The sequence below is a fragment of the Topomyia yanbarensis genome, chromosome 2, assembly GCF_030247195.1.
Source record: "Topomyia yanbarensis strain Yona2022 chromosome 2, ASM3024719v1, whole genome shotgun sequence".
NCBI classification, from domain to species: Eukaryota; Metazoa; Arthropoda; class Insecta; order Diptera; family Culicidae; genus Topomyia; species Topomyia yanbarensis.
Window position 1 is genome coordinate 32,879,607 of NC_080671.1, and position 72,089 is coordinate 32,951,695.

The window sequence follows — 72,089 nt, forward strand, 5'->3', positions numbered from 1 at the left end:
CTGAAGATGATAAGACAACTTATTCTCCGTCAGACTCGATTCGGGTGACTTTCTCCGGATCTGCTCTTCCCAACTATGTCCTCCTGGATAAGGTTCGCCTACCTGTTCGCCTATTTGTACCGCGGGTAATGAACTGCAGCAATTGCAAGCAACTGGGCCACACAGCCACTTATTGTGGCAATAAAAAACGGTGCGGCAAATGCGAGGGAGAGCATGAGGATGACGCTTGCGGTGGAGAAACTGAGAAGTGTATTTACTGCGGGGGCCCTCCGCATGCTCTTAAGTCATGCCCGGCGTACAAGCAGCGCGGGGATAAAATTAAGCGCTCCCTTAAGGATCGCTCGAGGCACTCTTATGCAGAAATGCTAAAGAATGCTTCGCCATCTGTCCCTTCCGAAAATTCCTTTGCTCTTTTGGCAGGCGTTGAGCAAGAATCTGACGACCCACAAGAGGGAACATCATTGGTTAACCCAGGGGAATCCAGGAAGAGGAGAAATCTAGCCTCCCCTACATTGCCTCGTAAGGGTGCCAAGGTGTCGTCCACTCAGAGTGCGCCAACCGCAATCAATAAATCCAACGGAAGTGATGCACAAAAGCCGAAGCAATTTGCTCCAGGACTTGGAAATATTAATTCTAACAAGGAGTACCCACCACTTCCAGGGACACCAAAAACCCCAAGTGTCCCCTTTTTTCAAACAGATACTCAGTCCAGTAGCGGACTAATGAAATTTTCTGACATAGTGGACTTAATTTTCACAGCTTTCAATGTTACTGATCCTCTTAAAAGCCTTCTGATACGTTTTCTCCCTATAGTGCAAACATTTTTGAAGCAGTTGACTACTAAATGGCCCCTCCTTGCAGCGATCGTATCCTTCGATGGCTAAGTCATCGAACGAGGTCACCGATTCGATCACTGTTCTACAGTGGAACAGCAGAAGTATCCTCCCGAAAATCGATTCCTTTAAATTTTTACTAAATAGTTTAAAATGTGATGCTTTCGCATTATGTGAAACTTGGTTAACTTCCGATATAAATCTCAACTTCCACGACTTTAATATAATTCGTCTGGATCGAGAAAACCCCTATGGAGGAGTACTTTTGGGGATCAAAAAGTGCTATTCTTTCAACCGAATTAACCTCCCTTCGACACCAGGCATTGAAATTGTCGCTTGTCAAGTTTTAATCAAAGGTAAAGACCTTTGCATTGCTTCCATCTACATTCCTCCTAGAGCCTCGGTAGGGCACCGAACGCTTTGTAATATCACGGAATCCTTACCGGCACCGCGGCTAGTTCTGGGAGACTTTAACTCGCACGGTACGGTATGGGGCTGTCTTCATGATGATAATAGATCAACATTAATCCAAGATCTTTGCGATAATTTCAACATGACCATCTTAAACACGGGAGAAATGACGCGGATTCCTACACCACCAGCACGCGCAAGCGCGTTGGATTTATCTCTATGCTCGACTTCGCTACAGTTAGATTGCATGTGGAAGGTGATCCCTGATCCCCACGGTAGCGACCATTTGCCTATCGTGATTTCAATTGCTAACGGTTCAAGACCATCGGAAACAATCAATGTATCGTATGACCTCACACGGAACATTCATTGGAAGAGTTACGCGACCGCGATATCCGTTAAAATCGAATCCACTCAAGAACTTCCTCCGGAGGAAGAGTACAGGTTTTTGGCTGGCTTGATTCTCGACAGTGCGAATCAAGCTCAGACTAAACCAGTACCCAGCGCGAATACCCATGGACGGTCTCCCACCCTGTGGTGGGATAAAGAGTGCTCAGAGCTGTACGCGGAAAAGTCCACTGCATATAAGGCCTTCCGGGAAGACGGGTTACCCGCTAGCTATCTACAGTACGCGTCGTTAGAAAGGCGAATGAAGAGTCTAATGAAAGCCAAAAAAACGTAGTTATTGGCGCCGGTTCGTCGACGGGTTAACGAGAGAAACAGCGATGAGCACTCTTTGGGGTACGGCTCGACGTATGCGTAACCGTAATAGTACCAACGAGAACGTGGAATATTCAAACCGTTGGATATTTGCTTTCGCCAAGAAGATCTGTCCGGACTCTGTCCCGGTACAGAAAACGTACCGCGCCGCGTCTCCTCACGATACCGCGAACGAAACACCGTTTTCGATGGTGGAGTTCTCACTTGCTCTCTTATCATGCAACAATAACGCCCCAGGGTTAGACAGAATCAAATTCAACTTGCTGAAGAATCTACCTGACACTGCAAAAAGGCGCTTGTTGAATTTATTTAACAAGTTTCTTGAGGGTAACATTGTCCCTCATGACTGGAGGCAAGTGAAGGTCATCGCCATCCAAAAACCAGGAAAACCAGCCTCCGACCACAACTCGTATCGGCCGATTGCAATGCTGTCCTGTATTCGGAAGTTGTTCGAGAAAATGATCTTGTTTCGCCTCGACAATTGGGTTGAAGCAAATGGCTTACTGTCAGATACACAATTTGGCTTCCGCAAAGGCAAAGGGACGAACGATTGCCTTGCGTTGCTTTCTACAGAAATCCAAATGGCATATGCTAACAAAGAGCAGATGGCATCAGTCTTCTTGGATATTAAGGGGGCTTTTGACTCAGTTTCTATCAACATTCTGTCAGAGAAGCTGCACCAGCATGGTCTTTCGCCAATTTTAAATAACTTTTTGCTAAACCTGTTGTCTGAAAAGCACATGCACTTTTCGCATGGCGATTTAACAACATCGCGATTTAGCTACATGGGTCTTCCCCAGGGCTCATGTCTAAGTCCCCTGCTCTACAATTTCTACGTGAATGACATTGACGATTGTCTTGCCAATTCATGCACGCTAAGGCAACTTGCAGACGACGGCGTGGTCTCTGTTACAGGGCCCAAAGCTGCCGACTTGCAAGGACCATTACAAAATACCTTGGACAATTTGTCTGCTTGGGCTCTTCAGCTGGGTATTGAGTTCTCCACGGAGAAAACTGAGTTGGTTGTTTTTTCTAGGAAGCGTGAGCCGGCGCAACTCCAGCTTCTATTAATGGGTGCAACGATCAACCAGGTTTTCACATTTAAATATCTCGGGGTCTGGTTCGACTCTAAAGGTACCTGGGGATGTCACATTAGGTATCTGAAACAGAAATGCCAACAAAGGATCAATTTTCTCCGAACAATAACTGGAACATGGTGGGGTGCTCACCCAGGAGACCTGATCAGGTTATACCAAACAACGATATTGTCGGTGATGGAGTACGGGTGTTTCTGTTTCCGCTCCGCTGCGAACATACACTTCATCAAACTGGAGAGAATCCAGTATCGTTGCTTGCGCATTGCCTTGGGTTGCATGCACTCGACCCATACGATGAGTCTCGAAGTGCTGGCGGGCGTTCTTCCGCTAAAAAATCGATTTTGGGAACTCTCATATCGATTGCTCATCCGATGCGACATTCTGAATTCGTTGGTGATTGAAAACTTCGAGAGGCTCGTCGAGCTTAATTCTCAAACCCGATTTATGGCCTTGTACTTCGACTACATGGCACAGAGCATTAACCCTTCGTCATATACTCCCAGCCGTGTTCGTTTCCTAGATACTTCTGATTCTACTGTATTCTTCGACACATCCATGAAGGAAGAGATTCGTGGAATCCCGGACCATATACGCCCGCAAGTGATCCCCAATATATTTTATAATAAATTCCGAGAAGTCGACTGTGACAAAATGTTCTACACTGACGGATCAAATCTCGATGGGTCCACTGGCTTCGGTATCTTCAACAATACTATCACCGCTTCATTCAAGCTCAATGATCCCGCTTCAGTTTACGTCGCAGAGTTAGCTGCAATTCAGTACACCCTTGGGATCATCGACACTCTGCCCACAGATCACTACTTCATCATTTCGGACAGCTTCAGCTCCATCGAGGCTCTTCGTGCGATGAAGCCCAAAAAGCAATTCCCATATTTCCTGGGGAAGATACGGGAGTCCTTGTGTACGTTATCTGAAAAATCTTATCAAATTACCTTTGTTTGGGTCCCCTCTCATTGCTCTATCCCGGGCAATGAAAAGGCCGACTCATTAGCAAAGGTGGGCGCATTAAATGGTGACATATACGAAAGACCAATCTGCTTCAACGAATTTTTTAGTATTTGTCGTCAGAGGACACTCAACAGTTGGCAAACCTCGTGGAGCAATGGTGAACTTGGACGATGGCTACATTCCATTATCCCAAAGGTATCAACGAAGCCTTGGTTCAGGGGGATGGATGTGGGTCGGGATTTTATTCGTGTAATGTCCCGACTTATGTCCAACCACTACACCTTGGATGCGCATCTGCGGCGTATTGGGCTTGCGGAGAGTAGTCTGTGCGCTTGTGACGAGGGCTATCACGACATCGAGCACGTTGTCTGGGTATGCGCCGGGTACTTGGACGCCAGGTCTCAGTTAAAGGATTCCCTTCGGGCCCGAGGTAGACCACCCAATGTCCCAGTCCGAGATATGCTGGCAAATCGTGATTTCCCCTATATGTCCCTTATTTATACTTTCATAAAAACGACAAATATCCCAATTTAGCCCCTCTCTTTTTATTTCTCGTTTTAGAAGCTTTCTCTTGCCTTGTGGGACCGATCAGCTCCAGACTGCAACTATGTAACCGCCGTCGCACTTACCACTACGGAAACTGAAGCGAGAGCGACTCAAGGTCCGATGACTTTTGAAGGATTCCCCGCGGGTCCGAAGAATACCATCCGCCAATCCGACCTACTAGACTGAGGCGGTAATCTTTCGCTGATCTCCCGTTTGAGCGAAAGTTGCAAGTTTTGCTCTTCTCTCCCGGTCACCATCTACGCTTTCTCTCCCCTGTCCTTGATACAACTGCTTCTACAGCCCCCCTCTGAATATCTTGACCAAGCATAAGTCTCCGCTAAAAAAGTTCAAATTTGTATTCTGTATTCCTAGTTTTAAGATAGTTGTAATTTTACCTCTTTGCTAAAACTATTGTCCCCCATCTTGTAAATAGAATTGTATCCCTAGTCTTAAAACACCTGCGAATTTTCTCATAAATATTTGTTCCCCCTTTTGTGTACCAAACTATATTGTTAGTTTTAAGATAACTGTAAATATTTCCTAAAAATTATTACTATTGAATTCCTTGTTTTAAAATTTTTTTCATAAAAAAAATCTTTCGCTCCCTCTCTTGTATATAGAATCTTATTTCTAGTCTTAAGATAGCTGTAAAATTTTTCTTTTTTAAAAAAATATTTCAACATTGTAACCTCCTAGTTTTAAAATATACAAAATGTAAAAACAAAAGAATTTGGCACCGCCAAGCTAACGCATTTGTGCCTATCAAATAAACGAAATGAATAAAAAAAAAAAAAAACAAAACATGTGAAGTTCTAATTTGAACTAGACCATGCTAGGTCTAGAATGCGACAGCCGCAGCGAAACAGAACGAACTGATTAGCGAACAATTAATATATGCGCAACTAATTATCAGTCAGGCTGTCCGCGTTATGAACTGAATCACATCACAAACAGTCACTTCAGTCACAAAACCTTCACAGTTCGTGCATAAATAAATCATCAATCGATCGGTGGGCTAGAAAGAAAGTGTTATTCGATGCCGATACCATACTATACCCGCAGCAGGCCGGGTGATCGACAACAAAGGATGATCGATGAGCTGGCTGCGTTCTTTGTTCCAGAACTTCCTGCTCAGTGACTATAATCGCGATGTCGGTGGTTTTGACCGTTGGACGCACTTTGATTTCCCATCAGTTGCGCTTATCACCTTCCACGAGTTGCCCGGAACGTTTTGCGTTTGGGTCCGAAGCCGCGACATAAATAGACAAAAGGGGAAATAGTGTGAGTGTGTGTATATGGAAGGAAGCAGGGTGCAGATAAGAACGTCTCTCCGATGCGTTCAATAGCTGGCTCGCTACATGTGATAAGGATAAGCGCGGGAAGCATACTTTTTTTTTCTTTCAACTGAACCTCGGCTGGTCACTGCCATCGCCTCCGGAGGGGATTTGGAACTGATAAACCACGGACGGTCCGAGTGTTTGTTTGAAGAAGTTACTGTGGTGTGTATTTCGGTATTTACATATTCTAAGTGAAAAGTTTTCTTTATTTCCCTCGCTCGGATTGGATGAGATAGGGATTCAAAGTGTCTTCGACTAGTAAGTGATTAACGTCGAGTTGCTTGGGTAAGCAGTTGCTAATCGAACCTCACCCTGGACGGGTCTCTCCTGAATTAGGTTTGGATTAGTGGTCCTGCCCAGCATAAGTAACTTGCTGACTTGAACGATTAGTGTTTAGTTGGTTTGAAAGTTAGAGTAAAATGTCTCTGAAATTCGACATCGATACCGACCCTCCGACGCCGGAACTGCTCGAGATTGCCCGGAAGGAGCTCCGTGAGACACCAGAAGTTCGTGAAGCTGCTATCGAAGAACTTCGCAGCTTGCTGAAGGAAGCAACCGATCTACACTACAAGGATGATGACGATTTTCTGCTGATTTTTCTGCGTCCGTGCCACTTCTACCCGGAAAGTGCACTGAAAATGGTGAGTTAAAATGACGTTGAATCGAATCAAATCGCGGAAATTCCATTTATTATTGCAAGCGGTTCTTCGAAAAAGACGATTGGCTGGTGTATATAAATAATCGCCTTCTCTTATCAGAGCTTACTGTAATCCACCTGGCACACAATGGGTTTTTAAGCCCGTTTTACGTACGTGATTTTGCACTTCGAACCTCTTGGTTCCGTCGAGTGGGTGCTCCCAGCACCCCCCTCGCGAAATTAGTAAATTGTCAACCACCTGTTACCAGTTGAACGAAATTGCGCTGATCGAGTGAATGATGTAAAACGTTCCGCTAACAATGGAAGTACTGCGATGACATATAGCATTTTGTGTGCCGCATTCGATCTGGGGAAATTCACGATATTTAAGTGATGGACTTTGGAATTTTGTGATCGGGATAGGTGAGCCGTATATTTGGTTTTCCTTTGACGTCATCAGACCGCGGGCAAAGTCTTCCTACTATCGCAGGTTGCATCAGAATCGATGGTTGCTGTTTGTAGATTGATTTGGTCGAGATCAATGGCGTAGCCAGAAGTTTGGTTTGGAGGAGGGGAGGGGGGTTGATGAAAATTGTTGCTTTTTCGAAAATGTTTGAATATCGTGAAAGTTTGATAAATTATTGAAAGTTCGGAAATAAAATTAGTCTAGCAGGCGCCTTTTACAATTTCTTTTATAATATGCCAATTAAGTGAAAGTATAGGAATACAAAGTGGACTTTTAAAGTTGTATAAATATTCAAAAACTTTTCTAACAGTCAAGATCACAACAACCTTAACAATCTCGATGAAGATTCTAAAAATAAACTTTTTGATGCAACAATTTTGGTGATTAAATTTTCTGGAAGTGATTATGGCGAATTAACTCTTCTAAAATATTAAGAAACTTGGTATCTTCAGTAAAGTTGTTGATAATGTCATTTTAAACAACTTTGTTGAAAATGTGAAGGCCACATACATGCAGTATCCAGATATAAATTGATTTTTAAAAACTTTTCTTAAAGCCAGTGCTCTTCAATATTTTTTTATTGTGAGCTTCAGAGACTACCTTGATTTTTTATTTTTATTTTATTTTGATTATAGAGGTTTTAACCTTAAGGTCATTCACCTCTTCGGGATCTCTTATGAAACATTTCTAACCCTATGTGAGGGGTCGGGACTCGAACCCAGATGCGCTGCGTACAAGGCAATCGATTTACCAACTACGCTACGCTCACCCCTAGACTACCTTGAATAGAATGCGAATTATATTGCAGATGAGATTTATTCAGTGGCGTAGCCAGGCGGGGGAGGGGATCTTGGGGTTAAATCAACACTCCTGCAACTTGACGTTTAGCTAGCCGTGTTTGGGATGATGTCGCCACCATAGAATGCCGTCCATTAATTGTGATACTCTAAATATTCGTGAGAAAACAATTCCGTGACCTCTTTTACAAACTTTCTTTCGTTGTTTACATTCGGAAAGATAATCATTTCCAAACAGCGTAATAATTTAATGCAAATACAAACAGGTTAATTCGTCTCTGTGATTCTTTCATAAAATGCTTATAAATAGTACCAAATGTAACATGTCAAATACAGGATTTGATTTGAGTGTGCTTCTGGTACCTTCTGTTCTCCCGTGGCCATAAAACCATGGTGTGGCTTCTTTCACATATGCAATTCTTAAAAGTTTGTTGTGAGGTACATGGTAAAAGAGTCAGATTAATTTAAGTAGCAAAGGACTGGAAGGTAATGTGTATTTTTCAATATTAAGAGCCATAGTACTCAAGTGAGAGCAAGGAGTTGAAGGGAGAAAGTTTAGAAAAGCGTGGAAAGGGTCAATCAAATGGTGTCATCACTGTATTGTAATAAATAGGCAGTATTCGAAGAAGTTTCTTGTGGACGAGTGTAGAACGACTTTGTTTCTACTTACTTGAAGTCAGCGGCGTAGCTAGAAATTCGGTTTGGTGGAGGCATAGTTGGAACCTGTGTACATTTTTCGCGACATGTCAAGCCACCCGTACATTCACGCTCTGCTGAAAATGTCTCATGTCTCAAACAGGTTAGCTTCCAAGCCTCGATGGTTGGTCTTGTGACATGTCATGGAATTTAAATGCGTCATCGGTCTTGAGACTGGTCATGAGGATAATTTACCTGTCGCGCGTAAGGCGATACCAGTCACTAAGTTTAGGAACCTGTACAAAGATGAACATTTTGTTATGGTTTGCTTGTTTGACCTGTATCTTATTCTTGATCGTTTAGGTACCGTGCAGTGGCAGATAAACGGAATGGTAGACGCTATATGAATTCAATTATTTTGAACTTTTTCAAACTTTTTGATAATAAATGTAGCGAGTTACGAGGAGTTAAAAATCAATAGTTTTAGACATTTTAAACGCACAATGGGAAGTAAATGCGTCAAAATTGAAATTTTTTCATCTTGTCACAGATAAATATTGTTCGTTATTGCAAGCTACGAGGAGTTGAAAATCAATAGTTTTAGACATTTTAAACGCACACTGGGAAGTAAATGCGTCAAAATCGAAAAATTTTCAACTTTTCACAGATAAATATTGTTTGTTATTGCGAGTTAGGTGTTGAAAATCAATAGTTTTAGGCATTTTAAACGCACACTGGGAAGTAAATGCTTCAAAATATGAAAATTTTCATCTCTTCACAGATAAATATTTTGTTAACGCGAATTACGAGGTTTTGAAAATCAATAGTTTTAGACATTTTAAACGCACACTGGGAAGTAAATGCGTCAAAATTGAAAAATTTTCATCTTTTCACAGATAAATATTGTTCGTTATTGCAAGCTACGAGGCGTTGAAAATCAATAGTTTCAGACATTTTAAACGCACACTGGGAAGTAAATGCATCAAAATCGAAAAATTTTCAACATTTCACAGATTAATATTTTTTGTTATTGCGAATTACGAGGTTTTGAAAATCAATAGTTTTAGACATTTTAAACGCACACTGGGAAGTAAATGCGTCAAAATCGGTATTTTTTTAAATTTTCAAAGATAAACATTGTTATTGCGAGTTAAGAGGTGTTGAAAATCAATAGTTTTAGACATTTCAAACGCACACTTGAAAGTAAATGCGTCACAATCGAAAATTTTTCAAGTTTTCACAGACAAATATTTTTCGTTATTGCGAGTTACTAGGAGTTGAAAATAAATAGTTTTAGACATTTTAAACGCACACTGGGAAGCAAATGCGTCAAAATTTGAAAATTTTCATCTCTTCAAAGATAAATATTGTTTGTTATTGCGAGTTAAGAGGTGTTGAAAATCAATCGTTTTAGACATTTTAAACGCACACTGGGAAGTAAATGCGTCAAAATCGAAAATTTTTCGACTTTTCACAGATCGATATTGTTTGTTATTGCGAGTTACGAGGATTTCAAAATCAATAGTTTTAGACATTTTAAACGCACACTGGGAAGTAAATGCGTCAAAATTGAAAAATTTTCATCTCTTCACAGATAAATATGGTTTGTTATTGCGAGTTAAGAGGTGTTGAAAATCAATAGTTTTAGACATTTTAAACGCACATTGGGAAGTAAATACGTCAAAATCGAAAATTTTTCATCTTTTCACAGATAAATATTGTTTGTTATTGCGAGTTACGAGGATTTGAAAATCAATAGCTTTAGACATTTTAAACGCACACTGGGAAATAAATGCGTCAAAATCGAAAATTTTTCAACTTTCCACAGATAAATATTGCTTGTTATTGCGAGTTACGAGGAGTAGAAAATCAATAGTTTTAGACATTTTAAACGTACACTTGAAAGTAAATGCGTCAAAATCGAAATTTTTTCAACTTTTCACAGATAAATATTGCTTGTTATTGCGAGTTACGAGGAGTAGAAAATCAATAGTTTTTGACATTTTAAACGCACACTTGAAAGTAAATGCGTCATAATGGAAAAAAATCTACTTTCACACAAAAATTTTATTTGTTATTGCTAGTTACGTGAAGTTGAAAAACGATAGTTTTGGACTTTTTAGACACACATTAGTAAGTAAATGCGTCAAAATGGAAATTTTTTCAACTTTTCGCTAATTTTTTTTGTTTTTCGAGTTACAGTAAGATTCCGTTTTGGCACGTTCCGTTTTTGGCATGCTCCCATTTTGGCACACTCCGATTTTGGCAACAAATGGGTTCCGTTTTTGTCAACATTCTTGTTGTACATAATAAATCTTTGAAAAATATGCAATAGATATTTTTTGTATCAATTGACATTGCATTTGACTTTATTTCCAAACATGGGAGTCATATTAATCCTCAAAAGCCCAAATCATTTTTTTTAATTTTGTTAAAATTGTCTTACAATTTCAATACTTTACTGTGATGTTTTTCGCAATGTTGTTTTAAAAAAGCGTTATGCATTTAAAGGTTAAGTATGTTTCACACTATATGTGTCGTATTTAATGATAACAATAAGTATAGAAATGTATTGTTTATGTATAATACAAGTGGTAGCAGTGTAACTAGTGTTAGACGGAATCAATTTTTATAGTCGAATGCAGATGAATGCGCTACACCGCATAATACAACGTCACTACAAAACTTGGCACTAAATTTGCAATACATATCGAAAGCCCGTATTTAGGAATACAAAACTGATAGCTCCCAAATAGTTTACGATGTCTTTTTGAAAATGCATTTTCAGATATAGTGCACTTTATATTCGTAAATGTTGAATTTACAAACCTCCCTAGGTGCCAAAATTTTCTGGTAAAAAGAAATAATAAATTAACACCAAACATGAATTCAGCGACGTAAAATTACCCCACTGTGAAGTGTTTATCAAATTCGGATCCCTTTTGAGGTTTTGACCGACTTTTTTATGGAAGGTGATCACTGTGCGAAGACTGAGTTTGATAAACATATGAATAAAATTGAATTTTCTTATTTTTTCCTTTCATCTAATTCTATTTCACACATGGTTAAAAATCCTTGAAACATTTTTGAAGTCGTAAACTGAAAATCCAAACTTTAAAAATAAGGTTCAATTTTTGGCACTGTTCCGGTTTTGGCAACAGTAAAAAATAAAATTGTTGCCAAAAACTGTGCCTACTGTACTAGGATATGAAAATCACTAGTTTTGAACATTTTAAACGCACATGAGGAAGTAAATGCGTCAAAATCGCAAAATTCACTTTTTACAGATGAATGTTGCTTGTTTTTCCGAGTTATTAGGACTTGAAAATCAAAAGTTTTGAACATTTGAAATGCACAACGGGAAGTAATTTCGACAAAATGGAAATTTAAAAATGCGTTTAAAATTAGAGGTGTGCCCAGCGCCGCCGCGCCGACGGTTGCAGGTAAAAATAGTATACAATTCGTAATAACAAACAATATTTATCTGCGAAAAGTTGAAAATTTTTCGATTTCGATGCATTTACTTCCCAATATGCGTTTAAAATGTCTAAAACTATTGATTTTCAACACCTCTTAACTCGCAAAAACAAACAATGTTTATCTGTGAAAAGTTGATTTTTTTTCGATTTTAACGCATTTACTTCCTAATGTGCGTTTAAAATGCCTAAAACTATTGATTTTCAACACCTCTTAACTCGCAATAACAAACAATGTTTATCTGTGAAAAGTTGAATTTTTTTTCGATTTTGACGCATTTACTTCCCAGTGTGCGTTTAAAATGTCTAAAATTATTGATTTTCAATACCTCTAAACCGCAATAACAAACAATATTTATTTGTGAAATGTTGAAAGAAATACAATTATCTCATTTTCTATATTTCCAATTATCCGCCAAAGTACGGTATCCAATATTTTACCCATTTTCAATACCGGTTCATTGTCGACATGTCACATAACAAGCAAACCTGTTTTTCTATTGTCGCGACCGTTCGCAAACGAAAATACATGTCACAGTTCAGTAAATGTACAGCCGCTTGACAAACCAGTTTTGTTTTGAAACATGTACAAATTTTATGACATGTCACGGGGAAAATGTATCGTGTCATAGTACACGCGCTTGTGTCACATGTCGCAAGAATCCGCAACTTGTACATGTCACGAGCAAATATGCGACCAGTCACCAGATGACTGGTCATAACCATGACATTTTCCAGCTATGGGTGGAGGTTTGGTGAAAATCGAACTTAATCTCCAAATGGCATAATTCCGAAACCGTCATATTTGAAGTATTAAAATCATGGAGAATTATTTTTTTCAGAAAATAGTAACAGAGTTCCTTTCTTTAGCGAATTTGTTGAGACTATCATTTAAAACAACTTTATTTGCAGGAATAAATACTACGTGTAGGGAGTATATCGAGTTTTAAAAAAATATTTACGAAATGTTCCTTAATCTATTTTTTTAATTTTAAACAACTTTTTATTGCGAGTTTCACAAACTCAAGCTTTGGATAAACTGTAAAATTTATTGTTTATAAATAATAGAAGATCAAAAAAGTAAAATCATAATAATTTATTTTAAAGGCGCAAAAATCCTAAAATATGTTGATACCCCGAACACACGGAGCCTTCATGTCTTCACCAAAGTGGTTTGTAATAGCACTCTCTAAAATTTTGCTGAAGACATTAAGTCTCGAACTAGATTTGTTTGAAGAGTAAATTCTCCATAAATATTTCTTAGAGGATATAACGCCAAAGTTATTTTATCAGATGATGTGCTGTTTAACGTTTGTAAAATTCATCGAAGATACTAAACCTCCGGAATTGGCGGTTGCAAAATGATGTGGTCTTGACCTTAAATTACTGTTTGCGAACATTTATTTTACCTATTCATATAATTGGTAACACAACAAAAACAAAAGCTCATTAAAATTGATCAGGACCTGCTAGAGTCGAACGGAAAACGCCATTTTTCATAAGTTTTACTCTACTTTCGGAAAGTGTTATACTCGGTATTAATCATATTACGTTTTCGTCTCAACTCTACGCATTCCCAAAATAAAGACATGTTCAGCAAATGTTGTATGTTTCATGTTTCTGTATTTTCAACTTCGCTTCCTATCAACCCTAGAACGGTTTTGTGGGGTACATTTGTACCTTAGTGCTATTTGCAATTCCCATTATTCCGTTACGGTTTATTTTAACTGCAAGCAAACTTTATCATAAATCAAATTGATTATTAAACTTCAATTAAAGAAGGTGCAACCGACTTGTTTCATTTGACCAACCTAACAGTGCCCGTTTAAAGTTTATATAGGGTACAAATGTACCACACAAAACCGTTTACGTTTTGTTTTGTCATGTGTATATAAATCGGAAAATTTATTATATCTTTTTATACGCAAAATATCATTACATAGAAAGCGAGAAACTTGCATGAAATTGTGTAGGCTTCAACATTGTTGAACAATAGAATCTGTTATTTGATATTATAAAGCTACTATAGCAAAGTAACTAGAAAAGGCGCTTGGGTCGTAATCGTCCTTTTGGTTTAGAGGATAACAGAGGCACATTAGTGAATATGTTTTAATATAATATAATATGTACTACGCACCATTCCACAGTGGGACGAGCCCGGACTTAAGTCCATGTATGAAGGTTATGCGATATTCTCACTAGTATTTTTCTCGTATCAGCTGAGCCATCAGAGACATTTTCGCGAGATTTTAGGTGATTTGAATGCAAAATGAATTTTTGACAGCTTTTTTAAGGGCATAACTCAAGTGTTTTTTGCATTATTTGACCATAGCAACTATATACGGTTATTCTCGTTTTCCAAAGAAACGGTTGATTTTATGAATTGCATTGCTTCATCAAAACTATCCGTGTGATAAAATTACATCGTAAAATCGCCAAAAATAAGTCACTAGTTGGTTTAGTTAGTGTTTAGATAACTGTTTGTCATGATTTTTTATTGAATTCGAACTTCTAAAGCGATAACAACAACGACGCCCGTGAATGCCCGCGATCACCCTATGCTCATTCGAATGCTTTTCATTTTCTCTTTAAAATGAGCCTATGCTAGTTTTGCGAAAACTTGCGATAAGCAGTCAAAATTTGAAAAAACTGTGAATGGAGACGCATGGTTATTACTGATATTTAATTTGAATATTCACTTTATGACTAGAATAATGCCACTAATTTATGCACAACTTTCAAATAGCATTTAAACCATGATCTACAAGGGTTTTAGTAGTGATCAAGAGTAAGGAGCCGAGTGGGAAGTATGGTTTTTAAGTGGTAAAGGAATTAGGAATGTTTAAAATTCAGTAAATATTTTCAACCATCTGAAATGTGTCATAAAATGTTTCATGAACTATTTTTGCTAACTTACGCAATAACTGTCAAATTGAGTGAACACAGTTGAGCTCTAGTCATTTGGTGAGACTATTTTTTCCGAGTTTGCATAGCACTGATATAGCTTAAGGGTATGCGATATTATCCAAATAAAATAAGACCATGTTTAAATGAACCATGTACGCGAAAAAAGGATTTTGGATTTATTTTAAGGTATGAAATAAGCAATCTATGCAACTTAAAACACACCTGCGAAAACAAAATCGTTAACCATTAAGTATGTAAATCAATATTCCATTAAGATGCTACAATAACAAGTGAATGTAAATCAATATTCCACTAAGACGCTCAAAATGCTTGTTTTAAAAATGAAAAAAAATGTAGTTTTCATACCAAGTAACCCACTAATGAATTAAACGTTTTAAAATTAGTCGACCACATCTTATTTGATCCTTAAAAATAATATAGTCATTTCTAAAGCCCCATAATGAGATGTCAATCAATTCGTTTCAATATGGAAAATAAATTTCAAAATTACAATTGACAGAAATCTTTATTAAAAACAAAATATTTACTTTTGAGCCACTCTAATAAGTAGTAAAGTTAATTTCTACTTTCTATAACCAACATAGGAATTCCGCACACAAAAATGTCTTTAAAAAAATTTTGAGCCTTCACAACAAAATAATTATTTTTGAGCCACCCTAATGTATAATGAATTTTTTTGCAAATGTTAATATCAAAAACGATTTAGCACATGAAAATTAATATACACAAATTTTAAGAACGATTCAGAAAAAAAAATATTTTTGAGACACCCTAATGAATAGTAAATGTTCATTTTTGAAATGTTTTAATATCGAAAACGAATTCAGCATACCAAAATTACATAAAAACGTCCTATATGAACCGATACGGAAAAGTTTGGACTTTAGTCCACCTTTTGTTCTAAGTCGTGCCACTGTGCATTCAATTCCTCATCTTCTGTAGCCCAGGCTCTGGAACGTACAATACACCTCTCTCTTCGGCGTCTTCCTGTTTTAACTTCGTTACTGCATATTGCTGTATATTTACTGTTTGTATTGGCGTTTGGTGTTCAAACAAGCATCGGAATAAATACACTTTTTTGTTGTTTTTTGTATTATTTACTATTTGTTCAAAAGGAAATTTACAACGCCGTATAGATAGTCAAAATCGGTTAGAAACTTCCGAAGTTATAGCAGTATTAAGGAAAAAGGGGGATTTTGACGTATTTTGAAGACTTTTGACATTAAAAATGTCTTACTCCACTATCTGGGGCTAGGTGTCATTCTAAAATCTAAACTATCTCCCATGTAACGAAACTATGTAAGGTTTGCACGCTTATAACTCCGATATTACTAGATGGATTTTAATCATTCATACACCAACCGATTCAGAAACACCTAACTTAAATATTGGTAATAATTTAATATCTCCCCAATAAAAGTAATCTTTTGGAAATTGGTAAAATTAAAAAGTTCACAAAAAACGGGAAAAATACCATTCGTGAGGCAGATTTCTCAGACACAGCCGTCAAAAGAGGGCAGCTTAGTTGCTCAATGAAACACGAAAAGTCATAAATAGAAGCAACGCATGTCCGTTTAAATCAGTTGTTGCCAGTGATGCCACAAGTACAGATTTATCTAGAAAGGTACAGATTTTTGAAGCATTTTTGGTACAGATTCTGAACGGTACAGATTACAGATTTTTGTAAAAAAGTACAGATTGGTACAGATTTTTTTACATGACAGCAAGGTAAAATATTGTTAGATATATTAGAATGCGATGCATCCCAGTAAACAGCAGGTAAACGTTGAGTTAGACAGCAGTGACGGTGTAACTGGTACTGACTGAGCTTTAGCTGAAGCTGTCGTTAGAATGCGATATGCGAGAAACCTGCTTCAAGCAAATCAAAGGGATGATGTCTAAGTGAAAGCCGAGCGAATCATCTCGAAGTGCATACGTTTACTCTGACCTGCTTCATTTGAATTCCTGCAAGCAGGTTGCTTGGGTCCTATTGATATTACCAGCCCCACTTTGTTGGCCACCTTCGGTTGCAAACAAAATGGCAGCGACAATTGGAGCTGGAGTTGATATTGACTTTACCCAGTCAAACTCATCCGGAATTCTAACTGGTTTCTTACGGAATTCCACCTCAAATAAAACAACCGATTCAGAATGTCAGGTTTGATTTCCCCGAATGAAAAATAATAATAATATGTAAGAAATTTTTTTTTTTAAATGACCTTGTTATTGCTTGGGTACAGAATCCGGTTCAGATTTTTTATAGAAGAGTACAGATAGAAAAGATTTTTTAACTCCTGGTACAGGTTTAATTGTGGCAACACTGGTTGTTGCTCTTATCCCACACGAGCAACGTCGTCTCCGGGCGATGCAATAAGCGCTATCGATTTTCGGAAACGTTGGCATTTGCACACACTCGCACCTAAGTGACTAAACCATATACGGTTAGTTTATAAATAGAGGTGACGCGTACCCGTTCGAATCAGTTTTTGTTCTTATGTCGAACGGGTAAGATCAAGGCTGCAGCGTCTGGGCACTACAATAAGCGGTAGACGCTATGCATTTTCGGCAGCGGTGGCCGTGTGCGGATTTTTCGGGTACCAGCACGGTGTCACAGAATGATTTGCAAAGTGGGTGGGCGGGGTGGTTTGGATTTAATTCAATACGGTGCAGCGTTGCCAACATTTTTTTCAAAAAAACTGGAACCTTTCTAGTAAAAAAACTGGAAAAAAACTGGATGCTCGAAAAAACCTACTATACTCTTGTTATGTTTAAGTCAACGATTCAATGAACGTAATTTTAAGTAAACACGTATGTTCCAAACCTTTTATTGAAAATTTGAGTCAGTTTTTGATATTGTTGTCCAAATTTTAAAAAATATTAAAACATCTGAATTTGAATGTAATTCTAATAGTTACAGTCGAATTTTACTGTTTTGAAGATTTTCAATCTACACAAAATCCACAAAATCGTAAATTTAAGACCCTTTACTAAACTTGAGAATGCGCTTAATCCTTTCTTACGATAGTATAGCAACTAGCTGCGAATACAACAAATGTTCATGTAAATATTTGACACAATGTACTGCCACCTTTATGTTTGAGTAAAATTCATTTGAAATCGTATCAAAATGCACATTCTTGTACCGTTTTACTCACAAGTAGTATAAAAAGAGTTCAGGTCACGGTGGATTTAAATCTTATTCTGCGGCACTCTGCATCATCCCATCGCTTGCTTGAAAATTCTGTGAGTCGAGTTACAATTTGTGAGAAAGAAAACTAAATAAATGAATATTAAAAAAAACTGGATAAAACTGGCTAAAATTTCAAAAAACTGGAAGATTTTTCCGATTGTCTGTTTGACTGGATGTTGTAAAAAAACCTGGAAGAATCCAGTTTAGACTGGAAGGTTGGCATCGCTGATACGGTGTGTGCTGCTTAAGAGTGTTGCGTTTGAAAAAAATATATTTATTTTTATGCATGCGTGTGCGTTGTAACTTGTTAATCCATGTTTACGGCGCTTTGTAGCTGCGTAGGGTAAAGAGCCAATTGGTTTTCATGTTTCATATTTCGGTTATATTTTTTTATCAGTAAGGCATCTGACAACGTGCTTCTGTAGTTATTGCACTGTTCAGCAGCGTAGTATTTTATATAGGAGAGTACACTCAGGTTTTTTACGCGGATTTTGAAATTTACGCGGTTTTCATTAACGAGTTTTTTTTTAAATTTACGCGGTTTTCATTTACACGGCCTGTATCCCCTGCGTGAAAAATCTGAGTGTAATTGCATCGGAAACAATCACATTCCCAGCAGAACTTTTTGTTTTCTAATTTCAAACACTTTTGTTTCGTACTGCACACAACGGAAAATTTTAAAACAGAACTTACCGTCCCAGCAGCAGTTGAAGCGGGTGTTCTTTTTCGATTCAAATTCAAGCCATGTCTTAAGCGTTACTGGACTTAAAATTGTTTTCCCAGTTTAACCAGTCAGAATATCTGTCCTACCCTATGTATTTAAAACACAGTTCTAATTGCGTTTTAAGGTATACAACAAATACGGTTGGGTATACTAATTTAAATTTTAAAATAAATCTGTTTTAAACTATGAAACAAACCGCTGTACTGAAGATATAATTATGTCAGTCCTATTACCACATAAAACACCTATATAACATAAAACGCTGCAGAATTAGTTTAATAATACAATGTTTACACTACAGAGTTATAACACGTTTTAATAATTAGCAACAAGAAAAATGTCACCAAGATAGCATAAAAACCCGTTTTAACTGGTAGTGCGAACGTTGCATAACAATGTAATTTATCAAATAATTTCATTTTTCCACCACTAATCGATCAAGAAATACTTACACTTAAGATTGTTTACTTAAGTTCATTAGTACATTATTGAAAATTTAAATGGAAAATGAAATTTCATATTTCATGGAGAATCTGCATATTTCCGTTGGCGGGCGTAAGCTTCCTCATCACAGCTCTCAATATGGAACTTTTCTTTTAAATATATTTTCTGGACAGACCAGCCTATTTTTACTAGATGGATCAGCCAAATAATGCCAATCACCTAGTGAGATACTTGATTAATTAATAGATTACCGTTAAAAGACCTTCAATAAATTATGTTTTAATGGGGAGGGTATATAGCAAATTGTAACATATGAAAACAGGCGAGTGAACAAGAACGTGTGTCGATATGTGTGATAGATAAAAAAAACTATATTTTTAATGTCACCGTGGTCGTGTCCTGTACACAACCCTTTAATTTTTTCTATAAAAAATGAAATAATAAAATTACAAAATAAAATTTACAAAACACGAATATTTTTGGAATTATTTTTGAATAAATTATTTGGATTATTTTTGAATAAAACTATCCAATTTTATTATAAATTCAATAAAAACTAGGCATACTAGAGCAGTTTTAGTTTTGGGGTACGAATGTACCCCACAAAACCGTTTACGTATAGAAAAAGTCACGAAACCGATGTATGGTTAAAAAAGACCCTAATCCATATTACAGTACATCCATTCAAAACTGAGCTCAATATGATAGGATATCTGAGGATTATTGGAGATTGAGGAGATTTCAGAACTCTGGAATGAGTATCTATTGGAATGTTTTCAGGAAGGTATTTGATATTGATGTGATTAGACAACTGTTAGATCAAGACAAATAGATCAGTTACAGGTCAGGATCCCATTCCTACAACTTTTCAAAAATCCTCATGATGTTTAAAACGACAGGTTATCAACGTACTGATTTGATAATTATTATTGTAATATTGAATTAAGTCAGTCAGCATCAGTGAATTATTCTCATCAATCCAATTATTTTTTTGGGAGGGTAGCAAGAGGTGCAGTTGAATCCTGAAGCCTTCTGTTGGCTACGCCGTTGCTTGGAGTTATTGATATAGCTTTTAATTTTCCAAGATATGTTTCAGTTCGAACCGATGTTTGTAACTTAGAAACTTTGCAGTCATCAGGTTCGCGCAAATGAATTTTTTTGCATCGATGAGTGATCAAGTACCATGTAGACAACTTGGAACTGTTCGGCGATTATTTCTAGCGATTGTAGATAGCAAAAGGAAATACGAAATTCGTTTTGGCGAAATAATATTTGACTAATTTAATTGCTTTACTACTATATTGGACAATAAATAGGCGAGAAAGGGTAATTCACAAACAACTAGCTATAACTTTTAAAATATTCAAAATAAATATTTGATGTCTTCAGTAAAGTTATTCGCAAAAGTAAGAGCTATAAATTTGCTGAAGACATCATTTCAATACAATCACTTCCAAGAACATTTATGAAAATATCTCACTCTTAGGCGGATTAATCAGCAATAAAATAATACTAAAAGAAAGGCCATATTACATCCATCAAATTCTCCGAAGATACTATTGACCTAAAATTATCCGTTTTGGCGTTAAAAATAGATTGCTTGTTTTTGGTCTTATTTGTGGCTATGTGAAATGGTAAAAATCTTTCGTACATATTTAATGATAAATATTTCTTTTGATAATAGTTCGATTTCAACAATCTATAGCTTGTTCGAAAGTTATTCGTATAGGCTGTCCAAAGATATATGAAGTGTTTATCTATGTTGTCAATTTCGACAGATAATTTAACAAAGCTGTCGACCAGTTCACTTGTTTTGAAGTCATGCTGCTTCTTTAGTTAATAACTTTTCTCAGCGAATTTTCATAAACTTACAATGTTCCCCGAATGTGTTCAGTAGAAGAATACCTTTAGAAATATATAGTGTTCTGATAATTTGATTTATGAGGTGATTTTTTAAGAATTTATTTTCAATGTTAACCGATTTTCCATACAATCTTCCATATAAACTTAGAACTTTTTGGAGGGGCCGTAGACACAACCGATCGGTACCAAAATACCGGAATTCTGGCGGATTTCTGCCAGAATAGGATGGAATCTGCCCCAACTTTAGCAGAAATCAGCCGGAGTTACGAATTTTTTACTGGGTAGGTTAAACAGCGAAATAAAAATTTAGATTGTTTCCGGACCAGTTCCGAACCAGTTCCCGGATCCAGACCAGTCCCTGAATCTAGCCCATCCCTTTTCCCCTTACCAAGCCCGGACCTGAACTAGGCCCAAAGTTGGTCCTTGGATCCAGACAAGTGTCTGGATCCGGACCCCTCGGTTCGGATACATGGATCCAAACCGTAGGTCTTGCTTCACGTACATGACGGGAAGGACTGTTCATATTTTGTGCAGTCGCCACCTTCCTGTTGATGTCCGGGATAGAAAAAAAATTCAATTTAACACCGACCGAAATACCCCACCACTATTCCGAGTCGGTTTTTTTCTGATAGTGCTTTGAAACTAGCCGGATCTTCAAATACGAAATGTGTCGTGTAGAGAAAATCGAAACTCGTCTTTATCCACATTGTGTTCGCTTTGCTTGATGCGCAATGATGATAAGCGAAACGCTGCACACTTCTAGACGATCCGACGCGTTAATATTTACTTTATAAGAATTGATGAAGGTATTAAAGGTATTAGGGCCGAATTCTGGGTGTAATGAGACACACCCGAGACGATGTTTCGACGATGAGAGTCCCATGATCGAAACTTACCGTTGCTGTTTAGGGCTATGTTCTAACGAGCAAATTAAAGATGCAACTAGTTACATTTTTTTAGTCACTTTCGTTACTTGAACATCAATAGGCAATCATGGGGAACAATTAAAATATTACTACTTACTAATTGCAAGTTCCTTGTAAGAACATAATTTAAGAGTGAATAATGGAAACTAATATTGGTAGATGCCGACAATATTGCTACCATTCTACGGGAAACTCATTGTTATGGTACCACTGTAGTACGATTCGGTTATAGTGGCAGCTTGCCAAATTTAATCACAACTTTACCGAACTTTTGTAAGCTTAACCCTCAAAAAGGCAACCGGGTCCCAGAGGCCCGGCACGTTACAATTTTTTAGTTACAAAAAAATGTGTATGCAGTATAAGCTTGGGCATGGAAATTTTGATAAGTAGCTTTGAAATCTATAACAAAAATAAAGAATTGTGAAATTTTCATCTATGGAGTGACGCGCAGCTATGTTTGAATTTTTTACATGCACAAAAAGGCAAGCCGGGCCTGGCAGGCCCATTGTGCATGCAATATTTACTAGGAATACCACGGGTTTTATACATTAATATTTATCTGAAAAAAAAACATTTTGATGAGTTCAACTTCATATTAGCAGGAATTTTTTCATGTTTTTATTGATTTTATCTTTTTACCTTTTTTTATAAGAAAAAAAAATCTTGAAAGTTTGAGCGAATTCTATACATTTCTTTTATAGGAAATGTAAAAATAGCATACGATAATGTCATATTTTTTTGGTTAAATACTTTTATTTCACCCACTGTGGTCTACTTGACAATTATTTGGATACAACATAACCTAACTGTGTCGTTATTGTCTATTTTTGTTGTCTATTCTTTGTGTTACAGTTGTCGTAATTATTCAAATTGTAGGATCTAAAAGCAACAAAAAGTTGAAATGGCTATAAGACGATATGCACATGTTTTCAATCGTCTCAAAGAATCTGAAATAATGGAAAAAATTCGAGCAAATTCAACAGCAGACGATTCCGAAACTGATTTGCAAAGCGAGGAAGAATGTGTGAATGATATTGCTTCCGTCGATGAATCTGATGCAGACTCGGAAGAAAAATCTGAATATGTACTTCGGTTATGCATCAGAAGAAATTAATAGCAACACAGAAACATTTATTAGTCGTGTTCAAACGAAATGGAGCTCATAACCAATCGACATTCGACGTGATCTTCCGAGTACTCACTTTTTGGAAAAAAAATTGACCTTATTACATCCATCGCCATATACGCTGAAATCGGGATTTGCTGCGTGTTCGTACTCATCATCCTGTAATTCCGGAACCGGAAGTCGAATCAATTAGAAATTCAACAGCAGCCAATGGGAACGCTGTACCTTTCATTTGAAAGCAAGTTTGTAAAAATCTGTAAAGAATTCGCTGAGAAATAGGTATGACATTATCTTAGGAACTTGGTAAGTTCCCCCGGGGCATCAATATTCGCCATAGTTGGCCAATGTGGTCGAAGTGCCTTCGGTGGGTCATTGATGATCTAGACATGCAAAGCCAAGTAATGTTGCACATATTTTAATATATATTGTATCATTTGGACATCATGGTGGTATCAGTTTCTATGGAAATTTGCTGTGTGATTGTACTCTTCAACACGTAACTTCAGAACCGAAAGTCGGATCAATAAAAAAATCAATAGCGACCGATGGGAAGGCTGTACCTTTCATTTGAGAATAAATTTGTACAAATCGGTCCAGCCACCTCTGAGAAAAATCGGTGAGATTGTTTGCCACATACATACATCCATACATACATACAAACATACACACACACATACAGACATTTTACGATCTCGACGAACTGAGTCGAATGGTATAAGAGATTTGGCCCTGCGGGTCTCGGTTAAAAAGTCGAAATTTCGACCGATTGCATAACCTTTCTATATGAGAACGGCTAAAAGGAGCTTGAATTTAGACGGGCCTGAGAGGCCCGGCTTGCCCTTTAATGTTAGGATTTTAGCTTGCCTTCACAAGGGTTAAATGAAAGGTAGTATACACTTCCTCGGGTTCTACTAGCATTATGATTGATATGCCTTTTTGGTATGGATGGCGCATTTCCGAATAACCAGGTCCCCAAGAACCGGTGCTAGGATGCATATGGGTCATTTCATGCGAAGTGATCAAGGCACGTGTAATTGACCTTCACGGATTTGAACCAAATTTGGAGGAATTGTTCATCTAGGGCCAACATATAAAAACCCAATTTTTTGTGTCAATTGAACCACCCCTCGGGTCATGGGACCACTCCCTGTTTTGACAATCTGCCAAAACCCTTGATTTTCTTTTAATCGTATCTTCGGTTCTATTTACTCTAGAATCAAATCGCAAGATGGCTTTTGAAGAAAATTGTTCAAGGAATCTAGAAAAAATACTAATTGTTGGCGGCAGTGCTGCCAACTATGCGATTTTTTCAGTTAAATATTAAAAGGTTATTTTTCTTTCAATACATATATTTTAATTTTGAAAATTCTAATGCCATCGTGTTCCTCACACATTTTTACATAAAAAAACTTATAATCTCAATATAATTTGAGCGCATCCTGAGATACACAGTTTTGAAGAGAAAAAAACGCAAATTACCATATAAAATCTAACCACACAACACCTAAAAACCAACTTAAGTATTTGGAGTTCAAACATAATTTTTCGTGAAGTAGACGAGAAATGATGACAAACTACGTTTTTGGTTTACTTCAAGCCGATCAGGGTCGATTTTTATGACCGTTTGATGATTTTTCCCTTCAAAACTGTATATCTCAGGATGCGCTCATATTAAATTGGGATGATAAGTGTTTTTTATGTAAAAATGTCCGAGGGCATTAGAATTTTCAAAATTAAAATATATGTATTGAGAGAAAAAATAACTTTTAATATTTAAATGAAAACATCACATAGTTGGCAGCACTGCCGCCAAAAATTAATATTTTTTCTAGACTTCTTGAACAATTTTCTTCAAAAGCCATCTTGTGGTTTGATTCTAGAGTAAATAAAACCGGAGATACGATCAAAAGAAAATCAAGGGTTTGGGCAGATTGTCAAAACGGGGGGTGCTCCCATGACCCGATGGGTGATTCAATTGACACAAAAATTTGGGTTTTTATATATTGGCCCTAGATGAACAATTTCTCCAAATTTGGTTTAAATCCGTGAAGGTCGATTTCAAGTTTGCATCTTTTTTGATCACTTCGCTCCGTTCATAAATTGTTATCAGATTTTTCTGTCAGGGTAGCGTGATTTATGTCCATGATTGCAGGATCTTAGTCACGATGATTTTTGATATGTTTGTCACGAATAGTATGATTTATGCTCTAGATTTTAGGATCTAACTCACGATTTTACTAACTTATTTGCACGTTATCATGATATTTTATTCTAAAGCTTACTTTCGAATTTGACACTTGGAGTGATGTGACAGATGATCATGACATCAACAGTTTAATTATGATATTCGTAATTTCTCCTCGCCTTATCGCTATCTGTCATGGTTATTATCGGTTTTTGTACGCGGAGTATCGCGACAATATAAACAGGAACATGAATCGTGTTCCATGAACTATATCACGAACACGATTTGTGGCTCTATAATGTATATTAGGTGCTCAGCGTAGTTTTCTTATTCTGTTGAGACATCACACTGAACCTTACCAAATTAATAACTTCTTTCAATGTGCAACTCCTGGTAATCCTAAAGTATTGGTCAATACCGGCACCGGCCAGGTGCGAATGTAGATCGCGGAAGGAAAGGGAAGGAATGGTTAGTCCCATAGTTGCTTTTGCTAGAGGCCGTATATACTACTGCGCACTCCACAAGTAACACAGGAGGAGGATATTTTTGTTAGTAAGAGTATAGAAGTTGGATCACTTCTTCTTTACCGACGCCAGAGAGGTGACTTCACTATCTGGACTAGATATCGATCCACCAAATTCGTAGACCGGGGACCAACGGCGACGTGACCACAGATTTTTTCACCTCAGAAAAATCTCAACGACCTCGGCTGGAATTGAACCCAGGCAAATTGGAATGAGTGGCGGTCACGCTTACCACTCAACGCCGTCAGATAGATTCTAGGTTAAGTACTAGGAATGATGAACTAGTTCACGAACCCAAGAATAATTTTTCATGATTTTGTGAAATATTTTGTGAAATATTTTACGTTCACGAATGGTCTAGGAATCATGAACCAGTTCACGAATAACTGGATAAAATTTGATGATTTCGTGAACTATTTCACGAGCACGAATGGTAAGGCGTAACTTTGAGTTCATGAATGGGGGTGAACTATTTCTCGGGTACGGATATTGGATCGTGACTAATATATTAAGAATCATGAATTATTTCACGAAGTTTTATGGATTGAGCATGAGCATGAGCTTGATGACCGCACAATTCGTAGTTGCTACTCCGTGATTGATCAGAACAAGCGAAATTGCACAGAGAATCAACAGATGGGGCCGGGGAGTAGCTATCCATCATCAATGTGCAAAATTCGAGAGTTCTATATTTTAAAATGTCAATAACGGCGCCCGCCACGTCCTTACAGTCATCGGGGAAGGAAAGGAATGTTAGTGTGGCAAACGTTGTTATGGAGACCGTGTATACCTCTGCATCTCCACGTTTTCCATGGGAAGGAGTTTTTGTTAGTGGGATGGGGTAAAGCGTTACACAAATCTGGATTCACCTTGATAAGCGATACGATCTATGCAACTCTCTGGAGTGTTATCATTTTCTTGTTGCTCTGGGCAGCCGGCTGCCGAGAATTTGTGATAGATTTATCGTTTGTTGAATTAATTCGGAAATACTTTGCAAAAAAAATGCAACTTCAACTCCGGGCAACCGGTTGCCGAGAGTGTTGCCAATGCTTAAATGAATCAATTTTTGCAGGTGACATGTGAACGAATTTATTATTTCCTGCTTCTTCTTTACGGTGAAACACGAGCGTCCAAGAATAATAAAATATAACATAAAGCCTAGACCAAGATTTCGTAACACAACATTTATAGTTTATCATCACTGATATTACTACAGGCAATAAAACGACAGCTATGTATTGCTTTTTCTCCACGAACGATTGAATAAAATGCCAATTTTTAAGCAATGAATGTTCGCGCGGGTTTTTAGGCTAATGCCAATGCATTTTGAGCGGCACCACCTACATACCTAAAACGACCGACTTTGTGTGTCCGATATACAACCGATGACGCGCGCTTTACGCTAACTACTAGAAATAGAGGCAACACTGAAGACAAGGACAACGATAAAAAGCGATCCACTGATTATGGCTACAATAAGCAGAAAATGTAAGAAATGAAGTAGAGAATCATGTTCTGGTCCCTCCCAAGACAATACTGATATTATTATGCGCATGACAAAATATGGTTAACATGCTAAGTAATAGTATATCCTGATCCCTGTACCTACCATACCGGCGACCAATATCGTCCCGCCTGCAACACCCCAACAGTCCTCAACCTGGCCACGTGATACGTTTGTCCAGTGAGTTGTGCAATTTCTTACAGGACGCTGCCTTCAAACTGCCGCAAACAACCACCGTCAACATAAGGGCTATCAACGTATCACGAGCAAGACAAATAAGGCCGGCATCATGACACGCAAAAAAACTGGGTACGTACACGAAAAGTTTCACGCGAACACCTTTTTCAAATTTCCAGTGGTGGCTCCACAGTAATAAGAGAGATTTTTACTACAAAATATAAAAAATAAAACGGATCAATTGTTATTCTCACACCAGTTGGACATGAAAAAATAGGGGTTAAGGGAATTATTTCCGCGTGCGATTCAAGTATTTCCCACAATTCAAAGATCTGGAACGTATCTTTGAAATAGACAAAAAGACTCAACTTCAAATGTAATTAATTTTTTGGGGTCGAATGCAAACAAAACAACGCAAAAACATCTACCCCAAAATTTTTAACTTCTTTCCACACCTCACTTACTCCAGAGTCCCAATTTGACGATACTTTCTCTTTACTCTATCAAATTTGCAAATAGTCCCCTATCACATTCACGGATAACACGTTCAAACGACACTCCCTTAGTGAAACCAAAAGCAAGAAAGTACGTTAAGGCACCAAAAAATAAAAACAATACCTATACATTGATGCGCCCTAACAAACCGGCTATCTCATTCAAAGATATAAACTGACAACTGACCAGGAAGTTACTAATGTGGATTTCGCTCGAGCTAAAACCGCTATTAAGATGTATGAACAAACAGCGGATGGAAATAGGAACTGGAACCTCGACTCAGCACCGGAGTGAAGCAAAAGTTGCTTAATAGTACGTTCACACCACGAGTCAAAACGCGTTTCAACGACATCGTACTGACATGTTTCTTGTTTGTAATTATCAGAAAGCGTTTCAGCCCTTTAGCCTGAACACAGTACAAGTGCCTAGCCAAAACTAACGGGGCACACGCCCCGTTCATCGTCCATCATCACAAATTGTGACAGGATCGAATATCTCCCCTCATTGTCTTCACCTACCTACAAATGCTGAAGCTATACACTAATGCCGTTTTCGACGGCACCGCACCGATGTAGTGGAGAGCACTGGTCCTGCACCTTCCAGCAGAAATGCCAATGGAACATACCCAGTTCCTGCACTTCTGCTAGAAAGCGCAACATCAACGCAACATCAACCGAAAAGCCCATGAGATACAAAAACATTCACCTACACACTCTCCATCTCCACCCCCCACTCCACCGCTATTTCCATGTATTCTCGGGCTTACACCTCCAATAGTATTCAATGAGGGGGCAGACCGAATCTGCTCAATGAACAAAATTCACAGCAGAAAAAAAGAGAGGCAAACAGAAAAATGCCCCATCGATGACTTCGTATATTCACTAGCAACTTATCCGTGGCAGGCAAGATAAACTAATAGAAGATGCAATACATTCATTAGCTTTTTTCAGTAACAGAAGGTGAAAACAGCGAAAACGTCAAAACTACAAGGGGAACTTTTGAGTCATCAACGGCACACCCCTCCATCCGTCCCTCGTGACATCACGCACTGGACACACTCGGTCCATACACTCCCAAAACGCTCACCATAAATTCTAACTAGAATCGGTTGTGCCACTGGAGCCGGAACACGAACACGAGCCACCAAGAACTCCGGCTCATCCCCGGCCGAGCCCAACTGGGTGGAAGAACTCGACCCCAAACAAAGTATGTGTGGGCACATACAGAAGATAATAAAAAATAATGAAAAATACTCCCTTTCGCTCTTATCACCGAAAAAATATGACTACGCCACTCTATTCATAAACAGATCACATCACTTCTTGCTTCGCTTCAACATTCTCGCTGTACATCCCTGTTCCATTTTAAAATGCACATTGCCAAGAGGCTCGTATGTAAACATAATATGGCGTCTCAGTCAATTTTTCGCCCGAAATAAAACCATCGAATGACATCGAAAATGAGCGAGAATGTTTAAAACTCCCCATTCCCACAACTGCACGTCACTAGCTAAAGACACATTTCACTTTTCGCATAATAATATAATTTGATTACACAGAAATTATGAATAATTATGAGATCGAACAGAAACGCTGATTGACTGTAAGGACAGTGATGCCAGAACTCTATTTCACGAAGTTTTATGGATTAATGAATAAAACTCCGAGTTTCGTGAAATAGTTTAAGAAAAGTATTAAGACTGTTTTGATTTTGTGAACTAGTGTTCCTAAATATATGAATAACAACCTTTGGTTTTATGAATAAAGTTCTTAACGTTGTTTACTAGTTCACGTACAGAAATTCGATTTGGTATTGTCATGGCGGAAAACATGACTTAAGTTCACAAAACAATAACAAATATTTCCACTGTCAAAAGCGTCACGCAGGCGTTACTGAAGGCAAATTGAATGTAATTAAAAAAGCCATGATTTTTGTTCATGGTTCTGTTTTCGTAACCGAAAAATATGGTTTTCCCTAAAATCATAGGTTTATTTACGATTTTAGGAGCACATTTTTTCCGTGTCAAGCAAGTGGTTTGGTTCAAATCAGTTGACAATTGATGATTTATGAGTGAAAAATATCACGGAGATGCAAAGGTTAACTGAAAACCCGCCGCTGGCAACACTACCCCAGCGGTTGCCATTCTGAACATACACAGAAACTATTAGACTAAAATTTATCAAAACCATGTTACCAAATGCCGCTGTACATAATCAGTATGAGCACTTCTTAATACTATTTCAATTAGCTCGAGATTACTGAATCGGGAAAATTTAGAGCCATAGTACTAAGGTGAGAGCAAGGATGTGAAATACAAGTGCTTAGTTTTAGTTGATCAATATTTAATCTCGTTAAGAAATGCCCAACAGTACCACTACTTTAAAATAGCCCTAATTAATCCCCTTAATCTTGAACCACTCTTTCTAGTTATTTCTAGTTAATGAGCTTGTAAAATGTTCCGCTTAGTTAATAATTAATTTCTCCTACAATCTCCTTTCTAAAAATCATAAAGTGAATTACTATACAAAGAACACACAGAATGACCCGTCCCCCAAATCTTACGAATATTATATTATACCCTCTTTTATATGTATAAGTTAGCTGTAAAGTTTTTTTTTTAGTTTCATTATATAAAACAAAATAATATTGAAATGTGTAACCCCCTAGTTTTAAGATATTCAAAATGTAAAACAATGAAAAAATGGCACCTTTAAGCTAACGCATACGTTCCTTATCAAATAAACAAATTGAAAAAAAAGGATGTGAAATACAGTAATGTTTCGATTATATCACGCTTATATATCCATATATGTATGCATGTATCTGTGTATATTAGAGTGGGACATGGTTATATGAAAAAAATAAAATTTGGCTCCGAGTAACTTTTTGGATCCAAGTTAGCTCCCAGAACAACTCTGCAAATTTTTAACTCTATCGGTGAAACTATATTTTTGCGCCCACGGTTTAAAGTTTACATGGGATTTCGTATGGAGAAATCGTCTTTTGCAAAATAATTCCTCCAAGAGTCGTCCGTTATCTCCTAAAAATAAATAGATGGCTGATTTTTATAGGAAATTTATCAAGGAAACCAAGTCTAGAAGACTGAAAAACAATCTGATGATTGTGGAAAAAGTTATTAAGCAAAAACCGATTGATGCCCTGAAGATTAATGAAAAATTTCACTTTTCATAGCATCACTGCTTCTGACGGTGTAATTATATACAAAATTTTTAACATTCTTTTATTATGTACAAAAGAAGCCTCAATTCATCCATCAAAACCTTGCGAAGTGGACAAATAGTATAGATAAACGATTTAGATACAATAAGAGAGGATTAAATCAAAATTGCATATAATTGGATCCAAACGCAAAAAAATGAATATTTTATGAATCGTCAGAGCATTAATCGGTTTCTGCCTAATAACTTTTTTCTCAAGCGTCAGATCGTTTCGTGGTTTTCGAGACTTTGTTTCTTTGTTAAATTTTCTATTAAAGCCACATAATGATTTATTTTTAGGAAGTGGGCGACTCCTGGAGGAATTATTTTGTGAAAGTTAATTTTCCCATACAAAATCCCATGTAAACTTTAAACAGTGGGCGCAAAAATATAGGTTCACCGATCGGGCTAAGAATTTGCACAGTTGTTCTAGGACCCAAATGGTACCTAAAAAGTTGCTCGGAGCTGGAATCTAATTTTAGTCCCACCCTAGTGTATATACATACGCATATGTGCGTATCTTAGTATGCCTATGTAAATCAATATGTATATATTAAAATGAATGTATATACATGTACTTATATATTTTTTATACATATATACATCCATCCCTCTATATAACTAGGCGTGATATAATCGGAACATTATGCAAATCGAAAAACTAGAAGTGGCAGGGTCATTAGAACAGACTTAAAATCTTACGGACTCCTCTTTTGTCTTCTGCTGGCAGGAGTCGAGTTTGGACAGCATTACTACGAATCGTTCAAGTCTACCAACATGTCTCACAGAAAAGACAGACTTATCCCTCTTTACCATGAGAACCAACCAGTCGGTTTGAACGTCGTTAAAAAGTAAAAAAATGAATATGTGGCTACATATTAGTCGAAATCAGAGCTTAAAAAAATTGACATCCCTGCGTGAACTTGAAAGGAATCAAAGCTCAATTCATGCTCGCAGCGATGAATGAAATTTTTGGTTCGTTTCCCTCATCATTCGTTTTCCCGATGCAGCGCATTCAGGTTCGGATATGTTCGGTTTCAGAAGCAAACTGAATTTTATTTCAATGCTAGCTCTGAGAGGGATTATTGAGCAAAAGTGCACCAGATGGAGATTACGCAGTTCACTTTTGCTCGATAATGTAGAAGATGCCAACCTCAGCCGTCAAACCGTCCACATAATAACAAATGAATGCTTTGGTTGGTGAAGGAATTTATATTTCCTCCGCATTTAAGCATTCGATTTTGCATAAAATTTCGGTCAGTTGGAAAGTTAATTAATGAGAGAGACGGTGAATCTGAATGTTGGTTTCGGTAAATATAAGCAGAAATAGGTAAATCATATATAATATAATATTTATTGTCTCGATTGTATGAATGTATTTTTTAGGCAATTAAGTCAAACAAAGATAGCAGATGCTGCTCTAACTAAAATATTCAAATGATTAGAATGAATAGATGGGCTCATTTAAATTAGAGTACCCTATAAAAACTTTGCATGCCTACGGTGTATATCATATCACGTACATGGTCTATAATTTGTAATGCAATTGGATAACCCCATCGAAAACTAGGAGTTTAATTCGGGGCATTCAAAATCATTTACTTTTAATTTTGAATTTGATACTGAATTAATACGATCGGGAACCAGACCCTATCAGAAGATAATAACATAACTCTTTCAAAACGGTATCTCGCGGTAATACTTGTTAAAAGTTTTCATTTTTACCAATGAGGCCAGGTTTGTACCACAGCTTGCTTCGAAAACTGTATTCTGTTATAATTTTGTTTTTTGATTCTGGTCTGGTTCACATTATATTAGTTCCCTTTGACCTCTAGAACCCATCGGAATAGGTAAAGGTGACTTGAAATTTGTTTCGATTCTCAGACCTATGCATCAAGCAATTTATAAGTTTGCAAAGCTTTAAAAAGTGAGATTATGATAGATTTGGATAAAGATTTCATCAGCTATATTCGACTTCGCCAGATTTGGAATATGTTATGATAAGTAATAATTATGGTAAAAGTTGATTTCGACCTATAATGTATAGAATGGCTGCGATTTAAACTCAAAAGTTTAAACTTGTTTTTCTAGGAATCAGTACAATGTCACGTTGTTCGGTCTGACCTAAAACCGACCATTTGTCTGTGAAGTGCACAAAACCTATAACTAAATAAGTTATGGAATTTACGTTTCGACTTCGTCTCATCAGAATCCGATACTAACTTAGTGACAGGACTAAGCTAGCGCTAGCTAAGACCTATCTTTAAGTTAGTGTCGGGTTGTGATGAGACGAAGTCGAAACGCAAATTACTTAATTAATTTAAATTCAAATCAATTCTGCTGATTTTGCATATTTTGTCCAATAAAATTGTTTCCTAAATTTTGGCCACTCAGCATCCCATATATAAATAAATAAATAATTTCAAAATTACAGTTACCACCCGTCATGTTGCCCAAGATATATTAATAGTCACAGCAGCCCAATAAAAATAATAGCATTCTTTCAAAAGCATACAATTGTATTATTTATAACATGAACATCATATATTTTTGATCAGTACTTTAAATAACAATCAAAATCATCGCCCTTTCAGATGCGTCGCATCGCCGAGTTCAAAAAGAGCTACCACAACCTGCTGCACAATGTGATGCCGGAGGACGAGAAGCGTGCCTTCACCGAGCACAATGTGGTCAATGTGATGGCTAACCGGGATCAGAAGGGCCGCCGGGTACTGCTAGTTAACGTCGGTGCTCTGTGGGATCCGAAACAGGTCAGTTCGGAGCAGTTGTTCCGGCTGTTCTACATCATTCATCTGATCGCCCAGCTGGAACCGTCTACGCAGATCAACGGTGCCGTCGTCGTGATGGATTTCGACGGTCTCTCGCTCAAACAGGTCAAAGCTCTCTCACCGTCCTTCTCGATGCTACTGCTGACCTTCATCCAGGAGGCTCTACCGCTACGATTGAAGGAAGTTCATATCATTAAGCAACCGTTCATCTTCAAAATGGTCTGGGCACTGTTCAAGCCGTTTATTAAGGAGAAACTCAACAAACGAGTAAGTAGTTCGGTTGTTTCAATTGTGCACCATTCGACGGTACCCGGGAATTATTCGATCGGTATGTAGTGCGCGTGGGGCGGTAATCAGGCGTACAAAGTCCGTCCAAGTCGATAGTTGATAGAATCGTTTGTTTGCGATAACGCGTTATCAATCGAATTCTATTTCTTGTGTACTGTATTTTAAATGAGGAAATCGGTTCCAAGTCCAACTGTGACGATGACAAGTTGAAAATAAACATTGTAGGCACATAATTGCAGTGTATACACGCTTGTCGGAATAGTGTGTTGGTAAATAGCTGCAGTTTAATCTAGCCTCCGAAGACGATGACCTATTGATCTTTTGTGTGACGTTCGTTGCGGTTAACATGACAAACAGTGAATGCAGGTTTCATGACCGCATGTTTGTTTCGATTGATAGCTACTGAAATAAGTCAACATAGCATTTGCTGCTGGCAGTACAAGGGATTTAAAAAGGCGATTTTTTTTGGAAATTACTTTATGCAACAGACACCACTCGACAGAGTCTTTCTCGCAACAATCCTGATAATTAGTCGATTGGTTTCTGAATGATTGTCGAACCCATGGACTTTCACATATTATCCGTCATGTTTCTTTAAAAAAAAACAGCTATCCTCGAAGGATGTGCAGATGCAAATTTTGTAGGTAATGAAGCTCGGTTGTGTTAGATCTTTGACCTTAGGAACTAGACCAGTGGTTTTCAAACGAAGCAAATTTCACACATAGGTATGAATTTGGTCGTCCAAGATCATTTCGAAAGCAAAGTTTTTGGAATGATACACACTTAGAAAAAATGAAAATTACATTTGACATAACAACATTGCGATGTATTTTGCTGTCATATAATGGAATTTTACATGTTTTAACATGTGAAATAAAACATTGTGACACTTTTGATGTAAAACTCGGTTGAAGCATTTACATGTTCTTTAGAGATGGTCAGGTTTCAATTTTTTTCGAACCCGAACCCGACCCGAACCCGAGCGCATGAAAACTTGAAAAACCCGAAAATTTTATAAACTTGCTAATTCGGAAAATTAACCAAAGATCTCGAAGATTTTTAATTCTAGGCACCTGAGTTGAACCCTTGACTCATCTAAGAACAGTAGAATCACTCGAATCTGAAGTAGCACCATACGCATTGAGTTATAGATGCATATGGCAAAACAAATCACTGCCGAGTAGAATCCGAATTTATATTTACTATTATTGAACGTCAAATTTGAAACGTTCTGAGAAACTTATAAATCGTTGATATCTTAACAGGAAATTAAGTTAAATCGGCGGCTAACTCATGGGGAAACAGAAAGCTTAATGGTCACAGTTTCCAACAACCTTGCCCGTCGTACTTAACCAAAATTTCTGATTTTTTATCAGAACCTATTCCTGCAAGGCAGTTTCGTATAATTTACTACATGTATTAAATTAAGCTATGGCAATTGACAATTCGTATTCGACCGTTTACGTGACGTCACCTACGTTACTGGTTGGAACGGTCAAACCTGTATCGAAGGGTATCAATCATTTTCTGACGTGTTCTTGATGTCCCATCATTAGCGTTAGGACGATCTATGATGGGGTATCTAAGTTATTTTATGCTTCAGATTATACGGTAAGTGCGCCAATAGAGATGCTTCGACATCTCCAATGGAGCTCTCGGAACGACTCCAAACTTTTAAAAATCCGTTAATGGCTTCAACAGAACACACAAAATTTTTGCGATCAATTCGTTAATTTCGTGGAAATTCGTGTATTTTCATGAAGGAATCTGGATCATGCAACAGCTCAGCCCGGGAACAATCTGACAGAAAGCGCTTGTTTCATATATGTCTCACTGATTTGACAGTGGTGCTATTATCCCATCACCATATGAGTGTCATGAACAACGAAACCTGGCGGAAGTGAAGCTAGGTTTAGGTCTGATGGAACAAAGACAGTCTCTAGAAAATAAATTTGGCCTAAATTATCTGCTTTTAAAAAAATAATGCGCCCTTTTTAAATTTGAGCCGCCATAATGACACGAGAGTAGCACCAAATTTATGAGTTCAAATCCTTATTTTTCCGTTACAGTTTATTTTAATTGCAAGCAATCCTTATCATAAACCAATTTGATTATTAAATCTGCGTGAAGGCAGGTACCACCTATTTGTTTCATTTGACTAATTTAACAGTGCTTGCTTAAAGTTTGTTTGGGGTACAAATGTACCCCACAAAACCGTTTGCGTTAGTGTTTTGTCATGTGTACATAACTCAAAAAAAATATTATATCTTTTTTTAAAAGCAAAATAACGATACATAGTAAGCGAGAAACTTGTGTAAAATGGTATAAGTTCCAACTCTGCCGAATAATAGTATCTGTTATTTGGTATAACAAAGCACTATAGCAAAGTAACTAGAAAATGCGTTTGGATCTGTATCGTAATTTTTGCTTTTGCGGATGAAAGAGTCACAACACATTCGTGAATATGATTTGTTATCTTCTGTTGCTACATTACGGAATTAATATACTTTTTGACCGGTATTTGAAAAAAAAAATCAAAAGGAAATTTAATAAGCTTTACAACGTCGTATAAATGGTCAAAATCGATTTGAAACGTATTTTAAAGACTTGTTCTATACAAAAAGAAATATTACATGATTAAATAGTCAAAACACGAATATTTTTAAACAGGTTACTTTACGAATGATTTTAGAATAAAACTATCCAATTTAATTATAAATTTAATAAAAATTAGACATATTAGAGCGGTTTTAGTTCTGGGGTGCAAATGTGCCCCACCAAACCGTTTATGTAGAGAAAAAGTCGCCGCGGCCTAAGTATCGGTTTTAAAGTACCTGTCGAAATTTATATTCCATTATAGAAAGTTGAACCGATATTTTCCGATAAATTCCTGTTGACTTGGTTTATTACTAATTATCACGAAAAATAAATCGCATAGAGATTTTAGATGTGAAACACGTATTGTTGAATGCTCTTTCATGTATGTTCGTTTAAAAAATTAAATAGTTCAGGCAGTTTGCGAATCTGAAGAGACGGAATTTTATGCAAGAATGAAAAAATACAATATTTGAGTACCAGAAAATACGACGAATTCTAGCGATTCAGAGGTGCTAACATTTGGTAAGGAGCCATACACTAATTACGTAAGGACATATGGGGGGAGGGGGAGTTTCACAATATCATACAAATTCTTATCTGAGGGGGAGGGAGGGTTCCTCCCTTCTTACGTAATATCATAAAACATGAATGAAAAACGAAATCAATAAGAAAAATATTCTTTTCATAAGAAATGAAACTATTTCTTATTTGTGCCATGCACATTTTGTATATCAAACAATATAATCGCATATTGTACATCATGGTCAAGGAAAAGCGGACCTCGAATTGAAGTGTTTTGCAGCGACAGAATATGATAGTAAAATAAGTTATGGAATTTTGTTGATTGTTGCCAACGCAACGTGAGGAGTGGCTTAATTGTCGATGGTTTTGGAGCAGTTACAGCAATTTCTTGACCCTTGGTGGTACATTGTTCTGATCAAGAACTGGAGTCACAATCTGTCTTACAAGTTAAGAAGTGTTGATACCCTTATAGTTGGAATAAATTCACACCAGAAGAGGTTATAAATTCTTTTGAGTTCTACATCACAAGGAAATAGACTCAAAGAAAGTGAAATATAGCGAAGCAAATTATGTTGACCAAATCAAAGTTGCTGAATATCTACAAAAAATTAATCTGAAATTTCTACTGGGGGAGATTAGGATGCAAATAAAATCACTGCAGATGATTATAGTTAAATTTTGTCCAGAATTTTCTTTTAATAGTTCTATAAGTATCGTTTTCGCTATCGTATAATTTAATGATTTACCAATATGATTTTTAAATTACACAAATCATGATAAGATCTTATGTAGGGGGGAGGGGGAATTCACCAAAATCTTACGAACTCTTATCTGGGAGGGGAGGTTGAAAAGTTCTAAAAAAGCCTTACGTAATTAGTGTACGTTCCCTAAGGTTATATGTGTCATCCATTCGTATTACGAAATATAATTCACTACTACGAAAAAGACAGCGTTTTGTGTACAGACGCAAACAGCGTCATGAAATGGATGGTTTGTTTTGTTCAAAACCCGAACCCGACCCGACCCCGATAATTTGTAATTTGAAAAACCCGAACCCGACTCGAGCCCGAAAGTCCAAAATTTTAAAAACCCGGACCCGACCCGAACCCGAGAATTTCAAATTTGAAAACCCGACCCGAACCCGAGAAGCTTAAATTTACAGAACCCGAACCCGACCCGAAACCTGTCGGGTTCAAGTCGGGTCCGGGTTTCGGGTCCAAAAACCCGAACCCGACTATCTCTAATGTTCTTAAATGTAAATTCAAGTGAATTGTGACGCTCCTTTTATGTGCATCTTGTGAGATGTAAATATTTTTAAGTGCATATTTTCGAAAACTATGCCGAAGACACCTAACATGAATAATTTTCGAAAAGGTAGATTTCAGATCTCATTACTACATGGATTAATCATTGATAAATGAACGCCAAAAGCAGTGGCTATCTCAAAGACACGGTGTTTCTAAAATGCAAAACTCGTGAGAAAACTACTTTAAGTGAGGTTTTGACAGTTCAAAACTACGCCCCAGACAAAATAATCCAAATGATTGATGTCGGGATAGCAAATTGACTTCTCCCAAAAATGCGGAATACTTTCCGTAAACCATTCCTCTATTTTCTAAGTATTAGGAGTAGGTACTCCGTCTTGTTGGAAGATAAAATAAAGGTCAACCGCACCTTCTTCATCCACGGTACAACAACATCCTGCAGAACATTCAAGTATAGATCTACTGTTACCCTTAGTCATTATTCAAAGAAATGCGGAGACATTATCTACTTGCTGGACACTATGCCTAGAATGAATCAAGGAGTCGTAAGCTGTGTCGATATGACGATAGGAACCTGACTACAGTCTGGTACAATCCACCTGTGATGCCTTCGATTCAACTCTTGAATATGTTTCATAGGAGAAAAGACTAAAAGATACCTATGCAGTGGATGCTTCAACCGACTCAGCAGTAGGGTTGTGGTACCGGTAATACCGGGAATACCGACCCATTATTGGTTCCGTAATACCGGTAATGTGCAAAAGCCAATACCGGTAATTTCGGTTCCATTCAAATTATTTTTATGATTTCCTCTCGGAATTATCGCTTTGCTGTAAATTGGTGCTTATGCAAAATAAGGCTCCTAATTTCCTGTTAACTATGGAGTTTTAGTGACTTTTCCGATTACCAAAAATTACGAATCGCACCATTCGAAGCAGTACACCAACTCTCAAATTATAAACTACTAAATTGCTGCTCGTTCTTTTATAGATGAAGATATAAGCGCAAACCAAATATATGACTTTTTTATTACGCGCCACCCAGGAAATAATTGGAACCAATCAGAATGTCGCTAATAAAAAAAATAAAACAATTTTTCACGTCTTTTATGTGAAGACTTTGAAATTTAGCAATTCGATATTTTATTTCGACCAAATTTCTGCTCTTGGAGCTGATCGAAGGCTAAAAATGAGCCTCAGTATTGATATTTTGCCACCCTTGTTGATGTGCATTCACTGTGTTCAAAACTATTGGTTTTCAACTGCATTAAAAACTCATTCCTGAACAGCTAAACCTTGCTTAGCTTAGAGCTTAGTTGACCGCCCGTGAATTTCCCGTGATTGATCAAAGCCTGTTGAAATTGCATAATGAACCATTTGTATGATACTTGGGAGTAGTAAATCATACTCAACGTGCAACCTAAAGAGGCTAAGATTATATTATGATTAATAACGTAGATGGCCACGCCCATGCAGGTCAATTTTGGGATGGGAAGGAATGTTAGTTTAACACTTGTGACTATTATGACCGAGGAATTCTCTTCATCATCTACAAGTGTCGCAGGATAGGATTGGTGTTAGTAGGTAGGGAAATGAATCAGGATATATCTAGCTAAGTATTTACGCACCTTGTCTTTCCATTTTAGGTCAAAGTAGAAATATAAATGACGTTCGAATAGGCATTTTAATAATTATTCTTCCACGGGGAGTTACATGAAAGGATAAAGCCGCGTGGAATACTATAGAGGTATCTATTTATCTTTATACAATATGATCTTAGTAATATATACGAAAGTCGCTCGCGATCAATTTCCGAGAATTCGAAACGAGAAATTGGAACTCCGAACAGCCGACCATCGGGAGTATTGCTTCTTCAATGATTCAATGATAAATTCCAAAGTTTGCAGTGCAAAGCAAGCTTACAAAAAATATAAAAGAAATTAATGTGAAGAAATTCACGGCGAAATGTTAATGACAAGTTGGCATATCCACCCTCCTTATCAGACACGTTCCCATAATTGGGTTAAATGCCAAATTACAAACGACATGTTTCTTATGCGTAATAAATATAATAAACACTCTCTTGATCCATTGGTGGCCCAGAAGAAGAATGGATGGGAGAAGAGCAATACTGGCAAAGACCGACTACCATATGGGCGGTTCGAACTCGAAAGAGCGACGCAGAGTACGGCACTGGATGATTTTGAATAAAGGACCAGAAGTTCAATATTACGAAGTTTTAGCTTCCGATGGCCCTACATTTTCCGGCAGAGTGCGGTTTTGGAGTGTTGAAATATTTTCCACTATTTAGGAAAGCAAAAGTAGTACGAAGCTAGTGTCGGACCTTCATTAGACCTCAAGAAGTCACTTTTAGAGGTAATCGTCAATGTAGATTTATCGGTAAACGGTTCCAGATTTAATAAAAAAAAAACTTGTTTTGACAGATCTACAGATCGCTTACCACACAAAAAACTTTTTGTGCACTTTGACAGCTTCATCTTAGGCCTATTCAAAAAATTTCCTACATGAAAGTTTACTTTTTTTAAATACGGTTTTTAAACCAAAGCCTTGAAAGTTATACCTTGGCGTGGAAGAGCCGGTATATTAATATATCCTCTTACTTAGTATAAAATTAGACTTCATCCTTTACAGCTATTGTACAATCGCCCGAAGAAGCATTAAACGTACACAATCGGGAATAGCGAAACAGAAAAGGTGACTATATGTGAGTGATTCACTCAATACAGAATGGATAAAGGCATTGATGCAAAACCTTAAGGACCGACCAGTCTTCGGTACAAAGCAATACGTTGATCTAAGAACTCCTAGCATGTTGTTAGTCGCCTATTACGGCATCGGAGCAGGATCCCAGTGGTTCTATTCTTGGCTCAAATAGTGCAAAAAATAATTTAGCCCGCCGGATACCACACGGCTTCATTAAAAATTCATTCCTGAACAGTTGAAAAAACCCGTTTTGACACATTTGAATTTAAAATACTTAAAACTTGATTTTTAACTGTCAGTACATTCATTTTTTATTAAAAACAAACCCTCGATTGCTGAAAAAATACAATTGTAACACATGAGCTTAGCTCATGTGCTAAAATTGTATTTTAACACATGAGCTCAACTTGACAAAAAAAACGATCACAGAAAAACTTTTATAACTTTTCAAAAATTAAAATTAATATTCTGCAAAAAATCATGAAGACGCACAATAACTTTGCACATTATATCTCAATGACTTTTGAGGGATTGAAGGCTTTTTTAGAGATTAATGCAGTTTTAGCTGAAAACCTGGTCAAGTCTCCCCACGTTCCCCTACACTGACAAAATTCACAATAGTCATTTGACCTCCTTAGTTACATTGAGTTGTTTGAGGATGAAGAGTTTCTTGGCAAAGAAGAAAGAATAGTGGAGCAGGGAAGATTTATCGTAAATTTACCATTCGGACTCCCATATCCAAACCAGAAAAGAATTCTTCGTACTTCATTGTGCGTTTAAGGCTGTTTTCGTAAACTATGCGTGCGATTATGTAAAACTGCGTAAATATTGCATCTTCTACGTTATATATGCAATTATATGTCAATAGACGCCACTCTTTATAGATAGATGGACGAATATTACTAGTTTAGAAGTCTATCGCTGAAGTGTAACACTTTTTAAAAAAAAAATTTATTATATCCATTTTGATTTTTGTTGTTTCATACTATCATCAGATTTTTTTGGATTTCTCACTCTTAAGGCTTTCCACGAAAACAATGCATAACAAGTTCTGCTCCGAACGACGCAGAATAATCAAATTTTGTTGAATTACAATTTATCGAGTTGTTAATTTCTGTTAATTTGGTAAAATATCTGCGTGAAGTTTGGTAAATTTGGTGAGATTGCTTTCTATAAATTAACATTACCAAAAAATTCAACTCGCACGTCGCAAGAATATGAAATTATTCCATCTCCATTTTTGAAACGACTCGGGGCAGTAACGGCCACCGTTTGGAGTGTGTCTGATAGGTTCCGTCAGAGAAAAATGTAATATCGCCGAAAAATACAAGCAATGATTTGAAATTGACCAGTTTATGTCACAACCGAGATAATACAATAGTTGTTACGGCATTTAATTAGCAAGGGACTGGAAGGTGAAGTATATTTTTCAATATTAAGAGCCATAGTACTGAAGGGAGAGCAAGGAGTTGAAGGGAAAAAGATTATAAAAGCGTGGAAGGATCATATATGCAAGCTTAGAGTTCACCGGCGACTTAACTTTTTGTCTGCTACCGTAGGAGTCAAGATCTTTTGGCATTAGAAATGCGACTCACCTGAGTCTACGGCATGTCCGGACAAGCGTAAAGGAACTTGTTACTTCATGCTGTCGGAACCGAAAAAACGAGATTATACACCTACCCTTGTTTATACCACAAAGGGTGACTTCAAAAAAACGTCTACTACTTCTTCTAGACAAGACTAGGGATCTTTGGTGTTTTGGCTTGATTTGACATTGTGCCGTTATGCAAAATCAATTCCATAGAAACATCAGGAAAAAAAATTGTTCCCAAAGACTGCAATACGCCAAACTACATCAATAAATTAAAAGATTTTGGTCAATTTCGAACCAATAACTCAAAGAATCAGATGTTGCAGAAAGTAAAAAGAAAATGTAATGAAAGTAGAAAAATTATGGGAGAGCAGCTACAGATACTGCTGTGTAATATTTTGTGAGCGCTATTCAAAATTGTTTTTTTTTAATATTGCTTATCACAAATTGGATCCTTTTCTTAATTTGGATAACGATTCAATTTCCACCGTCTCTACAAAGTCCAATAATTTCATTAACAACCTTTACTACCGCTCTACGCATAATTGTTCCATGTATAGGGAATCCCATACCACATGGGGCGGTTATGCGTATAGCGGCAGTTGAGTTCTAAAACAAAAAATATCTAAATAATATATAATAATCCTAGAAACACGAAGATGTCTTTAAATGAATGTATTTCACACAAAAATTACCTATATTTTTAAACTACGTGGCCCACAAAAGTGCTATTAAAAACATATTGATCGTGAGCAGTAGCACGTTCCTGATGTGATGAAACTGAACACAATGTGGCTTCAGAAAACTTTCATTTTGTTTTTCAATAAACATTCTCCTTTGCTATCAGAAGGCTTTCAAACAAATCAATATTGTGTTTGCGAATCTCCTTCTGATGATTTAAGATCAGGTTGATGAATTTTCGAGCCGCGCGTTTCTTGTTGCAAGAAAAGAAATAACGATTCTGGAGTGTCTGTTGCCGCGACTCATAATTTATCTTTACGCTTGGTATTAATCCGGTTTAACCAAAACTGAAATCAGCTGCTCAAGAATGGTCTGTTTTTGATTGGTGTAATAATACAAAAAAAAATCCAGAAAAATATATTTCGAAACAGATCTTGATGTGGGCATTCTGTTAAGTGTTCATGGTTTGTTGCCTATCCTCATCACGGGGCCCTTAAAATCCCCTGGTCGGGCCCAGTGTGCCCTTGCGTAAAGACAGTGCTGATTGCAGGGCTAGTGTTACTATCCTACTGACTGTTTGCATTGTACTATTTTTTAATTAGTCCCTATAGGCCCTTTAAAATTATAGTAATAATTGATTATATACCAATAGTTTCGTTCTGTTAGGCCTTCTTTATATTATTTAACGAAGGGTAGAACTTCGAGATGAGAAAACGTCGAGATAATGGAATTACGTTTTTACGAATAATTATAAGTTTTCAAAATTTTCTAAAACTGGTCGCATTTGTAAACTTGTGTTACATTGAAAATGAAATTACCGACTAACTGTAAAATAACTATCGTATGATTCTATAGGAGTCCTCACAAATTCATTTTTCGAAATCTCAATTTGGAAAAACCAACCAAAATTCTAAATTCCCTCTTTGGCAAGTATAAGTTATCTGCAAAATAACTCATACTTTAAAATCCGTACCGATCTTCCCGCTCTCTTCCAACTCACCGTAGATCTTCTTCCACGGCAACGATATGAGTAAGATTCACCGTTTTATCGATCCGGACCGGCTGCCCGGCAACTATGGGGGTACTCTGCCGATGATGGACTACGGTGGCCGCGATTGGTATCCGTGTGTGTTCCGGCACATCCAGCACATCAACGACTGGAACACTTTCGGTCTGGTCAGCGATCCTGAGTTGCAGAAATATTTCAAATAGATTCGATTTACAAAGTTATACAGATCTATAATCGATGGAATGACTATAACTTGGTATCAATTTCTTTTCTTCGTTTCAAAGAACCAGTATCAAAACAACAAACGCTTGAAAATGGTGAGATACTAGTGTTTGAGCGCAATCAAAACTCGAATAGAGTGTCCAAATTTCCCCCCGCGTATTTGAGTTGATTAGTTGAACAAAGCTGACAGACACTGCTGTAACCAAATGGCTTCAAATGGATAAAGTGATTATAGAAATAGGGTAAAAGTAGACTCATTACCCTATTTCGATTCACTTTTGAATTAGATAGAGTTATTTGTACAATGATTAAATTCAGACTCAAGAGCTAGTGTGACAATTTGAAACCAAAAAGTTATCGGACCTATTTCTTCGTTATTACTGTAGTAATCAAAGTATTAATAAATCTCTTAGTTTAGTAGTCACGGTGTAGTCGAAATATTTTTAAATAAATAAATAAAAAAATCTGTTCTCATTAGTCTCCCTTTCATATCGAAATTGGATTTGAATACGTTTTATTTAGAATAGTAAACAGAGAAACTGTTTCTGTGTTCTTATTCTTAAGTTAACATTTTGGTCGCTTTTATTTCTTTTAATTTGTAAAGAAATATGAATAGAAATTTTTTGAACACCGCCATATTTATCGAAAGCGAAAGAGACAAAGAGTGGCTCTTATTACTGCATAAGTCTTATTGCCAGAATTCTCCTTGTAATTTCATCATCAGCACGTACTGTACTGCAACTGAATTCTCCTTGTAAGGAATTACGATCTCCTGTCAAAGAAGAAAATTGTCAGGGGGTGGGCGTAGCGTAGTTGGTAAATCGATTGCCTTGTACGCAGCGCACCTGGGTTCGAGTACCGACTCCGGGTTAGCAATTTTTCATAAGAGATTTTTCTAACCCGAAGAGGGGAATGACCTTAAGGTTACGGAATTACGATACGACCACCGCAGCCTTAGTGCGGAAAAATTCAAAATCGTTCTACTAGAAAAAGAATGTGTAATGTATTTCTGGACAGAAAATTTGATCAAATTTATTCGACGTGACCTTGAAAATGAAAAGTTAAAAAACATTCCACTGGAGAGGTTTTCAATATTTTATACCATCTCTTCCTATTACTTTATTTATTCTACATCTGAGTGGCTTTCAAGAATTTATGCGTTTTCCGATATTATTATTACTGGAATGCAACAATCACAATGAAACTCTTCCGTTAAATGAATCCTTCCGCTGAGAAACATGCAATTTATAGTGTTTTCCGGTCCCTTAACACCTAAAAATAAACTGCAATCAGATCGAGCGCCATTTCCCAACGCGCATTTGTTCACGATCGAGGTGACCTACTACGATTGATTGACATGTGTAACGCGAACGAGTATCAGAAACATTGACGCCATTTAATCAGGCGTCCGACGTCGTAAAAGTTCTACACACTGCACACTTGGGGGCAACCAGAAACTATGCCTACTTATGCTATGTTATTTTTCTATCAATCACCCATTAAGTTCACTGATCCTGCACTAATCTAATCTTAACCGACTTTTTTTCTGCCTCTCTCTCTCTCTCTCTCGCAGATGTTCTTCCACGGAAATAACATGAAACAATTCCACCAGTATCTCAGCCCAGAAGTGTTGCCGAAGAACTACGGCGGGGAGCTGCCGGAGATTGACTACTCGGGCAAGGATTGGTACCCGTGCGTGGACAAATGCGTGGATCACATTCGCAAGTACAACGAGTGCGGGTTTGCGACCAAGACTGAGAAGTAGGGTTGGGATAGCAATTTTAGCCAAAAACGAACCAAAAAAAGACTCAATCCAATCTAGAATCGAACGGGTACAAATGGACTTTTTATTGTAAATCATACAATTTGTTTTCATTACGTTACGTCAATATTCAGCACGGCTGCTGATTTAGTTACCATTTTAGCAACGAATTATTATTAAAAATGCGCCTAGACAGGTAAAATGTTATTGAATGTTTTATTTTGTAAAAACAATTGTCATTACTCGTGTTTCCATTTTATACTCGTAATAAAATAATCAAATTTTAGATATTTTTTTCCACGATGTAGTTTATTTAGTTACAATCGTATATTTGTTTCAAAAGTCTACTAAAAATAAAATGTGCATTATTTCGAATCAATTATAACTATGAATGCAGCCAATTGAAGTCTGGCTAGATATTTCCCATGTCATCTATCTATCTATCTATCCATCTATCTATATCTATATATATATATATATATATATATATATATATATATATATATATATATATATATATATATATATATATATATATATATATATATATATATATATATATATATATATATATATATATATATATATATATATATATATATATATATATATATATATATATATATATATATATATATATATATATATATATATATATATATATATATATATATATATATATATATATATATATATTAATATATATATATATATATTAATATATATATATATATTAATATATATATATATATATATATATAAAAGTCAATGTTTGTATGTATATGATTTATAGCCTCCCAAACGGCTTAACCGATTTCCGTAAAAATTTATACACAGTAGGTATTTGTTATGGGGCGGGTTTGTGTGCTATTAGTTGGAGATTATCTGCCCGCCAGATGGCGCTTTGGAACAAATTGTGGTTTCCTCCTATTTTGTTGAAAATCGCAGCAACGCGCGATGGGTATTAGCTAGTTGTTTATAAAAAACGAAGTTTTAAAATAACTGTAGGGCAGGTAAGGCAAACAATTTGAGCTGATGCCTTTTATTTGAGCACTAGCAGTTATAAGTAGTATTCGTAGAGCTGAAGTTATTGTAATTAATCTGATGGGATTCCGCCACCACAGTTCTGCCAGGGATATTTTCAGTAAACGGCGTAAAATGAAATTTTGATATATCTTCGTTCTCTTACAATATTATTGAAAACCGATAAAACTTACCAATTTAGGTTGTCTTTGGCTATCTTTTTCATGTAATTGGGCTTGAATATATTCTAGGAGAGGATTGCGTCGGAAGGTAAAAATTGAGCAGCTTCTGGCACCGAAAGAGAAGCTCATATCTTTATCAAAATAGGTTTTTCGTGTTGATCTTTGCAGTCATACGGAAAAATAGATTTACTCTTCATGCGCTAGAAAAAAATATGGCTTGAAAGGGTTACGGGAGGGGCAAGACAACAAAAAAAACATCATTATAATTTTTTATGTGATTCAGAGAGTGTTAATCTATTCAAAAAATTCCTTACAATAATGCAACATTCGTACAACATTTTCCTACATTTGCATTGCCCAATGTTGAAAATTGAACAAGTTACAGTGAATATCAGGAGGCACCTCAACGTGGTGTACCACAGCGTGTTTGGTAGAACAACTTTATTCAAACAAATTCGGCATCTCTAAAACTTTAGGATATGAAAGAATGGGCTTTTATCTTTCATTTGCAAACAACAGTAAAAAAATCGATCTGGTATTCCAGAACAACCTATTATTTTAAAGTTTTTTTGTTTGAAGACTTTTAATATGAAAGAAACTACAAATCGATCTAAAATCCTCCGTGGAAGTTATTGAAATTTTTTTAAAGTTTTTAAATTCGCAGTAGGCTTACTGAGTCGATTTCTAAAATCATTTTCATTCGCAAAAAAAATGTGTGCTTTAATTAAACAGTGTTTTCTGAAGAATTTGAGTTTGCTTAGCTTAGCTTAGTTGAGCGCCCGTGAGTTTCCCGTGAGCCTGCTGAAATTACATATTGAACCAAATGTATGATACTTGGGAGTAGTACATCATACTCAACGTGTAACCTTTTTTTTGTTTTTTTAAAATAAATCTTATGTAAACATAGACAACCATACATAGGAAAACTGCGGTTGTTTACGTCTGGCCTATCAAGACAACACCTAAAATGAAAAAAACTATATGCATTGCATGGTGTTTATGTCAAATCAAAATAACACTGCGGGAAAACCGGGAAAACATGTATTCATTTTTTCTGACAGGGTATCATTTGTCGTGAAATTCGATATGTCAAATGCTTCTGATAGTGTCAAATCAAGACTGTCAACATATTTCTTTATATTAAATTTAAATTTTATTTTTACGTTTCCTGAGTTGGAAAAAAACATTGTTGTAATCACGAAAATCATCTTTATCCTTGTATGTAATAAAAAAAGATTTTTTTTTTCTCATTTAATGACCCAATTGCTGAATAACATAAACGTAGTCAGAAAATGAAAATAAAAAAAAGAGATTTATGGACTCCCAAACGGCTTAACCGATTGCTGTCAAAATTTATACGTAGTAGGCATTCGTTTTGGAGCGTGTTTGTGTGCTATTGGTTTGGGATTATCTGCCCGCCAGATGGCGCTTCGGAACGAATTGTGTCCTCCTATTTCGTTGAAAATCGCAGCAACGCGCGATGGGTATTAGCTAGTATTCTCATATTGAACACAAGAGAAACTTTTTATTCCAACGTTGCTATAAATTTTTGACACCAGCATTGTACCATGACTTTTTTTCTACCCATCGACTTGCAAACAAAGGTACAATGATTATTCACGCTGGCGAACTTAATTGATATAAATAAATAAACTACAGTCGGGTCTCCTACTACGCGATTAACAGGGGGCGTGAAAAAGGAATACGCGTTGTAGGATACCCATAGCTTATGGGATTTCGACTAATTGGGGCTGTGGCCGATTATTTCGTCCGTGTCAACATGTAGCGCCATACTTTCTTTTGCAAAGTTGTTGTACTCACTTGGGCCTACAACTTAGTGTAATTGGGTATCCAATTAGTTGAGAACTATGCCGTCAGGGGTGCTATGAAAAAAGAGTAAATAAAATCGAAATTCTCGTCGTAAATTCGACTATCATCAAATGGATTCAATGTCAAATATATCAAGACCCTGATTATTTTGAAATGTTGTGTCTTCGGGGAATTTATAAAAGAAGTCCAGAGCTTTTGGATGGTAGAAAGTATAATTCGCAATTACCCCACCAGGCGGCGCTAGTGCTAATGCAAATATTCAACACATGTTAAAATAATTCTATATCTCAACATCGTGATTAGATAGAGTAGTACTGTCTTTAGCAAAGTTGCTCGAGAGGTCGAGGACTACCCAACGGTAACAGATTAGTTTTGAATAGTCTCACTATGTGGCGCTAGTGAGCGTAGAAGCTTTCAACATATGGTAGATTATGATATATCTCAAAAGTCAAATTGTGTTTTCGGAAAAGTTCTCGAGGAGGTCAAAGGCTACTAGATTATGGATAGATTAAATTGGAATGGACCCACCAGGCGGCGCTAGTGAGCATTTTCTATCAAAGCATGTATCTCGAGATCATGATCATTTAGAAGGGTGGTGTCTTTGGCAATATTCATAGGCAGGTCGAGCTCTGTCCTACGGCGAACAAACTAGTTCAGAACTCGCCCACTAGATGGCGCTAATATGAATGAAACATTCTTAACATATTTCTAAAGTCTGATAATAAAAGAAAACGCTGTTTTTAGTAAAGTTCTCCAGGGGGACAAGTGCTGTTTGACAATGTATAGAAAAATTTGGATTTTAGTAGCTAGGTGACACTAGTGAGCATGCATTTTTCCTTTCAATTTCTGCATTTCAACATAAAGGGTAGTTTAGAAGGGTAGTGTCTTCAACAAAGTTGCTCGAGTGGTCGAGGATTACCCAACGGTAACGGATTAGTTTAGAATACTCTCACTATGCTGCGCTAGTGAGCGTTCATGCTTTCAGCATATGATAGATAATGATATATCTCAAATGTCTAATGATTGCGTTTTCGGCAAAGTTCTTGAAGAGCTCAAGGACTACTCGATCATGGATAGATTAAATTGGAATGGACCCACAAGGTTACGATAGTGAGCAAGTATATATTCATACTGTGTTGCGCTTCGGCTTCGCCTCATCAGAAACCAACACTAACTTGATGTGATGTCCCGTTCGAGCAGAAGTTCTGTTTATGCCGATGGGACACAGTGAAACCGAAACTTGTCTTGGCTTAGCAGGCCTATGCGAAAGCACTAGTAAAGTAAAGTACTAGTAAAGTATATACAGGGTGTTTGGTTCATGGTTAAGAATCTCTCGGGGGGTGATAGATTGCCATATTTGGAGAAAAAAATTGTTCTAAACATACCATCAAATCTCAACCGTTACAGAGTTATTCAACTTTTTGTGTAAAAAACTTTTTTGTCTTAAAATACCTCTAACTTTAAAAGTATACTTTGTATTTTAAATATTTCAGTTCCATTCGAAAGGTGAGAAAATTTCCTATTGAACGGTGTTCTCATATCTTTTAAGTAATTAGTTTTAATTACCTTTTAGCTGTAAAGTAGTTAAAAGCTAGTGTTTTTGAGGAGGTTTTTGCTAATTTTCTCGAAATAATGAAGTATGATTATAGCAATATCCATTATCCAAAAGTTGGGTTTTAGGACGATTCATAATTTATTCTTGGACGTCATATTTCTATCTCTTCTCATTTCTTTGTAATTTCATTACTATACTTTTCCTGTAACCGACTAGCAAGTGCTTAAAAGACTCTAATCTAAAAAATATGCTTTATATCGTTATTTACAAGATTTCATTGGAAAGCTGAGAAAATGTCCTATCAGTGTATGTACAAATATCTTTTAGTTAAGTGTACTAAATGATTTTTTACTAACGAAATAACTCAAAATTTGTGTTTTTTGGAGAGTTTTTTAATTATTCTAATTATTAATCAACAAAATTTATCGTTACTATTGTTCATTTGATGCCCCTTAATATTCTCTATAACTTTTTATTTGACACTTTGTCTATATCTCTTTTCATTTTGCTGCTATTTAATAGTTAACACAGCATGAGCTCGCCACAAATGTAGTGGGTTCGAAATCGTTATTTTTCCATATGAAACGATGTGATAAAAACGATTTTGCGTCGAAACCAAAAGAGATAATTGAATGGAGTCAAAGAAAGAACTGTAGAACTTGCTGAGATGCATTATTTCCATGATAATAATGATGATGTTTACTATTTACTATTTTAAGAAAATTAACGAAAATGCTAATAATAGAACTAACTTTAAACTAATTTACTTTTAAAAGAATACTAAATTCACTTAACTGAAAGGTATTACTACATTTTTCACTGTAAAATTTTCCTGGCTTTCGAATAAAAAGAAAAACAGTACAATAAGTGCCATAATTTTTCAATTAGAGCTGATACTAGTGAGAATGAGATAAAAATATCAAAGTTGAATAACCTAAAATCATGAAAATAAGAAAAGGTAAGTGTATCATGTCAAAGAACGAATTAAGCACCTCATCAAGACTAACAATCTGAATTATTAAAATGATGAGGTTAACTATAAGGATTTTCAAGAAATGAAGGAAAAATCGTTCAAAATTGTTTAGTTTTCAATAAATTACTTTGAAAAGGCTACTTAAACTTATTAGCTGAAACATGTAAGGGCATCACTCAATGCGAAATTTTCTCACCTTTCGAATGGAACTAAAATATTTAAAATACAAAGTATACTTTTAAAGTTAGAGGTACTTTAAGGTTCAAGTTACCTTTTTTGAGCATGTGTTAGATTTGAACGCTGGGTAGTATGGGTAGGAAAAATTGTGTTCAGCTTTGCCACCAGATTATCCATTTAAACCTTTTCAAAACTCTAAAAGAAGAATATCAGCCGATTTATTAGATCACAACGATTCAAATCATACAAAATAGCTGCTGGAAAAACTATCGGTTTCGCTAAATGGTGCTTTTGAAAAAGTGGCTGTGATTTTTTGTCACACTACCACACCATACTGGGGTACGCAACACAACTGCGCAATGAAAAAACCACAGCCACTTTTTCAATAACATCATTCGGCTAATCCGATGGTTTTTCCAGCAGGTATTTTGCACGAATTGAATCGTGATGATCTAATAGATCGACTGATATTCTTCTTTTAGAGTTTTGAAAAGGTTTAAATGGATAATCTGGTGGCAAAGCTGAACACAATTTTTCTTACGCACACTACCAAGCCTTGAGGTAACTTGAGCCTTAAGACAAATAAGTTTTTACACAAAAAGTTCAATAACTCTGTAACGGTTGAGATTTGATGGTATGTGTAGAACAATTTTTTTTCCAAATATGGCAGTCTATCACCCCCCGAGAGATTCTTAACCATGAACCAAACACCCTGTATTATATTCTGTATCTCGAGATCATGATAATTTGCAACGGTGATGTCTTTGGTAATATTCATCGGCAGGTCGAGTTCTGCCTTACGGCGAACAGATTAGTTTAGAACTCACCCATTAGGCGGCGCTAAAACTTTCACAATATTGTAGATCCTTTTTTAAAGTCTGGTAATTACTAGGTTACGCGAGTAAGCACGTGTTCTGCGTGACACTAGTAAGCACGCATTTTTTTCATTTTCATCATTTCAATATTAAGGCAGTTTAGAAAGGTGGTGTCTTCAACAAAATTATTTGATAGGTCAAGGACTGGTGACCGATTAGTTTGGTATACTGTCACTATGCGGTGTTAGTGGGCGTGGAAGCTTTCAACATATGGTAATTCATAAACTACCATGTCTCAGATGTCTAATAAATTAGAAAGATGGTGTTCTCGCAAAAGTTTTTTGAGAAGAATAAGGGCTACGATTATGAATAGATTATTTACTGCTCTGATTCTTGTTAATTTTATTTAAATTTCTGAAGTAGCCTCAAAACGGATAAGAGGATAAATTCATCAACCCATTCTCTCGCGCATTATGAGAGTATGCAAAAGAAATCTGCCATCATCAGACAGCTCTAGAACTACCGATGAATTTCACTGAAGAAAGCCTTCTAAACTGTCATGATTTTGAGGTGCTAAAATTCGTAATCAATTTTTTTTTCTCTCTAATGCCACCTAGTAACTGAAATCCACGTTAATCTGATAACACCATTTTCATGAATTATCAAACTTTTGACTTAAGCTACTACGTAGTAGAAGTTGTATTCTCCCTAGGAATGAGTGAGTTCTGAACTAATCTGATCACAGTACGATAAAACTCAACTTGCCGATGAAGTTTGCCAAAGATACCACTCATCCAAATTATCTTGATCCCCAGAAAAAAATTTAGAAAAAGCTTGCTCACTAGCGCCGCCTGGCGGGTCCATTCCACTTCAGTCTGTCTATAATCGAGCAGCCCTTGATTTTCTCAAGAACTTTGCCGAAAACACCATCTTTCTAAGTTACACTCTTGAGATGTATCATAATTTACCAGCTCCTAAAAGTTTCTGTGCTCACTAGCGCCGCATAGTGAGAGTATTCTAATCTAATCGTTGGGTAGTTCCCTACCTCTCAAGCAACTTTGTTGAAAATACTACCCTTCTGAACTGCGTTTAGATGCACAAATTGAAAGAAAAAATGCGTGCTCACTAGTGTCACCTAGCGGGTTAATCCAAAATATTTTTTACATTGTCAAACAGCACTTGTCCGCCTGGAGAACTTTATCAAAAACAGCGTCTTCCTAAATTATTGGACTTTAGAAATATATCAATAATGTTGAGCAGGCATTGTAATTCTCTCTCACTCACGCGAGAAGAAGCTTATCTGAGGTCCAACTTTTCCGAGATAAGATGAGTCGCAAAATTCTCCGTCTCCACAAATAGCGTGAGAATGATTTTCCGGGTAAAATTTATTTGACTTTTTCCTTCTCACCGGAGAAGGTGATAAAATTTTAATTTCGCAGAAATCAATAAAAACTTTAAAAAATACACTTAATTACTAAGAAATAAAACAATAAAACAATAAAACAAGAAAAGCGGCAAAAAAATATGATAGACTTGTTTTTTCGTGTTTTGGAATAACGACAGGAAAGCAACGAGCGAAAAAAGGATATCGTGATAAACTCATTCTTTCATTCTCCGGCTGTTTTATTTATCCGGAGAAATAACACGTTGTATTTATCCGGAGAAGTTGTGTGAGTGCCAATAACTTTTCGTATGAAAATGTGAGTTTTTATTGTCGCAGTAGCAAACTATCCGGGCGCATTTACTCATATGAGCGATAAATGCAATGCCTGATGTTGAGAAAGTTGCATTAAGATAAGGCAGAGCTCAACCTGTCTATGAATATTGCCAAAGACACCACCCTTCCAAATGATCATGATCTCGAGATACAGGATATGAAAAATAATGCTCACTAGTGGGTCCATTCAACTTTAATTTATCCATAATCGAGTAGCCTTTGACCTACTCAAGAACTTTGCCGAAAACACCATCTTTCTAAGTTATTAGACTTTTGAGATAAATCATTATCTACTACGTGCTGAAAGCATCTTTCTTCATAGCACTCCTGACGGCATAGTTCTCAACTAATTGGATACCCAATTACACTAAGTTGTAAGCCCAAGTGAGTACAACAACTTTGCCAAAGAAAGTATGGCGCAACATGTTGACACGGACGAAATAATCGGCCACAGCCCCAATTAGTCGAAATCCCATAAGCTATGGGTATTCTACAACGCGGGTACCGCGCAGTAGGAATCCCCGCAGTAGGAAGCCGCGTTGTAAGAATCCGCGTAGTAGGAGACCCGACTGTATTGAAATCGAACAGCGACATCCGCTTACCAAAAAAATCACAATGGAAAGAAAATCATTTGGCAGGGAGTGGTAAATAAATTGAAGAGATTGCCACCTTAGAATTATTAATGGCGTCAATCCATCATTCAGTTACCACCACTTTCATATAACACCCATTTTTACTTATCTAAATGTTTTGTGACAACCATAAGTCCTCACCTTGGAAACAAAAACGACTACAATCATCAGTTTTTGAAATAAGTAAATTATCCAATTTAAAATTCCCGAATGTTCTAAAAATTATTAAATAAAAAAAATTAAAATAAAAAAATTATCGTAACTTGGGATTTGAACCCAAGCCAACTAGGTTCACTCAAACCTATAGAAGGCTATTGTAGCCTTTGTACAGACTCTATTGAGCAGCCTAGACTTGTCGGTACATCGGTGAAATCTTAAGCATTCGATGTATGCAAGATTGGTGCAGACAGTAAGGTAAGTGCTTAGTATTCAACAGGTTGCTGGTTCGGATCCAGGTACGTGATATGATATCCAACAATTTTTCTCTAACTGTAACGTAGCACTAAAAAAGAATATGGCTTCCAAAGAAATTGATGGTGTGTGTAACTTGAAATAAATGTCTTTTTTAATAATTTTCCTATGATAATTCTCTCAGCTGAATAACGGTAATGAAAAAGTTTATTGATAAAGCTGAATTGTGGTTTTCTACTGGCTGTATACGTGCTGAATAATTGTTCTTTTATGTTGCTTAATCAGGACCAGCTGAATAAATTCTTCAAATCCAGATGCTTAAGGGTGGAATAAACGATATATAATTACACGTATATTTCCAATGTTCAGCTAAAGCTGAATAAAGCAACTGTTAAAACGTTTATAAAACCACGAAATGTTTGTTGGGCTTGCATCGACTAAATCGAATGGCAAGTATAAGTCCAGCCAATTATCCATTCAAATGAAGCCAGTTCGACCCTAATCGGAAACTATACTAAAAACGCTTTTAATCCACCTAACAGTGTGATGAGACATTTCTTATAACTCTTATCACTCTCTTCGGATATTATATCGTTTGAGAACATTTAGAACTTGATGCTTCGCGATGTTTTTGATAACACATACTACATGGGATAGTGGCAGGACTCAGAGAATCACTCAAATCAGCATAGGACAACATCAGTGCTAGAAATCTCAAACCAAATCAATGGGAAAGCGAAAAAATGGCCCATAAAATAGACATACAACGAATTATTGCTAATGCTCTGTTAATAGAATATCTAAATTCCTCAATCAATGCATTGTGGTGGGAAAACTGATTTTTCTAAAGGGGTTATGTATATTGTACTGAGCCAAAAAAAATCGATTTTTTTTAATCGATTTGAAGTTTATACTTTACTCAAATTTCCAACGCGACTGAGAATTAAGAAATCAACGCTTTTTCTTGAAAAAACCCACCATTCCACTATGGGTCACAAGGGCGGTTTTTCGGTACAAAAATCAATAACTTCCAAACCGTTCATTTTAGAGAAATTATGTCTGAGAGAATATTTTTGGAAATTAAATTTTCTTACTTTTAAAGCAAAATGTAGCTATGGTGGTCCCCTCAAACATTATTTTCGAAAAATTATGTTTAGAACTAAATGGTGTAGCAAGGTACTTACTTCAGCAAAGTTGTAGAAAAATGTTTTTCAAGTAACACTTTCAAATGCATCAAAGTTATAGCATTATAGCATTATCGGTTTTCATGTTGTAATTATTTTTCTTGTTTATCTTAGGGTGTCATTTTAGTGTTTCTGAAAAAGTCAGTTTTTTAACTATAACTTTTTAAATAGTTAGTCTATCTTCATACTCTCTATGAAGCAATTTTAGTACTTTTCATTGCGCATATTTCTGCTGAAGAATGTGAATCGATATCATTTTTCGTTATCGAATTACGATCATTTTTTTAAATAAAAATGATAGTTTTCAATGACCTCTAACTCAGAAGGTTGCAAAAACTAGCAGCTAAATTTGTACTCTTTCGAAAGTGCATCAAAAATACTGTAAAATATCTCAAAATCAACTTTTGCTTTTTTGTCATTCAGCGAAAAATGTTGACATCAACATTATGATTAAATGACATCAGCATACGGCTGTTTTTAAGGGTCTGGTCATTGCCATTTAGAACCTGCTTTACTAGAGCAAAAAGTCGAGTTGTTAAATGATTTTTTGAGCTTGTCAAATATATGTACACAAATATTGAAAACGTTAGGCTCAAACAGATATTTATTTTACTATTCTACGTAACTACTTTATTATCATCGTCATCCTCATAATTATTATAATCACAATCATCAACATCATCAGCATCGTCGTCGTTATAGTTATCTGAATCGTGTCTCTTTTCTTAAAGTGCTAACTCATTTAATATTGAACTTATTTCAGTGCGTTTACTGTATCGGGATCTTCTAACTGCAAGAACCGGATTAGACGAGTTCATTGCTCTAAAGAAAACATCTTCCATGTTCGCGACTCTTGAACAATTTCTACCGTAACTCAGTCGATCGTTCCGAGCCTCAGCTCCTTGTTCGCTCATGAAACTTGTTGGTAATGGAAGTGTTGACATAATATAAAATGTAGCGCATTTTGCCTTAAAAAGCAAATAAATTAAGGATTACCCTTCATTCTGTTCTAAGTAAGCGACGAATTTCTGTGAATGCTGGTGTGGGAGGAAGTGCAGTTTGAATCTTTTGTAGGAACTGTTAACGGCTTCTCAAAATATTTCGAATTTTTATCCAGCACTTTCGTCTCAATTCGATTACTGTCTTTCCAAAATTGATCAAACCTTTTACATGTTTTAATTGTTACAGCTTTTGCATTCTGAGTGAACTTATTTTTTTCATTTTGTCCCACATCAAATTATCTCATTATTTCCTCAAACACAACTTTTATTTTATTTTTATTTTCACCTTTGGCCACTTTCCAGAGATCGAACAACTTTATTTTATCCATTTTAACAGCACTAATAATACAAAGCACTACACGCGTTGATCAAAGCAGTCGTCGGCTACTGCGATTCGATTCATGAATGAGATTGATACCAATTAAACTGTCACGACTCGTGGTGTTGTTGTTTATATTTGACATCGAAGGGCAAAAATGCTGACTTTGATTTTGAAATATTTTATAGTATTTTTGATGCACTTTCAAAAGAGTACAAATTTAGCTGCTAGTTTTTGCAACCTTCTGAGTTAGAGGACATTGAAAACTATCATTTTTATTTAAAAAAATGATCGTAACTCGATAACGAAAAATGATATCGATTCACATTCTTCAGCAGAAATATGCACAATGAAAAGTACTAAAATTGCTTCATAGAGAGTATGAAGATAGACTAACTATTTAAAAAGTTATAGTTAAAAAACTGACTTTTTCAGAAACACCCTAAGTTAAAGAATAAAAATAATTATAACATAAAAACCGATAGTGCTATAACTTTAATTCATTTGAAAATGTTAACTGAAAAACATTTTTCTACAACTTTGCTGAAGTAAGTACCTTGCTATACCATTTTGTTCGAAAAATAATTTTTCGAAAAGAATGTTTGAGAGGACCACCCTAGCTACATTTTACTTTAAAAGAAAGCGAATTTAATCCCCAAAAATATTCTCTCAGACATAATTTCTCTAAAATGAACGGTTTGGGAGTTATTGATTTTTGTACCGAAAAATCGCCCTTGTGACTCATAGTGCATTAAAAGAAAATCAACAGTGCATATTTCCAGACTTGGTTTTATTTCCAATTTAGAACTATTGTGTTTTTTACATCCTCGATTGCATGATTCAGTGATCGAAACCCAAAACTTCATGAAGTATTTGAAGTTATTAAATTAAAATTTGTGTTTGCTATTGAAATTGACAAAATGATTGTATATATAGTATATAGTCCCTTTGGCGATTGTTTACTTTTTCGGTCCCACCTATCAGCATTGAAGTATCGCCCTTACGTTTTTTTACAATACCAATTTTACAATTAGTGGGGGTTTGGTGAAAATCGATCTTAATGTCTAAACGGCATAATTCCGAAACCGTAATTTTTGAAGTTTTAAAATTATGCAGAATTAATTTTTCAGAGAATAGTAACAGAGCAAATAAGTACCAAAGTCCAAAAAAATCAATTTTTGTCAAACGTTATTTTTTCGAGTTTACATCAAATCTCAATGTTTCATGCATTATAATGTCATTTGGCATCAAAAATACAAATTTGATTTTGAAAATTTTTCATTTCAGTTTGTATGGGAATTTGTTGTGTGATTGCACTCTTCAACTCGTAACTCCGGAACCGGAAGTCCAATCAATAAAAAATTCAATAGCAGTCGATGGGAAGATTGTACCTTTCATTTGAGACTAACTTTGTGCAAATCGATCCAGCCATCTCTGATTAACAGAGGTCACATTTTTTCCACATACACACCTACACACACATACATACAGACATACATATACACACAGACCTTTTCCGATCTCGACGAACTGAGTCGATTAGCATATGACACTCGGTCCTCGGATTAGATCGACGAATTTTAGAGTGAATGAGAAAGGCAAAAACATTTTAAGCAATTGTTGAAATTTATGCATTTTTCGTTGAGCAGTTCTGTTTCATAGAATTAAATCAATTTTAACTTCGCTTCCTATTAAATAAAGACCCTTATTACAGTACATCTCTACAAAAACGAGATCAATTTGAAAATAAATCTGAGGATTATGATTGATTACAAAACTCTGGAATTTTCTATTGGAATGTTTTCAGACAAGAATTTGATATTGATGCTATTAGACAACTGTGAAATCAAAACCAAGAGATCAGTTACATATCAGGACCCCATTCCGACAATTTATCAAAAGTCCTCATGATGTTTACAACAACAGGTTATCAATCTACGGATCAGATAATTGTTATTGTAATATTGAATTAAATCAGTCTGCATCAATAAATTTTCAACTTCAATCCAATTTTTTTTGGGTGTTGTGGGGGGGGGGGGGGTTGTATGGTGTTAAACCCCAAAACCTTCTCTTGGCTACGCCGTTGCTTGGAGTTATTTATTTTGCTTTTCATTTTCCGATATGTTTCAGATCGATCCGATGGTTATAAGTTAGCAAAATTGCAGTCAGAAAGTTCGCACAAATGAACATTTTTGTACTGATAAGTTATCAAGTTCCTTCCAGATAACTTGGAAGTGTTCGGTGATTATTTCTATCGGTTGTAGATAGTAAAATGAAACACAAAATTCGTTTTATCGAAATAATGTTTGGCTTATTTCAATGGATTATTACTATATTGAACAATAAATAGGCGACAAAGAGTAATCAACAAACAACAAGCCATAACTTTTAAAGTATTCAAAATAGATATTTGAAGTCTTCAGTAACGTTATTCGCAAAAGTAAGAGCTACAAATTTGCTGAAGGCATCATTTCGATATAATCACTTCCAAAAAAAATTGTGAAAATATCTCACTCATAGGGGGATTAATCAGCAAAAGCACAATACCAAAAGAAAGGGCATATTGCGTCCATTAAATTCTCCGAAGATACTATTGACCTAAAATAAGCCGTTTTGGCGTTAATAATAGATTACATGTTTTTGGTCATATTTCTGGCTATGGGAAATGATAAAAATCTTTCGTCCGCATTTAATGTTAAATATCTCTTTTGATAATAGTCCGATTTCAACAATCTATAGCTTGTTCGAAAGGTATTTGTTAAAGCTGTCTAAAAACATATGAATTGTTAATCTACATTGTCAATTTCGGCAGATAATTTAAAAAAACTGCAAAAAACGCCACTTTTGCGCATTCAAACATTCATATCTTGGAAACTAAACATCAGAATCAAAAACAAATGAATAGCGTTCATACTGTTTTTTAGTTCTTTCATTTAAAATTGGTTTGGATAATATCGGTTCAGCCATTGCTGAGAAACACGAATGAGAATTTGTCCGTTACATACACACACACAGACACACACACACACAGACATTGTCCCAAATCGTCGAGCTGAGTCGATTAGTATATAAGACTCGGCCCTCCGGGCCTCGGAAAAAATCTTGAAAGTTTGAGCGAATTCTATACATTTCTTTTATAAGAAATGTAAAAGATAAGCTTGAATAACACAAGTCTGAATGCAGTTCTTTTCAGAATTGATCATCGATTTCACCTTTGAAGTACTTTAAAAAATATATTTTTCGTCCTCAAGAATTCATTTTTTGAAAAAACTCTATTCAACCTGTTTACAAGAAGAGAAACATGTTAAATCATGAAAAATCCAAAATAAAATTTTGAGGTTTTGTCCGGCTAGGCGACACTGTGAGTCAGCGAGTTTGGAAGTTGCTCCGAAGTCGATAACTTCTTACAGTTTCTCTGCTGAGCATAACTTTAGTTGGTCTCTCTTCCAGCAATGTCAGCGTGTTTGTATGCTTGGTTCAGCTTGTAGTTCATGCGCCTGTGCCATTCTCGAGTATTGAACGCATCATTCTCCTCACATTGAGCAGCTTCCTTCAACGCCCGTGCTTCGTGGTCCTATACAGCAACAGGGAGTATCAGCGATTTGAATATAGCGAGTATTGTGGGCATCTGTAGATTGTGAGACTTTAGCGAATTACATATACCATAGAAAGTCCTACACGCAGCCGCCACTAGCGGCTAACGTCATTATCACATATCACTAGTGTTTCAAGATATATGATTTCATCGAACTCATAGAATTCCATCTCGTAACCAAAATCGTTCGGACTGCCCCGCTCTCTACCAGTTACCTTGTTACCAAAATTTATAGTAAGTCCGGTTTCTTCTAAAAAAGCGTAAATGCTTCTCTAGTTGTTTGTTCGATCAAAATCAACACGAAACATCGATTGGAAGAGCTATGCTGCCACGATATCCGACAACATCGAGACTTCCTCCGGAGGAAGAATACAGCTTTTTAGCTGGTTTGATTCTCGACAGCGTGAATCAAGCTTAGACTAAGCCAGTACCCAGTGCGAATCTTCAAAAACGTTCTCCCAATCCGTGGTGGGACAAAGAGTGCTCAGTACGTACGTGTACGTGGAGAAGGCCACCGCGTATGAGACCTTCCAGGACGACGGGATGCCTGTTAGCTATCGACATTATGGAACGCTACCCAAGCAACATGTTTTGTATTGAAATTTTTTTTAATAACTAATAATAACACCAAATCACGTGCAATAATCCAGCTGCGGTGAACATATTCTCAACTGTTTCATAACCAAAAAAAGCCCCAAGGCGGAGTCTATTTGTAACATGTCATGCGAATGTACGCGGCATTGTAAATCAATTTTGCCAACTAGTTTCAAATTGAGTTCAATTATGTTTAGAAAATTTTCGGTGTTGGAATAAAACGATGTTATTTTTCGCGAGATAATAACTTTGGGAAGCAAATATTCTTCTCTTCAATACATAAATTTCACCGGCGCATCTAGATTCACGCACCGAAAATTCACTGTAAATTTTTCAATTTTACGTTTATATTTTCAATGTGCCCTCAAATAAAATTAGAAATTGATAAAATACAACAATTAGATACAGGACTCCAGGCAAATGACGCAGTTTTCGATTGCGCCTACCGAAATGGCCGCCTTCTCGTTGTGGCTGATTCGTTGACAGAAGAAAAACAACGATTACAGATGCACCGATGACGCCGTCCCGTTGTTGCAAATTTGTTTGCAAGTAGTTGCTCTCCACTAACGTATTGAGTTACTTTAAACCCACAGTTACCAAACATAATTGGCTCCACCTACTGAGTATCACTTAGAGTTGGTGTTGTTAATTCGAAAATAATTCTTTTAGTCAACAAAACCACGTTTTACAGTTCGATTATCAGCAACGAACTTGTGTGTGGTCTATTAGCAACAAACCATGGTCTGAAAACTACTTTTTTTTACTTTTCTACAACTGTTTCTTAGACTTGTTACATATGTTGCTTTGGTAGAAACACGAATAAAGAGTTTGAGGAAAACCAAGAAACGTAGTTACTGGTGCCGGTTCGTTGACGAACTAACGAGAGAAACATCGATGGGCCTTCTTTGGGGTTCGGCCCGATGTATGCGAATATTCCAACCGATGGATATTCGATTTCGCCAAGAAGGTTTGTCCGGATTCCGCCACGGGACAGAAGCCTATCGCCTGGTGGCTCTCTCCGATACCGCGAACGAAACACTTTTTTTCGATTGTGGAGTTCTCACTTGCGTCCCAGGGCCAGATAGAAGCAAATTCCACTTGTTGAAGAATCTGCCAGACTCTACTAAGAAACGCCTGTTGAATTTATTCAATAAGTGTACTGAGTGTAACATTTTTTCTCATGACTGGAGGCGAGTGATGGTGATTGCCACCCAAAAACCAGGAAAACCAACCTCCGACCACAATTTGTATCGACCGATGGTAATGCTGTCCTGCATCCGCAAATTGTTCGAGAAAATGTTCCTATTCCACTCCGACATTCGGGTCGAAGCAAATGGCTTACTGTCAGATACACAACTTGGCTTCTGTATAGGCAAAGAGACGAACGGCTGCCTTGTGTTGTTGACAACAGAAATTCGAATGGCCTATGCTCATAAACAGCAAATGGCATCAGTTTTCTTTGATACTAAGGGGGCTTTTGATTCAATTTCTATCAATACTCTTTCTGAGAAGTTGCACCAGCATGGTCTTCCAACAACTTTGAACAATTTTTTGCTGAATTTGTTGTAGGAATGTGGAACTCCCATATCGATTGCTCATTCGATGGGGTATCTTAAACCCATTGTTGATTGAAAATTTCGAGAGGCTAAATTCTCAAACCCGTTCCATGGAAAGCAACCCTCGAATTTTTGGGAAAAATACCCGAGCTAATGAGTACTTTAACTGACAAATCTTACCAGATTACCTTGGTTTGGGTATCTTCTCATTGCTCCATTTCGGGCAATGAGAAGCCGGACTCCTTAGCTAAGATGGGTGCTCTTGAAGGTGAAATTTATGAAAGACCATTTTGCTTCAACTATTTTTTCAGTATCTGTCGTCAAAGGACACTCAACAGGAATTTGAATGTCGACTTCGTCTCATCAGAATCCGACACTAACTTAATGTTAGGACTAAGCTAGCGCCGGATTGACGAAAGCTAAAAAAGCGGAGACACAATTTGTGTTACTAAGCAAACCCCTAGTCAATTATAATATATCGGCTGTATGAGTAAACATTTTGAATTTCTTCGTATTTCCTACATTTTCAATGGATTTCGAAAAGGTTGACAATTATGCAACATGATGCCACACTATATCGCCATTCACCTCTGATACAGAACTCTTATCCTTTACCTCCCCGATGTGCAAACCGGGGTACGAGCTCCCTTGTGCCGTTTTTATTGAACCCGGTGCTTGGTCGTGTGCTGGCTCAGTTCCGCTTTGGGCGAAGGCGACATTAGTGAAGATTTGTGCGTCGTATGCTGACAGGGAAGGGGAACAAACGACGCGCGCGTGGGACTGTTTGGGTATCCGTCATACAAATTCAAACAGTTAATCCTTATTTTATGTCGCTTCTTTTCACAAATAAAGTTTTGTTTTTTTGTGTTTCGAATTCATCTCATCAGTAACTAGCACCATCTGGGTGTCTAGTTAGACGATGTATCTAAACTAGTACCCAAATTAGCACTAGTTATTAGTTAGTAACTCGACGTCTCGCGCGTACATTTTACAAAATTTATGGCTTTATCCTTTTATGTAACGCATCGCGGGATAAAAATTATTACAATGTGTAGGGGAACATGGGGAGACTTGACCAAGCGCAAAATTCTATTTTCGGCTATGGCGTCTTCTATTCAATTCTCAATTTTTTTTCAAAAATATTTTTATACTTGTTTCGATCCCTTAAGGTAATTTTAAAAGTTTGGAGAGAAAAATCCTTTCCTTGCAGAAAATATTACGTGATTAATAAATTTGCATCAAATGATGTAATTTTTTATCAAACTTTGTATGGACATATCTACTCGACTACTAGTTACTATTAATGTACTAATCTACCATCTTAATCCTTGTGAAGCAGTGAAATGATTTTACATAAACTGGAACAATGAAATAGTTATTACTAGAATTTGCATGACATTGAACGCAATAATTAATGTTGGGGAGACTTGACCAAGATTTTATAGGGAGACTTGACCAAGTGGCGATTAGCTGAAGAAAGATACAAAATTCCTAATATTTATTATGCTTTGGTATCTACTGTTAATGTTAATCACGCCATAAAAAAATCCCACCCCAAACATAAGTCTTTATATTTTAATATTTGTAAACAAAGTTAGCAATAGCAGGACTGATTTCGTGACGTGTGAACATGCAATGCAAGCAGTACAGTTAATCCTTAAAAAGAAATGCATTAAAAAAAATCAAAATTTAACAAATGCAACTCTTTTGTATTTTTTACTGCTACCTAAGGATCTCGACAATAGGGAAAAAAATAATTACAGTATGTTTTATGTCATTATTTTTTGTTATGATTTTTCAAAATTCTCTTGGTCAAGTCTCCGCACGCCTTGGTCAAGTCTCCCCGCAATGGGGAGATTTGACCAGAAAAAACGATCACAGAAAAACTTTTGCAACTTTTCAAAAATTAAATTAAAAATTCTGCAAAAAATCATAAAGACGCGCAATAACTTTGCGCATCATATCTGAATGACTTTTGAGGGATTGAAGGCTTTTTTAGAGATTTATGCAGTTTTAGCTGAAAACCTGATCAAGTCTCCCCATGTTCCCCTATTCGAACGGCATTCCTATTTCTATTAGAGCTCGCCACACCCGAGAAGTTTGATTTGTATTGAAAAGACAAAGCGCGCGTGTATTTCACTAAATCACAATACCTTACAATATTTATCCAGATTCATCTACTTACCTACTAACACCAATTCTCTGCTACGACACTTGTGGATGATGCAGAGAATTCCTTGGTCATAAAAGTCACAAGTGTTAAACTAAAATTCCTACCCATTCCAAAATTGACCTGCATGGGCGTGGTCATCTACGTTATTTATCATACTATAATCTTAGTCTCTTTAGGTTGCACGTTAAGCATGATGTACTACTCCTAAGTATCATACAATTGGTTCGATATGCAATTTCAACAGACTTTGATCAATCACGGGAAACTCACGGGTGGTCAAGTACGCTACTAAACTAAGCTACGCTGTCTGTCGCCAGAGGACACCCAACAGTTGGAAAACATCGCGGGGGGCACTGGGGAACTTTGGCGATGGATACATTCTATTGTTCCGAAGGTATTAGCGAAGCCTTAGTTCAGGACAGACTTGTTATAAACACTTCAACACACGATGAGGGCTAATATCCCTCCCTCAGGATGAGGTAGAAAAGAATGAAGCAACGGAAGCATCTCTACCGTTGTGTGTGAGGAACCGAAAAATGAGAGAGTTCCTATCTTGCTCAACGAAATGATGTAGATAAATATTTTCTTACGCATGGGATATTTGCTCTGTGGAGGAGAGTGTGCTACACCTCATGATGATTCAAGAGGAGTTTGTGATGTCCTCACACGCCTTGTGAGGAGGTAATGATTAGTTGCTATGAGGTTTTGTTATATGGGTTTGATGCGTGTGTAAAGTTTATTTCTGATGTATATTTTTATATTTGAAATGAATGTATAGTTAAGCGTTGCATGAGGCAATGCAACTATCTAAATATATACATAGTTTTCAAATATGTATAGAGTCATGAGCCTCTTTTCACCTTATTCCAATTAGCACCTTACCCATTTGAAACCATTGGTTAGAGTTGTGTCTGCCATATATTTGTACTATCTTTTGACTTAAATGGTAGTGCGATATTTTGGGCATCCGATTAGAGTTTTAGTTGCACTCAAACAGAAGTATTCCACCATTCTCGGGCCATTTATTATTTTACTAGTGGTTCTTAGGAACAAAGCAAACGTGTTGGTGCCAATTTATAGAAATTTCATCGATTGTAGGCCTTGTAAGTGATACAATAGTCCAGTACCCTCCTTAAAGGGCCAAAATTTGCCAAGCGATCTGTTATTAAAATATAATACTCGTTGAGGAAGAAGTAGTTACGTATCAAAGATTGCGACCTTTTTTGACGTTTGGCACCCATAGCTAAGCTAAAACGTGACACACATGTTTATATTGAAGCAAACCGTTTATTCGTTACGCACTGTCCAGGTGGATAACCGGATGACATCATAACTCTTTTCACGGCGCTATAGTGATTTTTTTTTAACTTTTCAAGTGAACTAGCATAGGTTATAGTGCAACACAAAAAGTTTTTAAAAATGTTGCATGCCTCCAAATTGATTTATAGCAGAATTAAATGCTCTTCCGAATTATTATTACATAGAACCATGACGTGCCCTTGGAAGAATGTTGAACCATTTGCATATTTGTCATGAAAAAATGCAAAAAATGACAATTTTCTTATTATTGTCGCAATTTAGCACAATATTTATAACAGAATAATACAGCATACCTTTGGAAAGGTGTATTTTTTCTCTTTCTAGAACTTGCTAGAAATCGGCGCTAAGACTGGACAACGTAATTAATGTTTTGGTGCCAAAGGTTCCAGAAAATGTTTTTGCTATAAGTGAAGATGATAAGGAGTAATGAGAGCAGCCTTCATTTTTTCGAATTTTTCATAGCACGTTGATGCCAATACATTCGTTAAAAAATCGGTTAAAATGTTACTTGAAAAATAATAATGATGTTGTAAAGCGCTCCCATAGGAACCTGGGCAATGATGTGAGAAAGAACTCTGCGAAATTTCTAAACGATTAGTATAGGAGGTTTTAGGTTAGTGTGTACACCGCATTTTTTCGATTTTCCTCCTGAAAATTCAATGTCACTCACAAAATTTTAATATTTTGCAATGAAAATTTAAGAAAATATTGTACAAATGTTGGATTCTTGTAATGGAATTGATTGAATAGGCAAATGCTAACGTATATCCTACATAATTCATGAACTCATCTTTTCATTATATTTGCTAAACAATCTGTTCAAAAAATTATTTCACTTGTAGGGGATTATTTAGTGAAATCAGTATCAAAATAAGAAGCTTCGTGTTCTCCTCCGAATATAGGGTAAAGAGGTAAACCCCTTACATAAAATAAACCCTATTATGGTGGGTGTACCACTAATTTCTAGACCTACAATTGATACAATGCGTATACATTGGCATCAGTAGCTTTACTTTGCTCTTAAGAACCAATATAATACCACAATTGGCATTATGCTATATTTATCCGTAGTGGAGAAAAATTTTAATTAAAAACTATTTTCCTTCACTAACGAGAAAATGGTTTGAAACCACCTTTGCGCATAAAGGACACAAAACCTATAACTAAACTATTTATGGAGATGCGTTTCGAGTTCGAAAACAAAATTTGTGCTTCTGATTGAGTTGGTATGAAAGCTGTAAAATGTTCGTATTTAAGCGCAACGAAAACTCGATTCGAGTGTTCCAATTATTGCCTTACCTTTTAAACCAACGCGTTGAGCAAAGATGGGAAAAGCTGCTCTAACCAGCAGCTACAAATTAGTAGGGTGATAATAGAAACAAGACGAAAATAGGCTTATTACCCTAGCGTTGAAATCAGGATAGTATACAATTTTCGACTATGTATAATTTTAAATATCGCTGTCGATAATTATCTCATTTTAAAAATGTATTGCCCATTGGAAATTTATCCGCATAAACTTTCTACTTTGACATTTAGTAACAAATAAACACAAACAACTTTTTTTTAAACTTCATTGTCCATATCTTGGAAACTAACCAGCCAAAACAATCTATAATAGAGATAGAAACGAAACTATTTGATAACAACATTTTTACATTTCTTATAAAAGAAATGTATAGAATTCGCTCAAACTTTCAAGATTTTTTCCGAGGCCCGGAGGGCCGAGTCTTATATACCAATCGACTCAGCTCGACGATTTGGGACAATGTCTGTGTGTGTGTGTGTGTGTGTGTGTCTGTGTGTGTGTGTATGTAACGGACAAATTCTCATTCGTGTTTCTCAGCAATGGCTGAACCGATCTTATCCAAACCAATTTTAAATGAAAGAACTAAAAAACAGTATGAACGCTATTAATTTGTTTTTGATTCTGATGTTTAGTTTTTAAGATATGAATGTTTGAATGCGTAAAAATGGCATTTTTTGCAGTTTTTTTTAAATTATTTGCCGGAATTGACAATATAGATTAACAATTTATAAGTTTTTAGACAGCTTAGACGAATACCTTTCGAACAAGCTATAGATTGTTGAAATCGGACTATTATCAAAAGAGATATTCAACAATAAATGCGGACGAAAGATTTCTATCATTTCCCATTGCCAGAAATATGACCAAAAACATGTAATCTATTATTAACGCCAAAACGGCTTCTTTTAGGTCAATAGTATCTACGGAGAATTTAATGGAGGTAATATGCTCTTTCTTTCGGTATTGTGCTTTTGCTGATTAATCCCCCTATGAGTGAGATATTTTCACAAATTTACTTGGAAGTGATTATAACGAAATGATGCCTTCAGCAAATTTTTAGCTCTTACTTTTGCGAAAAACTTTACTGAAGACTTCAAATATCTATTTTGAATACTTTAGAAGTTATGGCTTGTTGTTTGTGGATTACTCTTCGTCGCATATTTATTGTTCAATATAGTAATAATCCATTGAAATAAGCCAAACATTTTTTCGATAAATCGAATTTTGTATTTCATTTTTCTATCTACAACCGCTAGAAATAATCACCGAACACTTCCAAGTTGTCTGGAAGGAACTTGATAATTTATCTGTGCAAAAATGTTCATTTGTGCGAACCTTCTGACTGCAATTTTTCTAACTTATGACCATCGGATCGATCTGAAACCTTTCGGAAAATGAAAAGCGAAATAAATAATTCCAAGCAACGGCGTAGCCAAGAGAAGGTTTTAACACCATACAGCTCACCCCCCCCACCCACCACACAAAAAAAATATTGGATTGGACTTGAAAATTTATTGATGCAAACTGATTTAATTCAATATTACAATAACATTATCTGATCCGTAGATTGATAACCTGTTGTTGTAAACATCATGAGGACTTTTGGTAAATCGTCGGAATGGGGTCCTGATATGTAACAGATCTATTGGTCTTGATTTCACAGTTGTCTAATAGCATCAATATCAAATTCATGCCTGAAAACATTCCAATAGAAAATTCCAGAGTTCTGTAATCAATCATAATCCTCAGATTTCTTTTCAAATTTTCAGCTTTTTTCCTACACAATATTACGAAAGCTTATAACACAATTTTTCCTAATAGGTTTGTGAAAATTATAAACTATTTGAAATTTAATAGTTTTATTTTTTATATAACCGTGATTTTTTAATAAACAGTGATCATCGCTTCACAACGTAGTCTATTTTTCATGGTTTGCGGTGAGCACGAACTCTCGAATTGCTGAACTGAAAATTATGGAATAGAAATTTATTTTTAGTATTCTTTACAGACCCGCTGGTGCCCTAAGACGTTTTCGCTAGATTTTTAGAGCACTGTGCACTAGACTGCCCAGAAAAATGATGAATTTTTGAAAACTCAATCGGCCCACCCCTGAGTCGATTCCTAGTCCCACCAGGAGTACTTGCACCAAATTTGAAGCAAATCGGACAAGTCTAACTACCGGACCAACGTGCCTGAAGTTTATATTGGATTTTTCAACAATTTACATGGAGAAAACTCACTAGCTCGTATTTTCGCCGCTAGGTGGCACTGTATACAACGTATTATCACTGTAAGTGAAAATAAGAAAGATATTTTAATTATCTACAACTTTGTCGAAGACTGCTAGTAAATCCGGCTATGTTAAAAGAAGTTATTAAACTTTTAACGAAGTGATGTCTGAGTCAGTTTTGCATGGGGCCTAGCAGTGCATGGTTGTGTATCAGAACTCGACTCCCGCGAACTATATATTTTTGTGAAATAATGGTTAGATTTAGCCGAATAGTATGTTTACAAGAATTATAGTAAATAGTACGAGTTATGTTTTGGTTAGAAAATTTTAGTTCCACCTGTGACCGCATAGAGGGCGCCACTACTTACTTTTCATAGAAGAGAGTTAGAGTATCAAAATGTTCAGAAGAAATACTGAAAAATGCCTGCTCTATAACTTTGTAGAAGACACCAAATTTCTATCTCGCTCCGTTGAAAAGTTAGTGTTGGCGCCCTCTATGCGGTAACAGGTGGAACTAAAATTTTCTAATCAAAGCATGACTCGTATTATTTACTATAATTCTTCTGAACATACCATTGAGCTAAACCTAACGATTATTTCACAAAAATGTTTAGTTCATGGGAATCGAGTACTGATACACAACCATGCACTGTTAGGCCCCATGCAAAACTGACTCAGACATCACTTCGTTAAAAGTTTAATAACTTCTTTTAACAAAGTCGGATTTACTTGCAGTCTTCGACGAAGTTGTAGACAATTCAATTATCCTTCTTATTTTCACTTACAGTGATAATAAGATGCATACAGTGCCACC

General features: G+C 36.4%; 1 protein-coding gene across 1 annotated transcript; it reads left to right on the forward strand.

Moving 5' to 3' along the window:
* The first annotated feature begins 5,778 nt into the window (after positions 1-5,778).
* LOC131682332 (clavesin-1-like) lies at positions 5,779-46,886 on the forward strand. The gene is made up of 3 exons (XM_058963722.1): positions 5,779-6,554; positions 33,824-34,285; positions 46,491-46,886. The coding sequence occupies exons 1-3, from the start codon at positions 6,333-6,335 to the stop codon at positions 46,680-46,682; spliced, it is 876 nt and encodes a 291-aa protein (XP_058819705.1). The 5' UTR covers positions 5,779-6,332; the 3' UTR covers positions 46,683-46,886.
* The last annotated feature ends 25,203 nt before the right edge of the window (positions 46,887-72,089 follow it).

What these genes read in the sequence shown, in the direction of transcription:
- LOC131682332 (XM_058963722.1), top strand. Translation starts at nt 6,333, where the DNA reads ATGTCTCTGAAATTCGACATCGATACCGACCCTCCGACGCCGGAACTG. An exon ending in CGGAAAGTGCACTGAAAATG is followed by an intron (nt 6,555 to 33,823) that starts GTGAGTTAAAAT and finishes TCGCCCTTTCAG; the next exon opens with ATGCGTCGCATCGCCGAGTT. An exon ending in AGGAGAAACTCAACAAACGA is followed by an intron (nt 34,286 to 46,490) that starts GTAAGTAGTTCG and finishes TCTCTCTCGCAG; the next exon opens with ATGTTCTTCCACGGAAATAA.